The 72,089-nt window shown below is 42.8% G+C and overlaps 1 protein-coding gene across 1 annotated transcript; it reads right to left on the reverse strand.

The window, feature by feature from the left end:
* Positions 1–17,036: 17,036 nt before the first annotated feature.
* Positions 17,037–20,346, reverse strand: NFKBIA (NFKB inhibitor alpha). Its single transcript, XM_059914112.1, has 6 exons — positions 19,996–20,346; positions 19,290–19,398; positions 18,742–18,952; positions 18,368–18,456; positions 17,979–18,239; positions 17,037–17,616 (listed from the first exon to the last, which is right to left on the reverse strand). Exons 1-6 carry the CDS (start codon positions 20,220–20,222, stop codon positions 17,569–17,571), a joined length of 945 nt encoding a protein of 314 aa, XP_059770095.1. The 5' UTR covers positions 20,223–20,346; the 3' UTR covers positions 17,037–17,568.
* Between the last annotated feature and the right edge of the window lie 51,743 nt (positions 20,347–72,089).

Raw genomic sequence — 72,089 nt, forward strand, 5'->3', positions numbered from 1 at the left:
TGTTCTTCTGGAACACCAGAGAATGTTGAAACAATGTGAATCCATTTCACGGACCGGAAGCAATAGTGCCAACAGAAAATTTGCCTGTGAATAGGACATGAAATCGCAATCAAAAGCAGGTGTCCAAAAAAAGCTTTTACTGGCAGCATGATCAGTGGTTTTCTAGTATATTCACTAATATCCATTTGCTCTTATAAATGTATTTTGTAAAACATATATGAACATTAACTATAATTCATCAAGAAATTAGAAGAGTGGAAAGAGTTTCATGTTTCTGTAGTAGCTTGTTTTGCGAAGTTACTTAAGTTGTTTATTTTTATTTTTTTATAAATTTATTTATTTATTTATTTATTTATTTATTTATTTATTTTTGGCTGTGTTGGGTCTTCGTTTCTGTGCGAGGGCTTTCTCTAGTTGTGGCAAGCGGGGGCCACTCTTCATTGCGGTGCGCTGGCCTTTCACTGTCGCAGCCTCTCTTGTTGTGGGGGCACAGGCTCCAGACGCGCAGGCTCAGTAGTTGTGGCTCACGGGCCTAGTTGCTCTGCGGCATGTGGGATCCTCCCAGACCAGGGCTCGAACCCATGTCCTGTGCATTGGCAGGCAGATTCTCAACCACTGCGCCACCAGGGAAGCCCCAAGTTGTTTATTTTTAAAAAGTACTTTCCCAGATGTCATGCCCTCCTTACCAGTGCTGTAATTTTCCTAATTTTGCACAGGCCTCACATATGGTGTATTGCAGCCAACAAGAGTTCAATCAACTTTAGAACACCCCAGCTGTACATGTCATGTCATGTCACCTGCTTGCTGATGGCAACCACAGCATGGTTTGGTCTGGAGCTGACTGGAAGAGTTGAGAGAGTTCAAGACTTGTCCGTGAGTCCCTCAAATCTCCCTTAGCCTGGGAACTGAGCCCAGCCCTGCTGCAACCCCGGGGACTCAGGACTGTGAGGGTTTCTAAGGCTGGATTACTTCTTGCTTGCATGTACGCGCACATGCACACATACATACTTGTTTTGATAGTGGAGCTACTTCCTTACTGAGAACTACCTTTCTGTAAAAAGAGGATGTCAGTTGCTTCTCCTGGAAGCCATACTGGCCTTTAGCTGGCCCCAGAAACTCTCCCATTCAGCCAGTCCCCCTCTGGGCTGGGAGTCACAAGCATTGCTCCCAAGAACTGCCTGGCACTGCTTCTCCCAAGGGCTGGGAGTTCTTGAGAACAGGAGCCACGATAGACTTTTTGAAATTCCTTGCAACACTTTCAAAAAATATATAAACTTAAAAAGTAACTGAAGGTGGGACTTCCATGGTGGTGCAGTGGTTGGGGGTCCAGCTGCCAATGCAGAGGACACGGGTTCAATCCCTGGTCCGGGAGGATCCCACATGCCGCGGAGCAGCTAGGCCCGTGTGCTGCGACTGCTGAGCCTGTGCTCTGGTGCCCACAGGTCGTGACTGCTGAGCCTGCGTGCCACAGCTGCTGAGGCCCACGTGCCTAGAGCCCGTGCTCCGCAACTGGGAGAGTCCCCTGCGATGAGAAGCCCGCACACCACATTGAAGATTGGCCCCCGCTCGCCGCAGCTAGAGGAGACCCACATGCAGCAATGAGGACTCAACGCAGCCAAGGATAAATAAATAAATGAATAAGTTAATTAAAAAAAAAAAGTAACTGAAGGAACTCCAAACATTTTCTATACTTTTAAAGTGTCTCCCAATCTTGGTTCATGATATAGTCATGTATTTTTAAAATAAATTTATTTATTTATTTATTTTTGGCTGCGTTGGGTCTTCGTTGCTGCGTGTGGGCTTTCTTTAGTTGCGGGGAGCAGTGGCTACCCTTCGTTGCGGTGCGCAGGGCTCTAGGCGCACGGGCTTCAGTAGTTGTGGCATGTGGGTTCATTAGTTGTGGCTCGCGAGCTCTAGAGTGCAGGTGCAGTAGTTGTGGTGCACAGGCTTAGTTGCTCCACGGCATGTGGGATCTTCCCAGACCAGGGCTTGAACCCGTGTCCCCTGCATTGGCAGGTGGATTCTTAACCACTGCGCCACCAGGGAAGCCCTAGTCATGTATTTTCATATAGACTCGATCCTGTGTTTCTTTTTTATTTTACTTTCTGTCTTAACATCCTACAGTATACACTGCATACATTTCCATGTGTTTCAGTTATTTGTTACTGTGTAACGAACTACTCCAACATTTAGTGGCTTAAAAAAATCTTGATTTATTATTTCTCATGATCCTGTGGGTTGGCTGGGCGGTTCTTCTGCTCCATGTGGTATTACTCAGGTGGCTGCATTCAGCTGGGAGTTCAGCTGGGCACCTCTGTTCCTCTTTTTGAGCTGCCTCTTTCTTCCAGGTGTCTCCTTACTCCCACTGGCTACTCAGGGCTTCCTTAAAGCATGGCAGCTGGGTCCTGAGAGGGAGCCTTCCAAGAGGACAAATCTAAAGCACAAGCACTTATCTAGGCTGCTCTTGTATCATGCCTCCTTGAAGTCTCCTTGGCCAAAGTCAGGCACATGGCCAAGGCCAGAGAGGATGTGAGTGGGACTACACAAGGGCATAGATTCTAGGAGACGGGCTTCCTGGGAGGGCACAGTCTACCACAATGTAATAGTCTACCACAACTTCCTTCTTCTTCCAGAAGACTAGTAATAGTTATGGATTTGACATTTTCAGGCTCAATTATTTGAGAGTAAACCTGAAGTTGGCATTGTGATTTTGCAAGGATGACATTAGAATTGTGCCTCCAGGCTAGTGCTGAAGTGAGAATCACTTACTGGTGAGTGAGCCTGGCTATCTACAGAGCACCTGACTCTTACCAAGGCTTGGATGGCCTCCAGTCATCTTGGCTACAGGGTAGCTCTGGTAAAGTTGTGAGGGGCACAACTTTACAAGTTATGGGGGAGAAATCAATACTTTTTCTTTGTGGGGGAACAACAAAGGACATCATGTGAGAGACAAAACTAGTGATGGTTGAAAAGATGCAAGAATAAGCACAAGACACACAGGGGCTCTCTGTGACGACATGATTCCGGGGGTGAGGCACTGGGTATTTCCTAACGTGCAGATCTGGAGATTAGCAAACGTCTTGAAACATATCCATTGCAAATGTCATGTGGCTACTGTCTTAATGTAATAGATCTTTTGCTGGGGGGGAGGGATAAATTAGGAGTATAGGATTAACAGATATATACTACTATATATAGAATAGATAAACAACAAGGATTTACTGTGTAGCACAGAGAACTATATTCAATATCTTATAATAATCTATAATGGAAAAGAATCTGAAAAAGTGTATATATGTGTGTGTGTGTATATATATAACTGAATCACTTTGCTGTACACCTGAAACTAACATAGTATTGTAAATCAATTATACTTCAATAATAAATAAATAAATCTTTTGCTGATATCAATACAATTTAAATATAAAAGGAAAATAATTCACCCAGGGGCAACCCTCCCATCTCCAGATCGCCTTTCTGAATACCTTTCGAGAAAGGTACACATAGCCAGGGGCCACTCACCTGCCCAGCAGCACTCAGTGATTTACTCACAACCTTGCCATTTGTATTTTTTCCCCAGGCTGTGGTCATACTCCTACATGATTTATTGTAAGTGTAAATACAGGGTAGGCACATTTTGTATTCTCTTAAAACTTCATCATACACACCTTTCTTTTTCCTATTCCATGTCACAGTTTGCTTAACTCTTCCTCAGTAGGTAAACATCTGGGCTTTCTACACTGTTGCTATTATACATAGTACTGCTAAAACATCTTTGCAGGTCTTTTATTGTGGATTATTTCCTTGAAGGTAATACATTTATACTCCCTGACCCACATTTCTCTAAAGTGGGTCAGGAAGTATATATATACAGCTCTTTTTGCATATTTCCAAACTGTTCCTAGATCCATGCCACCAAAATACATTCTAGATGGACTGGAGTTAGATATTAAAAAATAAGCAAACAACCCCCCCATAAAATCTAAAGGAAAACAAAACAGAAAATAATACAATCGTTGGAGATGAAAAGACTTTCTAAGTTTAAAAGGGAAATAATTATGTAAGAAAAGGTTGCGAGAGCTGATTAGAAAATATTTTAAGCCACACCGAGCTGGGTAAAGACTATTTCCTGTGGCAATGAGGGAAGTACACCTCTAAACAAAGGCCGATGGCCTCTACATCCCATTGAAATCTAGGCGATGCAATCCGTTCCCAGGAATATCACAGAAGTAGTATGTACTATGTAGGACAAAATATACTCTGCTTGGAAACCAGCATGAGAATACACATGGTTTGCCTGAAATGAACAGCATGACGAAACATTCAACTAAGTCTGATGCTGTGATTATAAAGTTTTTAAAAATTCAAAGAAAACCTGGTAAAAGATGTCGATAGACAAGGTGACAATGTATTAAAATTCTTATGGTATCATTAAATGGAAAAGAAAAACAATACTATGTCAAGATAAATAAAAGATATGAGTAGACAAATCACAAATAAAAGCACAATTGATTATTAACTAATTGAAAAAGAGATAATAATCAAATAAATGCACATTTAAAAGAAGACATACTTTTCCATCTATCAAATTAGCTGACTTTAAAAATGTATAACATCCAGGATTAGAACAAAGTACTGCTGTAGAATAAGTGTTCTTACTAGCCCACTCCCTGGGGGGAGGGAGGCTTGCTCTCTGAAAGGGCACTGATGCAGCAATATGTGTAAGAACTTAGCAAGCACATGCCCTTTGACCTAGCACATGCTCTTTTGAAACACCATCCCAAGTATATAACCTGAAATGCGTAAGACACTCGATATTCAACATTATTTCAAGTACTAAAAAAAAAGGAAATTAAATATCTAATATTAGAGATGTGTTAGGTAAATTACAATATTCACTTATTGAATATTAGGCCACACAGTCTGCTGATTGCGATGACTCTGAGTAGGAGAAATGAAGGTATGGAGCAATGCCTAGAGCATGATGACCCTTATGTAAATGAGAATGAAGTCAACTCTTCCAAAGACTGGTACCAAGCGCTGGTTATGTTACATATAAGTATATGAAAGTTGCACAATGGTTTGGGAGCCAGAGGTGTCAGTTAAAGGGGATTTCTGTTTTACGTCCAAAGTCCCATTTCTTTCTGAAAGGAAAAAAGTACTGCAAGTAAATATCACAAAATGTGATATTCCTGGAGGGGAAATGATTTGACTGAGATGTACGAATGTAATGGAATCAAAGGAGGTGTGCTTAGGAATCCTGGGGAGGGTGGGGAAGGGGTTCTGCAGGCTGAAGAGGAGTTGGCCAGCCTCAGCCAGATGTGTGGGCTGGTGGGTGGGGGACAGAGGCCTTTCGGGTGGAGGGATCAGCAGAAGCAAGGGTGCACAGAGAGACTGAGAGGTTGGGCAGGCAGGGCCAGCTCATAAAGGGCCTTGTGCGCACCAAAAGACCTTAAGCTTCACCTCGAGGGTGCTGGAAGGCTCACTCTGTGGCTTTATGAAGGTGAACTGGGGAGGGGGGAGGGAGGGACCCAAGGAGCCAGGGACCATCCTGAGGAGTCCTAGAAGCTCAGTGGTCAGCCCACCACTCACTCACCTGGCCACTGGCAGGCTCTCCCTGTCATCTGCAAGAACATCAAATCCAGCGCAAAAGTCACAGAGCACAGAGATCCCTGGGAGACCCTTATAGGGCAGTCACATGGGAAAGCAATATCAGGAGAGGAATAGTGGTGGTCAGAGATCTCAGCAAACTGCAGAATCAGTGGGATGGAGACGTGGGCCAAGTGGAAGCTAGGTGTCATTTTGGGGGTGTCCAGTGCCCAATCGTAAGAGCACTCTGACCTCCTTTTAGGAGATTGCCTCATCCCTACTTCCCTCAAAAAGAGCCAAGGGGGCCAAATCCTTCCAGCTCCACCCCCATCCCAGCCCAGTGGTGACAACACAGCCTCTGCCTGGCCAATTGGATGTTCTTGCCTAGGGCTTCAGATCCTGAGCCAGTGAGCTGAGGACAGTGGGTGGTTAGAAGTCATTTACAAAAGCTGGTACAGCAGGGGTGGCTGCAGCTTTGGTGTCCTGGCCGTGACCTTCTGGCTGTCTAGAGCCCTCAATTCCTGATTTCCAGAGCCTGGTCTTCCCAGTCTCTTGTCCGTTTTGTGAGCGCTTCATCCCCTGTGGGCTTCCATTAAATTCTCCTTTGCTTAAAATTAGCAAGAGCTGGTTAATGGCTCATGGACGCAAGCATGGGGCTTGAGTCAACCACTCATCCGATGAGTCGGCAGTCGGGAGCCAGCCAGAGTGCCCCACCTTCTCTCTTCACGGTACATCTCATACCTAATTCATCCCCGATGATCTCCATCCAGATCTGTGTTTCCTCACTCCTGGGCAACTACAGCAGCTTCCTAGCTGGGTTCCCTTACAGCTCAGTCTGCACCCTAAGCTCTGCGAAGTAGCACTGTTGCACTTTATCATGTGGCTTCCCTGCTCAGGGATCTAGTGTGGCTCCCTGTTGCCCATAGGTCGAGTCCCGATGTCCATAGCCTTCTGTAATCTGGTCCTGCCCATACCATCTGACAATAGGAGCCCTGTGTTTTCCTTGAGGGGCGTCAGGTGCACATCCACCTTGGCATGTCCTGCTGCTGGAAAGCCTTGTCCTTACTCATCTGTCCAAACCCTGGCAAGAATTTGGGGCTGAGGGTTGGCTCTCTGGATCTGATTCAGTGCTCCCAGGAAGTTGCCTGGGTTTGGGGTGGTCCCTGACCCTCCCTGGGGGCCGCTGCTGCCATTCCTTCTGTAGAAGGCCTGGGATGGGTCAGGTGGTCATTGGTGGTTCCTCACAGTTCCAGACTGAACCAATACTATGCAAGGCCCCCTCTGCTGCCCCTTTTGTTCACCCCTTTCCTTCTTGAGGCCCCAGCCCCGGTAGAGGTCATTGAGGGACCACCCAAAGGCCCTGCTTTCTCTGCCCCCTTCCTTCGTCATCACAGTCCTGTGAGCCAAGTGGACAGTTGGGCTTGTGCTGTTGGGCCTCAGAAAAAAGGATGCAGCCATTGATCCCAGGCCCACGAAAGGCAGAGAACTCCAGCCGCGTGAGACGAGACCTGTCCGTTGTGCAGAGTCTGGGATTTGGTGGTGCTGTAGCCCACAGGACCTTCCCCCACCCTGACCCTATGTCGTGCCTCTCCATATGGTTTTCTAACTGTTGTCAGCACCCAGGTCTTCTCCCCCAAACCAAGCTCTCTGGCGGCACAGACTCGTGTGAGGTGGGCACCCACTGGGCTGGCTCTCCAGCTCACAATGGCCCTCCTTTCTGGTCATCGTCTTTGATCTTCATAGACCCTTCCAGAGTTCAGGGCAGGGCTCTCAGGGTCAGACAGGTCAAAAACATGCCCTGCTTCTCAGAATATAATTAGACCCGTCTGAGTCCTTTCCCTGGGAGTGTGTGTGTGTGTGTGTGTGTGTGTGTGTGTGTGAGAGAGAGAAAGAGAGAGAGAGAGGGATGAGGGCTGATTGAGAGGTAGGCTTGTCTTCATTCTGTGCCCGTCACCTGTGAGCTTGGCAGCCACAGACAAGCAGGCTCTCCTGCTATGTGACACAGAGAGAAAAGAGGCAAAGCTCCTCCTCCGAGAGGAGCACAGGTGTTGACCCAGGTGACTTCTGATGGCCCCTGGGCCTCACCACTTCCTGAGCCTCCAGAGCCCCCGCTCCAGGGGCTTCTGTTATTTGTGACTCAGACGATGCCCATGGTCACTCTGGGTTTTATATTTGCATCCCCTGACCCACCTTTCTCCTCAGGACTGGATTTTTGAGGCATGCTCAACTGTGGGTTAATGTTTTTGAAAACAAATTAAAAATGGGAATAGCTTTATATTTTTTTCCTGATAATTAAAGTAATAGAGAAATGCACAAAGTAGAGAGTAAAAGAAATCTTTCTGGATTATTGTTAGTTTTTTAAGTGTGATAATGGCATTAAAGTTATGCATTTAAATATAGTCTTTGGGACTTCCCTGGTGGTCCAGTGGTTAAGACTCCATGCTCCCAATGCAGGGGGCCCGGGTTCCATCCCTGGTCAGGGAACTAGATCCCGCGTGCCGCAACAAAGATTCCGCGTGCCCCAACTAAGACCTGGCACAGCCAAATAAATAAATAAATATTTTTATAAATAAATAAATACAGTCTTTATCTTTCAGGGATAAATACTGAGGTATTTAAGGGTGGACTTATGATGACTGTGTTACTTCTAATGAGATGGAGGGAAGGAAATGAAACATAAATGAAAACAAATTTGCCCATGAGCTGATAACTGAAGCTGGACATGGAGGTTCCTTTTAATATTCAACATTTGTATATGTTTGAAATTCTCCATCGTAAGTTACCGGAAAACCCCAAGAAACCCAACCACCCTAGAATCCAACCACACGGAGAGAACCCCTATTAACATCTTGGGACATTTGTCACTCAAACTTGTCATCTGAACTCACTTCTAATGTTTGGGGGATGCCCTAACTTGGAGCAAAAATGCCTAGACCTTGAATCACAGGCTAATAATGGGAGGGATTGTGTGGAATCTGTTCCGGCCCCAGTGGAGTGGCCCAGGCTGTAGAGATGCGCTCACCAGCTGTTCTCTCTGACTCTCCATATTGATAGGATTACTGTGCAAACTGCTCTGTAAGGTGGTCTCTTCTTCTACTTAACAGCGTGTGGAGGCGTCCTTATGGGTATACAGACCTCCTCCCTCCTTCATTTTCTCAAACACAGTTCATGCTGCTACAGGAGCAAGGGCTCTCTCCTTCCTTGCCTTTCGCACAAGTGGGCTGGTGGAAGGAAAGAAAGGGTCTCCATGATAAAGGCTCACTTTCCTCTTAATGAGGCAGGGTGGGGACCTGGACAGCCTGATCAGCTCCCCCGCCCCCAACAGGAGGCTTCTGGCAAGGCCCAAGGAGAGGGGTGGTCCTCACGCTCTGTGGACAGGTTGTGCTTATGCCCCGAGCAGCCTGCAGCCTGGCCCACTCATGACTACCGGAGCAGAGGTGCCGCTTTCCATGGCTCCACAGGGCTGCCAGAAGTCGGGAGCCTCCAGCTCACATCCAGGCCTGGGCCCATAGCAACCTTTAGCTTCCCACCTTCGGTCAGGTGCCTCATCGATGGTGTCTCCTAGTCCAACCTTGTGGCGGCTCTTGTGGGTCAGGTCTACACTGAACCGGCTCCCCTCCCCCATCAAGGGGCCATGTCCAGAGGATGAGATGGGCTGGGTGAGGGTGGAGCCCTGGGGCAAGGGACAAGGTCAGGAAGGGCACCAGGGAAGACTGGATGCCCCAGTTTGTCTTTAGAGGGTCTGGTTCCTCAGGTCCTGGGTGACCCTGAGAGGCGGAGGAAGGAGGGGTGCTGCTTGGAGGGGATGCCCCGCCGTAGGCATCTTAATGTTATTGATAAGGATAATCCTAATAGCAGGAGCTGTCAGCTACTGAGCCCCTGCCACGCGTGGGGCACTTTGCCAGAGCTTTACAGACACCGTTAGTGATAGTTAAGCATCACAGCAACTCTGCGAGGCAGCTGCATCGCCCCAGTTTATAGATGAGAAACAGAAGCAGAGAGGTTAAGCACTAGCCCAGGGTCATGCGATGGTACGGATCAGGGCGCAGGGTGGGATCCGGGTTGGTATGAACCTCAAATGGCTGGGCAATCACTCTGGAGGCTGCCTCTGCTGTGATAGCCACCAAGGGTGGTGCCTGCTGGTCCTTTGAAAAGTGCTCCTTGAAGCCCCCCTCCCCCAGGCCCCACAGACGTTCACTCACTGTATCCATCTCCATCCCCGAGTCAGCTGGAAATGTGTTCTAAACTTAATCGCAAACTGCCTTGAACAGGGTTTCCCAGCGGGCCAGGAGGAGGCGGAGTTTTCTCTCTTCTTTGCTGGTGGGTTCCTCCCATTTGCTCTCAAGAATCCTCCTGGGACAGCCCCTTAGCTGGATCAGGTGTCTGGAGCTTCTCGCACTGAAGCCCGCATGCCAAGACTGCATCCACAGCTGTGGGTGAGTTTCCTATGCACTCCATCAGTTACTTTTCAAACAGTCCTACAAGGTACCTTTCCAACTTTTCCGGTAAGGACATTTTATAAAATAGAAGTACTAGTAGCAAATGACTTCGCAGAGTAGAATGGGTTTATGCGGCAGCTAGAGCTACGTGAGGTTAACAACAGCAGCAGTGGACAATGGCGGTGGTTGAGGATCTTCGAACATCTTCAGCAAATGAGGAGGCTCACCCTGACCAGCCTGGTGAGAAAGAGCTTTGGAGGCAGAAGGGGTAGAGTTTGAGTCTCAGCACTGCCACTGTTCTTGGTTGCATCACCTCAGACAAGTTACTAAACTCTGAACCTCAGTTTCCTCATCTGTAAAATGGGGATAGTAATTCCACTGCCACTCTCCCCCCACCTCCCGTAGTGATCACATATGTAAAATGCCTGGCATTTAGCCACTGTTTGAGAAGTTGTACCTACTATTATTAGTCACCAGTAGCTGGATTACATGGATACTTTGCAGTGGGAATTTGTGACTGTATCTAAGGCTTGTCAATCATGGGTAAAGTGATAGAACGTGTAAAACTTGCTTTTTGACTCCCCTCCACTTCCTCTGGACTCCCTGTGTACAGTTTCCTCTGTAAACTCCCTGTTAGCTCACCTACACCCCCCCCCCCCTGTCATTGCTCATGGATTCATGTCCTGGATTTTTAATTTATCAAAATGTGCCTGTCATGTGTCCTCATATTCCTCAGGACCTTACTCTAGGCCTAATGACTAATCAATTGAGGCCAAAATTACCCCCTCCTGCCCCTAGTTTACTGTCTACATTAACATGACTTTATTCTTCCATCGTTCATTACGATAAGTAATGACATGCCAGGACACTCTTGCCCAGGCAAATAAGTTGGTTGTTCATTTCAGGAATTTCCTGAAAGACCCATCAACTCTTAATAGGAAGCATCAACAGACAATTCACGCCTGAGATACTTCAAACCCCTCACCTCAAACGCTTACCTTGCTGCTTCCAACCCCAAACTGCTATATCATGAAACTGCCCCAATCCTAATCAAGCCCCTGAATTGAAAGACCCACTTTCAGCCAAACTTGAAATTCTCATTGAGATATGTATGACCTTGCTCCTCCCCACTCAGGGTGCTGTGGGGACCACGGGTGGAGGGCCGAGTGCACAGATTCCCTGGGGACCATTGCTGCTGGACCAGGGGAGTACTGCATAGACCCCAGACAGACCCTTCCATGGTGAATCTGCCAGTGGTAGATTCCTAGTTCTAGCCTCAAAGAGGTGAAAGCTATCTATTCCATTTGACTTGTAAAATTACATGATGTTTACATATCTATAGTTTAGGCCTCGCCAAACTAGAGGTTTACTCTGTGTTTTGCGGAAGAGAATAACTGAATTAAGTGCAAATACACAGAAAGGTTTCTGGAGCCCAGGCTACCTCCTTGGCTAGGCCACACGTGGCGGGCCACGTGGCGAGGTCCTGCCCTGGAGAGTCGCCTCCCAAGGATGGGGGTGGGAAGGTGTTCAAAGGAGAACTTTAAAAACCAACTTAACAGTGAATCAACACTAGAGCATTTCAGCTGAAAGAAGGTCATTCATTAATCTGTAAAAGTTGCATTTGCTTGTTTGTTTTGGGCTTCCCCAGAGATGAATATTAAATACTGCAAAGTTTTAAAAAGTCTGACCAAATGTTTAATGTGGTGACTTTGGGTAGACCTAGCCTCAGTCAGAAGCAAACATAGACCACACAACTGGAAACTCCTGGAAAGAGAGACATGCCTCACTTCCTTTTATTTAGAATCATATGAAACTTGACACTGAACATCCAGAGGAGATGAATTAGGATTCGGGTCCAAATCTGCCTGGGTCCCACGCTATTGTTTGGTTTACTGAGGTTTCCTAAGGTCTTACATCTTGCATGCTCTGCATTATTATGTAGTTTCTACCAGACAGTCTTCCATTAAGCAGCCCGTCAGAAATTCAAACCATCCTTAGTAATATTTATCCAATTTGGAAGGATATCAGTAGCAAATGTGTAAGAAACAGATTCAGAATCGATGACTTGAAGTCATTTTAGTTAGTGGGAATCGCCACGCACATTGGAAGCTGCTTTATACCACAGATTGGGAACCTGAACCCGGAGCCCACCCAAGGCCAGAACTGGCATTTACTGGGTGTGTGACCTGGGCTGAGTTTCTTAACATGGCTGTGCCTCAGCTTCCTTACAAAAGATATGAAAATAATAATAGTATTATACCTACCTCACAGGGTGGTTTGAGGATCCCCAGAGTTAATATTTGTAAACTACTTAGAATAATGTCTGGCACATAGCAAGCACTACGCACATGTGAAATACATAAAAAGTAAATTTATTCTATTATTTTATCCTATGTTATATAGTATCATAGATCAGTTAAAAGACATTTTGAATAAAATATTGTACAAAATGCAGGGACTTCCCTGGTGGTCGAATGGTAAAGAATCAACCTTACAATGTAGGGAACGCAGGTTCGATCCCCGGTCAGGGAACTAAGATTCCCACATGCGGCAGGGCAACAAAGTCCGCGTGCCACAACTACTGAGCTCTTGCGCCTCAACTAGAGAGAGAAAACCCACACGCCACAACTAGAGAGAAGCCCGCTCGTTGCAAGGAAGAGCCTGTGCACTGCAACGAAAGATCCCGCATGCTTCAACAAAGATCCTGCGTGCCGCAACTAAGACCCGACGCAGCCAAAATAAAATAAAATAAATAAATAATAAATAAATCTTTAAAAAGATATATTGTACAAAATGAAAATGTGGTAACTTAGGGACTTCCCTGGCGGTCCAGTGGTTAAGACGCCACGCTTCCACTGCAGGGGGCTCGGGTTCAATCAGGGATCATGGATTCTATCCCTGGTCAGGGAACTAAGATCCCACATGCTAGGCAGTGAGGCCAAAAAGAAAAAAAAAAAAAATATGGCAACTTAAAAGCTTTTCAAAAATTTACCTTTAAACAGGTGAATATTTTCCATATAGACTATATTCAATAAATTTCTAAAATTAGGAAACATGAAATGCTGGCAACATTTAAGGGGAAGTTATTCTTTATTTAAGGTCTTCCCTGATGCATTTTAGTCAGCGCTTGTTAAGGCTTCTCACATTCTCTCTTCTTTTCTTTTTTTTTTCTGTTTTTTTGGGTGGGTTTGTTTGTTTTTTGATTTTTTTTTTTTTTTCTTGTTAAGGCTTCTCATATTCTGATAAGGATATAGTGGGGACTTTGTCATTGGGAAGCCGACCCCTCTCCCCTCCTTCCAGGTGGAGGCCTGGTCAGGGCCCCTCCCACACGCCACAGCAACTCCATAAAAGGGAGGAATAACCTCATTTTAAAACCAGCTTTTCTTCTTAGTGAATTTTCCTTCAAATGCATTTCCTTCATGATTTTTGTCCTTTTCTTGGACCTCAGGTGATAACGCTTTTGGCCTTGCATTGTGTCAGCTGCTTTCCTTATAACACTTACCGGGTTTGATGGCAGGGTTTTTGGCCTGGCCCCTATTTAACGTCAGTCCTCAGAATCCAGCCCTACTTTTCAAAAGACTCGCATTGCCTGATGCTGGATCATCCTCAGGAGTGGCTGCAGCAACTCTTGTCCAGGTTTGTCAGTGGTACCGAGGGGGATGGCAGAGAATGCTGGCCTTAAATAAATAGCCAACATAACATTCTCTTCAAAATGCTCCTTAGTGTTGTCCCCAGGCCAGCAGCACAGGCCTTGTCTAGGATCTTGTTAGGAATGTGAGTGTCATGCTAGCCCCAGACCAACTGAATCAGAACCTGCATTTCAGCAAGATCTCCAGGCCACGCAAGTGCATATTCAAGTGCACGCTGAGTTTGAGAAGCTCTGAACTAAGGCATGTACATCATTTGTCATTAATTCAGTTGCTTTCAGGCTCAGCTCTGGAATCTAGGAGCATACAGAGATGCAAAAATGAACAGCACAGCATGCTGTGGGTGCTTGGTTTAATCCCAGCCCAGAAGTTAGTTTTATTCTGAGCACAGTTTTGTTTCTTGTCACTTGTTGAAAGGGGGCCATGGGTCACTTGGGATATGAGATAAGAGTTCTGGTCTGGTGGGCAAATAGCTAACTAGGGTGTAATCTCTTGGTCCCCCTCCCCTGCCGCATTCTGCATTGGGGGCCTCTGATTTGAACTCACATCACGTCTGCGCTTCGGCTTCCCATCCTGTCTTCTAAGTGCTTGTCTTCTTCTCCACCTGAGCAAGGAGCTCTTTGAGGCAGAGGCCATGACTGGTTCCTCTTTGTGTCTCTAGGACCTGGCACAGGGGCTGGAGAATAATAGTGCTTCATCATGCGATTGAATGAATGAGACAGAGCCACTTCTCTAGAAGGGAAACACACACAGGATATCCAGCTTCAGTTTCTGTGATGCTCCCTTAAAATGGGGAAACGACCTGGGATATTCTTGTCCAGGTCCCAGAGGTTGGGGAATGGTTCTTGGGTATGTTTCTGACTACAGTTCCACTCTGACCTTTCTTGCCAAATGAAATTTCAACTACACCTAGGGTGAGCTGATGAAAATCAGGAGGAAAGGGGGTGAAGGAAGAACCCATCTCACTGACTCAGTTCTGTCACCACTTAATCACTTCCAGTAGCAATTGAACTTTCAATGCAAATGCCCCCAAGCATCCAGTTTTGACATCTTCAGGCCCCTTGTGAAGGTCTTCAGATTGCTCAGACTGGAATTTATTCCCTCTTTAAAGAAAAACCCTTCCTTCTGGAAATGACTTTGGTACACGTACCTATAAAGGAAATTTATCCTGAGGATGAGGCAGGCAGAAGCAATCAAGGAACTAAATTCAAGGAAGTTGCTGATGTGACTTTTATTTCCCCCTTGTGCCACTTCCCTCTTTCCCAAGACTCCCTTACTTCTACCTGTCCTGACAGGACCTTTAGCTTCTTGGAGAAAATCAAAGTGCATAAAAGGTTCCTGGTCTGCTGAGCTGTTTTCTTTGAAAACTTTGGTTCTCATTTGCTTAGAAATTTGAAAGGAAGAAAGTCTAAGGAAGACTTTCCATGGATTAGAATGTTTGTTTTAATTCTAAACTTTTTCTTTAGGGAACTCCAGGCTCCAGCCACCCAACCAATGGCATGAAAGAAAGAGGGTAGGTTTAAAAAAAAAAGAAAGGAGATGGAGAAACAGGAAGACAATCCAGAGAGTAAAGAAACTGGGGCCAGCTACCTCCAGGTTTAAGCAGACGATGGAATCCACCCTGAGGGTTGGGGTCCAGAAGATCAGAAAAGCTGAATGAAGACTGGCAAGGTGGGAGGCTGGGGCCAAATGGGTCAGAAGAGGCCCCTCTGTGAGCATGGAAGGTGACACCTCTACACAAAAGCCGGTCCCCAAGGAGGCCGAGGAAGAGTGGGTCACATCCCTTTGTCCTGTTTCTCCAACCTCCAAGCACAGAACTGGAGTGACTTGTACATTCAACACCATTACAGGGGGAAAAAGAGGCAAAAAGAGGCATGTCTGACTGAGATGCATTAAGACACGTCATTCCAAAATTGGGAGCCAATTTCCAATCTTTGTTCTTTGAGATCGGAGGTGGATATCCCTCCCCTTACTCCTCTTGCCTCTTCTGTGTGTCAGTGGAGAGCTGAACCTGACATTCATGCGTTAGATCATGTAACACCTGTGTGCAGGTGCTCTGAGAGGGACAAGGAATTTTAGTGAGGGTCCTGGAGCACCTGAGAGAAGACAAGACTGGTAGGGGCCCACCACAGTGCTCAGCTCCAGATGACTGAGCTGCAGGAGGGGGACAGAACTGGCTTTGACCAGACAGTTCAGTCTACAGTGATACTCTTTATAGATGAAAGACCCACGAGGTATTGGCTCCTTTTTGGTCTGAGAGGAAGGTGATCATCATGTTCACTTGACTTTGACATCATTTTGTGGGTCAGGAAAAGGATAACATAATGGCAATGTTTTCTTAGGCGTGAGCCAAAGTACATGAGTTGTATTGATACCCCATTCTGCGTTTTACAGAATGCCATAAACTTCCCTGTACTCCTCTTTCTATCTAGGCAAGAGATGCATTTTAGGGATAAAAACTTTGAAAGCACCTAAACCCAAACTTCACAAGTTACTGATGTCTTGTGAAATCATCTGCTTCTGTAGAATCATTCAGTAGAATTAGACTGAGCTGATGAAAAGACTCTTCCAGCCTTTATTATCAAATTTATACTTCAACAGTAAGAGAGGTTGATTTGCAGGTGGATGGCGTTTAAAAGCTGTTAACCACCTGAAGACAAGAGTCTATCAACTAAGTTAACCACCTGCCTGTCCTGCAAGGTAACCCTGAACAGGACATTCTCTCTGGACTGGTTCCTTCCCATGTGAAATACAGAACGTTGTGCAACGGCTTGTATTTTTCTTTAGTACTGTGGGCCTGGCGCTCTGCTATACTTTTTACGTGGGTAGTTTTGTGCAACTTTTCAGACAGCCCAGTTTATAAACGAGGAAACAGAGACTCAGAGGTGGGCACCTGCTAACACTTGTCAGTGCAGTCCTATTCCTAAGCCCATGTCTTCAGGAACTTCCAGTATCAGAGGGGAGATCTTTCTCAGCTCTAGAAAATGTGGATTCAGCATACTCCTCTTGGCCAAAATAATTTCCTAAAGCAGAAGTCTGGTCCTGGAATAGTTTAAATCAAGAAGATGAAAGCAGGTGACAATAAAGAACCTTCCAGCTGTAGACCAAGTGGCCCGAAAATGGTGTTTCCTATAACCATGCAACAGCCTTCCCGCCCACGCACCGGGCCCCGGCCGCCTGCAAAGCCTGGCTGGGAGGCTGATGTAGACAGTGGGAGAAGCTGCTCTCTGAAAGGGTTCCGTGGCTGCCCGCGGTGAGTTCTCCCACGCAACTCTCCGCCTCCACCCGGGGATCGAATGACTCTCAGCGTAGGAGGCCGACAGCAGCCCAAGCAAGAGCAAGGAGCAAGTGATCACGATAATGCTGTTTGTAAAAATCTGTTTAATAAATATACATCTTAAAAGTACCAAAATAATTACCAACAAAATACACTATGTGCACTATTTACAGGAGGGTAACACAAACCTTGACAGGTAGCGACTTTTAACCCCACCCCACTGACAGGTTTAACAACACACCTGTTACACGTTACTCCATACAACTGGGCCCAGCCATTGAATCCATGGTGATTCAACCGAAAAGCACAATAAATAAAGTATAGTCCTTTCATCAAATTTTGAATAACTTTTCCTCAAAACTCCACCAAAGGTGACATTTAAAAGAGGTTTTCTCTGAATTCCAATCATCCTTCTTGCCCCTCTTCCAAAGTTCATGAAAATAACAAAATGAGGGCTAATCCACCAAAGTAAAATGTTCTGGGCCAGGCAGTGTGCAGTGTGGTTATAAGTATATCCTTTTTTTTTTTTTTTTCTTTTTTCTTTTTTTTTAGAAAAATAAAACTCTTTTTTTGTACAAATATACAAGTCCATGTTCTTTTAGACACTTTCCAAAGCTCATAACGTCAGGCGCTGGCCTCCAAGCACACAGTCATCATAGGGCAGCTAAAAAGAGAAAAAAAGGTAGGTTAAACTTCCAGAGCTTTGCCAAGGGTACTGGGATGATGGTGAGGGCTGCTACTGGAAATAACTCAAGTATTCTTAGACTCCCTGTAGAACCTGAATATAAATTAACTGCCTGGGCTGAGGGTGTTTTCCTTTAAGGATCCTCTCCTTCAGAAAGAGCAAAAAAAAAAACAAAAAAAGACATACTCTTGGGATACTGCTTAGGGACACTCAAGTTTGACAGCCTCATTATGTTGAGACCCTCAGAATAAGGAGGCGCTCTGGGGGCCTGAGAAGGTAGAGGGAGAATGGCCACTCTTCTTCCTTTTTGCAGAGCCACGAACAAGTTAATCGGAACTCACCTCATCCTCTGTGAACTCTGACTCCGTGTCATAGCTCTCCTCATCCTCGCTCTCGGGCAGCATCTGAAGGTTCTCTAGGGTCAGCTGGCCCAGCTGCTGCTGTATCCGGGTGCTTGGGCGGCCCCAGGTGAGCTGGTACGGGGAGTAGCCCTGGTAGGTGACCCTGTTGACGTCGGCCCCACACTTCAACAAGAGCGACACCAGGTCGGGATTCTGCAGGTCAACCGCGAGATGGAGGGCAGTTCGGCCATTGCAGGGCTCCTGAAACCAAAAAGAATTTGAGATGCTTACGGCTGAGTGTGGGGTTTCTGCTTGCAACAAAAGCACGGGATCATATGGTAGAGGGCTGGGAGCCTGATGCACTCCATCTGAAGGTGTGAGGCACTCACCTGTGCGTTGACATCAGCACCCAAGGACACCAACAGCTCCACGATGCCCAGGTAGCCATGAATAGAGGCCAAGTGCAGACACGTGTGACCTAGGGGACCAAAAGTAAGAAAATATAACCCCTTGTTTCAACCCTCACTTCTCAAGCAGAACCTTTTACCTATTCTTTTAAGGGACAAATTCTTCTGAATTTGAAGAACCCAGAATCTGGGTTCTGAATGGACTTTAGTAAGGCATCAAGTAGGCCTTTATGAATACACGTGTTCTCAACTTTTCACACGTTGAGAGTTTAAACCTTGCTTGGACTCCTTAAGTCGGCCCACCTCTCCCTTCCCCACGTCACCTGCCCTCTGATGGGCAGGGCAGCCAGACGTACCATTGTAGTTGGTGGCTTGCAGGACGGAGTGGAGGTGCTGGGTCCCGCGGGGCTGAGTCAGGACTCCCACACTGGCCAGGCAGCCCTGCTCACAGGCAAGGTGTAGGGGGGTATTTCCTCGAAAGTCTCGGAGCTCAGGATCACAGCCAGCTTCCAGAAGTGCCCCAGCGATTTCTGGCTGGTTGGTGATCACCGCCAAGTGGAGAGGAGTCTACAGAGAGAAGAGGGACAGAAAGTATAAGCCATGGATCCAACCTACAGTCCGTGTTCCCTTGAAGCCCAAGAGAAATCCTGGTGGTGGGTACTGCTCCTCCCAGGCAGGTACAAGGGGCAAAAGGCAAAATACCAGAGGCCCCAGGTGGGCTTCATAAAGGCCTCCCCAATCAGTGGAATTTTCTGTCCTCTCTAGGATGTTGGCTGATTCAGATGTAAAAGGTCAGGTCAGATAATGACCAGGAATTGTTAATTTAGAAATCATTGGGAGGAACTGAGCTAGATCCAGCTTTATGACGGGGTCAGAGAGGCCCGGGGCCGGGCGAGCAGCGCACCTGCTGCAGGTTGTTCTGGAAGTTGAGAAACGCCAGGTCTCCCTTCACTTGGCGGACCACTTCCATGGTCAGCACCTTCTCTTCATGGATGATGGCCAAGTGCAGGAATCTGAGGGGAAGAGAGGGAAAACCCCGCAGGGCTGGTGAGTGCGCTGCGCGAGGCCCAGGGAGGCGCGGCCCGCGGGGGATTGCGCAAGGTCGGGGTTTCTGGAGGCCGAGGCCGCGGTGTTTTCCGCGAGGTTATTATGAGCTGAGTGTTCCTGGCAGGCGCCCAGGGACTTTCCGGGCCCCCCCGCTTAGGCGGCGGGCGCCGGCCAGACCGCCCCGCCCTCTCGCCGGGCCGGAACGCCCTGTACTTCCCCTCCCGGCCGCTTGGCGCCTGCCAGCGGGGCAGAAACTCCCGCCCCCCTTATGCAAGCGGGGACTTCGCGTCCCCGCCGCAGCCCCGCCCCCGGCCGAGGGGACCCGCACGGGGGGTGGTTGGGGGGGTGTGTATGCGCGGCTGCAAGGCAGAGCTGCTGGACCACGGCCCCGGGAACCCGCCCCGATCCCCGATTCCCCGGTCCCCGCGCGCAGCCGTGCACCTTTGCACGGCCTCCGGGTCGGTGCACGGACCCCGGTCCGCCGCCGCAGCGCAGGCCCCGCGCCTCGGGCTGCAGGCCCGGCGCCCCCGCCCGGCCCCGCCACCCGGGCCCGCGACACTTACGAGTCTCCGTCCTCGGTGAGCTGCTGCTTCCAAGGCTCGGCGCCGCGCGGCGCCTCCTGAGGCTCGAGGCGGATCTCCCGCAGCTCTTTCACCATCTGCTCGTACTCCTCGTCCTTCATGGAGTCCAGGCCGCTGTCGTGGCGGTCGTCCAGCAGCCGCTCCTTCTTGAGCGCGTCCCGGGGGCCCTCCATGGCCCACTCCTGGCCGGGCTCCGCGGGCTGGAACATGGCGCGGTGAGGGCTCGGGCGCTGCTCCCCAGGTGCGCGGGCCAAGGGCTGCGCGGCGCGCTGACTGCTCGCGGTGTCGCGGACCGACGGGACGGCGGGTTCGGACTGTTGTGGGCTCTGCAGCGCCGCCGCGGCGCCCTATAAACGCTGGCAGGGGATTTCTCCGGGGCGGGGTCAGGCGCGGGGAATTTCCAAGCCAGTCAGACCAGAAAAGAGAACTGGCCTCGTCCTCTGCTAGGGGGAAAAAGAAGCCTAAACCCCGCGCCCGGGTTCATCAGAGAAACTCCCTGCGATGAGCCACTGGGGTCATGTACAGGGAACTTTTTGATGAACCCTGAGTGGCTGGAAAGTCCTCCCGACCGGGCCCCCTCCCCCGGTACTTCCCTGAAGCCTGCACTCAGTAATCCTGACCCTCTGCAAGAAACCTTCTTTCCCTGGGGTTTCCCATGATCGTTTTGATTTGGGGTCGTCTGCTCCTGAGATCCCAAGGACGCAGGCCTGCAGGGCGGTTCTCCATTGGGGTTTGCAGACCTGCAGGTCTTTTCCGGTTTTTAAAAAATTTTTTCTTTGATCTTCTGAAGACGCGAGTGGAAATGTTGGCTGGGTATAGGGATTCACTTCCCCAAACCTCTCTGCAGGAAGGACGCACTGGCGGGTGGAAGGTCGCCGCCTGCCTCTGCGTTCCTGCCCATACCAGGCTCTTGGCAGTGCAGGGACGTGTAGCCCCCCAGCCCCCCACTCAGGTAGAAGTTGTGAAAGTTTTGGCGTTGAAAACCTAAATGCTTGGAGAACCCTCAAATCATTTCCTCGGGATTAACAATCCTGCTGACTGGGGGAGGGGCAAGCACTCTGCCCCGTATGCGGGAAAATGCTGAATATGACCATAATATTTTTCAAGGAAAGCGAGGTGTTAATCTTTGTAGTAGAGTTGTAGACACCTTGCAATAACAAAATAATTATTGAGGTCATTTTCCCTGATTTGCACTGTGCTGCTGCAGAGAACAGATCTTTAACCTACTTCTGGGTGCCCAGCTGGGTGACTTTCCAGAAGCATTTGGAGAAGGTGGCTGAAGAATGGGTTGAGTCGTGCCTTATCCAAGACTGGGCCTTAAGGTTGGCTAAGAAAGTAACTGCCAGGCAGACTGCAGGAGCTCAAGGCAGCCCCAGCACGGCCTTCATCCTGCCCCTGCTGGCTGCTTGCTCTCCTGCCTGGGGGAGGACAGCAGCTGGACCTATCCATGCCATATGGGTAGGCACTCCAGGCTCACCATCCTCGGGTCTCATCTGCAGAAATAGAACTTATGCCCTCTGCCCCACCCCCATCTCCTAGCCAATGAGAGGAATGCATTCATCTGTTTCTAGAACTGGTCCAGGCAAAATAAAGCAACTTGGGTCAGAGTTCTTCAGAATGCGCCCCAGGAAGCCTCTATAGTTTTGCAGAGATTTCTGGTGATTATTGCAAACATCTTCAACTTGACTGGCCGTGTACTAACCAACCCTTCACCTCTCCTCATCTCCCCTTTCCCCACTCCCCTACCCTCAATATCTGAATGTAGGAAATCTGGGCCAATGGGGGTGAGAGACAAAATATGAGGGGAAAAAAAGTAAAATCAAGAAATAAACCTTCAGGGCGGTAATGGTCACATACTAAAATGAAAACTTCCCAGGGATAGACACCGTATGTCTGCAGGCATGTGATATACAAATACATAATTATTAGGCAAGGCGGAACGAGAACTCTTAAGTAGGAGATCTCAATTTCCAGCTCTACCTCTAATTAACTGCATATTAGTTGGAGAGATTAGCTACCTTTGCTATGGGATACCTGCTTTTATAATAAAAAGATTGGATTTAATGCTGTTTAGATTTTTTCCCCAGATTAAAAATTGTATTACTTGACCACAAATGCTTGTGTAACTTTGCTAAGGGTGACCGTGTCTCTTATTTATTTATTTATTTTTGGCTGTGTTGGGTCTTCGTTTCTGTGCGAGGGCTTTCTCTAGTTGCGGCGAGCGGGGGCCACTCTTCATCGCGGTGCGCGGGCCTCTCACTATCGCGGCCTCTCTTGTTACGGAGCACAGGCTCCAGACGCGCAGGCTCAGTAGTTGTGGCTCACGGGCCTAGTTGCTCCGCGGCATGTGGGATCTTCCCAGACCAGGGCTCGAACCCGTGTTCCCTGCATTGGCAGGCAGATTCTCAACCACTGCGCCACCAGGGAAGCCCGACCGTGTCTCTTAGAAATATCACAGTATAAATTTTTGAAGGGCTCCAACACTTTCTGCAACACGTTGTTAGTTCTCAGAACTAATCTTGTAAAAACTATTGTTCCTACTTTCCTAAAAGGAAACTGAAATGCAGAGAAATTTACCTAGGCATCCCATGGCAGTTTATCTAATTTCTATCCCAACATAGTAATCATTTGGCCAAAGCAGTCATGGTATTAACACTTTTGAAAACACCTTGTGAAAATGAGACTGAATACACTGTAATTTGGAAGATATGCAAAGTATTTTCTACTCCAGTTGTTAGGTAAAATAGAGGGTAGATGTTCCCCCATCTGGGGATATTCACACCTATAAAAAAGGTACAGAAATATCAAACTCTAAATTCCCACTTACAAAGGATACCTTAGAAGAGGATTATTAGCTGCAGGTTTAAAAATGATCATTGAAAAAAAAATCATGCCTAAGTCAAAAGTATCTCAAGAATAAGTTTTCTTTGCACCTGCTGTGATGGCTTTCTGTAGCTGAAGGCCTTGGGCAATTGGTGGTCTTTATTCCTGATTGTTTAGTGTGACACCTAGTGGTAAGAGTCAGGTCCAGGCGTTCTCTGATTTATCATGGTGCTTTGGAAATTTTGGGAGGTGCTGAGCCTTGATGACCTGTCCCTGGGGTGGGGATTCCCAGGGAGGTTCCTTTTGTTTTTCTGCAACCTGGGAGACAGTTTTGAATAACATGACCCAACAGGTTTTCCCTCTATCATATGCTCTATATGGTTTAAATCAACAAACATTACAACTTGGGTGGTAGAGAACATACTTGGAAATCAGAAAACAGATGGAGCAGAAGACAGCAAAACTGATTTTTGGTTTAGAAAGACCTTTGCACACTTAGAGTTCTCCCTACCTCATTGTCAAGCATTTTAGCTAATCTTGACCATTTTAAAGATGTTAAAGCCTTTTAATGTCATTTGGCTTTTTTTGGGTTTGTTTTTGGCCACGCCATGCGGCTTGCGGGATCTTAGTTCCTGGACCAGGGATCGAACCCGGGCCCTGGCAGTGAAATCTCAGAGTCCTAACCACTGGACCGACAGGGAATTCCCTTTTTTTTTTTTTCTTCTTAAATGCAAAAGGCAAAAGAATGAATAAGTTAACCTTGAAGCTGCACAGGATACAGCCATAGGGAAGGACAGGATGGCCAGAGATGCTCACCTGCTTCAGTGGGGGCAGGAGCACCCCTGTGGGAAAAGGAGCACCATCAAGGCCTGGTGTGACTGCAGGCACCTTGTGCACTCTTCCCGGGTGGGAGATGCACAGCGTGGACTGAACCTTCTGCCTGGGGTGCCCAGTGGCCTGGCAGCATGGAGATTTTTCTATAAGTTCAACCAGGTGGTCCAACATATTTGGCTTTTCTTAAACATCGTGGGCAGGGTGTCCTGTGTCAGTTGCCAAAAACTGTTTTAGCCCCAGCAAACCACACTCCTGAAGAAGGCTGCCCGTGGCTCACTGCAGCAAGGCTGGAAGAGAGAGGAGCCACGACAGAGCCCTAGAGGGCAAGCGAGTCAGGCACGCTGCTGATGGACGCCCCACTGTGAAATGCTGAATTTATATTTTGCCTCCAATCCCAGGCTTAGTTTTCTTTCCTCTTGTGGTGGTTAGCAACTGCATCCGTCCACCCCCGTCAGAACCTGGGGCTCCCAAGCTCTGGAGCTTTCCCCACAGAAAAACAGCTGTCAGGACTTTCATTTGTGGTGACCTGAAAATAAGACTGTCAAAGCCTTCAGGGGTTTCTTTTGCTGCAGTAAATCCTGCAATTTAAAGGGGGGGTCAAAGTTTTAAAGGGTCTCATTCTCAAATACCTTCCTATAGGGGCCAGGCAGTTTTCGCAGATGAGCGAAGCCGGCCATGTGAGTCCAAGAGGGCGTGGTGGCATCTCTGACTGAGAGAGTATATCCCTCACGCTCAGCTCAGACAATTTTTGCCAAGCAGCACCTGGAGTTCAGCACTGATATTCTGTTGTTAAAAAAAATCGGAAAATGGATTTTGATGTGAAAAATTTCAAATCTTAAAGCATTGTAAAAAAAAACCCAAACAAAATGCATTTCTGCATCTTTTGGCTAAATCGAGCCTGCAGGCCCTGAGGGTAGAACCTCTTTTTTCAGCCAAGGTACGATGTTTTCGTGGTGCTTTGGGGGAAGGCACCCGCCTTCCCCTCCCTTGGCATCATGGGATCTCTGCTCCTCCGTGTAACTGTAACCGGAGGCTGGGGGTAGAGTGTGCCTGTCCAGGAAGTTCCATCTGCTCCTGCAGGCGGGGCTGGAATCACTAAGCCTGGAAAAGAGAGTTCACCCTCCCCCAAAAAACGTTTCAACCCTATCCTGTAAAATAAGGGTAACAAGTTCAACAAAGTTCTGATTTTTCTTACAAAGATTACTTAGGTTTTTTTAAACACTCAAATGCTTTCAATAAACATCTCCTTGAGGTGTTCCTGCTAGGCTGGTGCCTCAACCTTGTGCCCCCTGCCAGTTGGGTAACCGGCAGCTGCCGGGGAGGGAGGGGGGCCTGCAGGTGTCACCTGTGGCCCCAATTCCTGGCTCTCCCTTTTCGCCGTTTGTCGGCAGTAACCACGTGGTCGCTAAAGGTGTGAGGGTGATTCGTGTTCTGTTGTGTTCAGAGAGGAGTAGTTGGATTAGGAAGGGGATGGAGGCTTAAGAACCCACTACTTCCTCTGCATGCCAGTACATTTGCTATTTTGTCTTGGGTGTAAATTCACTCTGAGTTCAGTCAGGGTAGGAGGAGACTTAGCGCCAGGGCACTCCGACACAAAGGCCTGGTACTCTGCAGGATTGGGCACCTACGTGAGAGGAGGTCCCTGCCCTTGGGCACCATAAGCAAGGGAGAAGCTCATGATCCCTTTCAGCATCAGAGGCAAAAGCACCACCAGAAACTATACGGGGATGTGGCTATTTCTTCCCCTCTGTGGTCTAAGGTCTTGGGAATGGTGTAGGACAAAGGTAAACAGAATCATAGCTGCATCAGAGATAATCAGAGAGGAATCATAGATTCGCTTCAGTTTATAAACAGAGTGAAGACTTAGGAACCTTGATTCTCAGCCCTTTCTTGTAATCACCAAGATAATGTCTTTCCCAAACCTCCTTTTAGACCCTCTGTTCGCTGGAGTAGAGCCCCAGATTACTTGGATAAATATGAAAAATTGAGATGTGTCTTGGAGTCTTATCTCTGAGGCTGTTAATGGGGGATACCTATAAAAAAAATCGATTCTGAAAGTTATTCTTAGGCTTTTTATTTTTATTTTTTCAGTTGAAGTATAGCTGATTTACAATATTGTGTTAGTTTCAGGTGTACAGCAAAGTGATTCATGTATATATGTATATATATATTTCAGATTATTTTCTATTATAGGTTACTACAAGATACTGAATAAGTTTCCTGTGCTACACAGCAAATCCTTGTTGCTTATCTATTTTATATATAGTAGTGTGTATCTGTTAATCCCACACTCTTAGGCTGATCTTTAAATGCTGAAAGCAAATGAGAGAGTAAGAGGAAGGGTCACAAACAGAAGCCATGAGCTGAGAGAAAGGGGGAAATTGGCCTGGAACATTTTTCCTTTGTTACTGGGTCTCAGCTGTCAGAGTCCAGTCCCATGACTGTCACATATTCCCTCTGGCTAAGTCACTCAGCTTGGCTCCGAAATGCTCATCATTTCCTATTTCCCACAGCTGTTTATATAGGCCATGGTTCAGGGATTATATTACCAAGAACACTGACATTTTCAGAAAATGAGGTAGATTAATGCATCATCAAATCTTTAATGCTAATATCTGAAAATTGGGCCATTTAGAAGAGAAGTTGAAGAGCATGGGAGATAGGGAATAGGGGTGCCCCTACCTTCATTGACTGAAACTCAAGAGGCTAGGGGAATGGGGTGGGGGTAAGAGTGTACGTGCAGGTCTTGGTAAATAATCTACATGAACACGATGATGGAGAAAGGGCAGGGAAGCACTCGTACAACCTGGTCACAACGTTGGCTCGGCTGCCTTCAAGGGCTCAGATTCACCCCCAGGTGGCCAGGGCATCAGGGCAGGAGGTAGAGAGAAGGATGAGTGTTCACAGGAGAAAGAGGAGGCTACAGACAGGGCAGGAGCATGGAGTAAGGGGGGTTAGATAGGGAGCCACAGTGGAATTTTCTTTCACGAATGGCAGAATCCAGGCAAGGTAAGAGCGCAGTATGGATGGTACTGCCTGCAGCGACATCTTCAGGTTGTCTGTGGAATAACTGTTCTCCGAGGAATCACATTTTTTTTTTTTTTTTAAACTATTTATTTATTTGGCTGCTTCGGGTCTTCGTTGAGGCGCGCGGGCTTCTCTCTAGTTGTGGCGTGCAGGTTTTCTCTCTCTGTAGTTGTGGCACACGGCCTCCGGAGCCTGTGAGCTCTGTAGTTTGCGGCTCGCGGGCTCTCTAGTTGAGGCGCGCGAGCTCAGTAGTTGTGGCACGCGGGCTTAGATGCCCTGACCAGGGATCAAATCTGTGTCCCCTGCATTGGAAGGCGGATTCTTTACCACTGCACCACCAGGGAAGTTCCCACATTTTCTTAAGGAGGGGATTTCAGGAAAGATGGCTGGAGGATGTGCTCTGAGACTGGGTATTTAGGTGTGACTATGGTGCATCATTTATCACAGCCCTGGGGAGAGCTGTGAGTGTCCCCTCTCCTGAAATCCCTAGAGCTGATCCGTTCAGTTTATCCTACTTTTGAAATGACTCCAGGGGCTTCCCTGGTGGGACAGTGGTTGAGAATCTGCCTGCCAATGCAGGGGACACGGGTTCGAGCCCTGGTCTGGGAAGATCCCACATGCCGCGGAGCAACTAGGCCCGTGAGCCACAATTACTGAGCCTGCGCGTCTGGAGCCTGTGCTCCGTAACAAGAGAGGCCGCGATAGTGAGAGGCCCGCGCACCGCGATGAGGAGTGGCCTCTGCTCACTGCAACTAGGGAAAGCCCTCGCACAGAAACGAAGACCCAACACAGCCAAAAATAAATAAATTAATAAATTAAATTAAAAAAAAAAAATGACTTCAGCCCATCCCCTTTCCATTTCCACTCTCCCCACATTAGTGCACCCCCTGTTTTACCGTAGTAGCCTCTCAAATTGTTATTTATACATTTACTGAACACTTACCATGGCTGGCACTTGATATACTTTATCCTATTTAATCTTCACAACCATTCTCTTAGATGGAGATCATTATCTGTTTTGAAAGGAATTTGAGGCTCAGAAAGGTTAAGTCACTCAACCAGAAAGCCAAAGCCAGCATTTAAATCCATCACCCCATGCTACCCCTCCCATTGTTCCTCTCCACACTCTAACAGTGTGGCTTGACTGTTCCTATTTAAAAGTTTTTCAAAGGTATTGGCACAAATTATATGTTGTATTTTCTGTAGTATTAAAAAAACATAGACGTAGCACTTGCACGTGGTTGAAAAAGTGGTTAAAAATTCAAGTAATATCAAAGGGTTACAGCGATACGATTAAATCTCCTTTTGCAAACACACATTTTTGTCCTGTTATTTCCTGTAACAGGACCTCTAGTGACCTACCATGACCTGCAGGACAGAGTCTGAATTCCTCAGGCAGCATTTACAGCCCTCCAGAGTCAGAGCCCGCCCAGCTTGGCCACCCCAGTCCCCGTTTCTCCCCTGCACCAACACTCCGCTCCAGGGGCTCTGGCCTGCTCCGGGATACGTCCTCTGCCGTCCCTCCCTGCCCAAGGACCAACTTCTTCCCACTTCCTTGTCAGGACCTACCCTTTCCAAGAGCTCTTCCTTCTCTTCCTCTCCCTGGAGTACTCTGCCCTCTTTTGAATCCTTCTACTTCTTATGGCCTGGCTTGCACATAGGGCCTGAGGTCACACGTTGCCTTGTACTGCTTAGTTATTGTTCAGTGTCCCCTTTTGACTCTAGCTTGATGCAAGGATATGGGGTGGAATGGGCACTGCTGGGAGGGGTGGAGAAAATTCATTTCTTCTGCGTCTTTCTTGTCCGGTCCATTGTCTAAGGCATGAGTATCCTCTTTTCTTCAGACCTAACATAATTGTTCTTTGACTCTTCTTCTCTGTTAATACCTCACTTTTCATCCAATCAACACTTCTCTATCTGGAAATTATCTCAAGAGCTCATCTGGTCCAGCTTCTGCCTTGGAGTGAGGTGTTATCAATCTCATTTTACAGAGGAAGGAGGCATTGTGGGAGAAAGGCTACTAGGAGGACAGAAGGCCAAACAGAGCCATCATAGAACTCAGCCCATCCGGAGCATTAATAAGAGGAGTGAAGATATTACAAATAGACTTAGATTGTGCCCCACTTCTCTTCTTTCTTCTCTACAGCCTGAGAGTAACCCCTAGGGTGGGACCCAGGATAAGAAGGCAGATGACTTCTCCTCAAAACCTTCAGTACAGAGATAGATGAGGTCCTGGAGGCCCAGGCCAAGAGATCGAAAAGTAAGTTGAGACAGAAGCTCTAGCTTAGAGGAATCAATAAGCACTTGCCTAGAGTATCCCCTGTGGCAAAAATCCTTCAGGGACGTAGGATGAGGGGAAGGAGGCGGAATGGGAATCAATCTGGTTGACTAAGAGGTTTCCCAGCAGGGCAATGCCTCATCAGAACTCCCATCAATGGATGGCAAGGCTGAAGGCCCATGGACACATGGTTGTCTGGACCCAGTGGAGGAGTAACTGTCATTCCAGGATGATCTTTCAGAGGCAGCAGCATTTTCAACACAAAATATCATACCTCAAGAGCTTGACCTAGTTTCACAAAGCATGCACCAACTATAACATAATCAGTGCTTAAAACAAAATGCCTGTACTAAGAATGATATATGGTGTGTAGTCTATCTGACTCAGGTAACATCTACAACAATTCATTTCCCAGATGAGTCTTCCTTAAAGAGGAAATCCTAGAGAGGAGTTTAGGTTATCCAGTGCAGGCTCTAAATCTCTGATCACAGAGAACTTCATTCAAATAACACTACATGTGAACATCCACGAAATAGTTTTATAAAAGTAGCACAGGGAGGCTATTAGATGCGTTAGCTGTCAGGGCATCTTTGCAACTTTCCACTGTTAAAGGTTTTACCTTTTCACTTCAAGTCTTTATTCTCACTTCAGGTCTAGCAATTTGTCAGGCCAGACCTGGGTGATTCATATTGGTAACAGCAGGATTGAAAATTAACACAGAGATATATGGGAGGGGTGCTGTCTGTAGGGTGTTGAACTGAGGCTAAAAATAGGTGGGGGGTTCCTGGGGAAGGCTCCTTCATGGCCACAGGCACCACAAAAGGAAAACTAACTGGGGAAATCTGCCCACAAGAGAGGACAAAAGCCCCCGCCTCTGTCATCCCTTTTGCCCCACAGGAGAAGCTCGAGGTGACAGTGAATTTGGTGCTTTCAAAATGTCACGGCTCCCACAGACAGGCTGCCCTTCCTTCCCACCCCAGACTTCCGATCAGAGGCTTTCCCTCTGCGTAAATTCACTTTCTTAGTTCCTGCTCCAGGATCAAGCACAGACGTCTGTCCCTAACTACCTGTAGCTATGTTTAGTCAAAGGACTGGTTAAGCTAAAGGAAATGTGACATATTGACACACTTGGCTAATATGAAAAAAGAAATCTCTAGAGAAAAATGTATTATATATAGAGAAAAAAATAAACATTAATTTGTCAAGCATTTTATTAAGCACTTTTGTGCCAGGCACTGCTGGGGTCTGAAGGTACAAAGAAAAGAAAATAGGCTCTTGGCTCTTAGGGAACTTATAGGCTGGTGGGGAGATAATCAGGTACAGGAGTGATTTTAGTAAGGAGGCTCACTTTGAGATGTGAACAAAGTGCTCTGGGAGTGTAGAATTAGGGACGCTAAGGCGGGCTGGGAGGGTTGGTCAAGGACAGCTTTTTTTTTTTTAATTGAAGTATAGGTGATGTACAATATTGTATAAGTTACAGGTGTAAAATATAGTGATTCACAATTTTTAAAAGTTATGCTCCATTTATAGTTATTACAAAATATTGCCTCTATTCCCTGTGTTGTATGATATATCCTTGTAGCTTATTTATTTTATACATAGTAGTTTGGACCTCTTAATCCCCTACCACTATATTGCCCCTCCCCGCTTCCCTCTCCCCACTGTAACCACTAGTTTGTTCTCTGTATCTGTGAGTCTGTTTCTTTTTCTTCTTTTTAATTTTAATTTAATTTTATTTTTGGCTGCGTTGGGTCTTTGTTGCTGTGCGCAGGCTTTCTCTAGTTGCGGTGAGCAGGGGCTACTCTTTGTTGCGGTGCGCGGGCTTCTCATTGTGGTGGCTTCTCTTGTTGTGGAGCATGGGTGCTAGGCACACGGGCTTCAGTAGTTGCAGCACGTGGACTCAGTAGTTGCGGCACACGGGCCCTAGAGCATGTGGGCTTCAGTAGTTGCAGCGTGTGGGCTCAGTAGTTTTGGCTTGTGGGCTCTAGAGCGCAGGCTCAGTAGTTGTGGCGCACGTGCTTAGTTGCTCCGTGGCATGTGTCTTTCTCTGTCTGACTTATTTCACTTAGCATATTACCCTCCAAGTCCATCCATGTTGTTGCAAATGGCAAAATTTCATTCTTTTTTCTGGCTGAGTAGTATTCCATTCTGTGTGTGTGTGTGTGTGTGTGTGTGTGTGTGTGTGTATCACATCTTCTTTATTCATTCATATGGACACTTAGGTTGCTTCCATATCTTGGCAATTGTAAATGATGCTGCGGTGCACATTGGGGTGCAAGTATCTTTTCAAATTAGTGTTCTCATTCCTTTCGGATATATACCCAGGAGTGGAATTGCTGGGTCATATGGTAGCTATTTTTAGTTTTTTGAGGAACCTCCATACTGTTTTCCACAGTGTCTGCACCAATTTACGTTCCTACCAACAGTGTACAGGTGTTCCCTTTTCTCCACATCCTTGCCAGCATTTGTTATTTGTGTTCTTTTTGATGATGGCCATTCTGACAGGTGTGGGTGATAAAGGACGGCTTTTAAGGAACAAGTAGGAATTAGTTAGAAAAGGAGGGAGAAGGACGTGCCAGGAGAAGGGAAAGTCTGTGGCAAATCATGGAGGTGTGAAACAAGCAGTTGTACGTGGCTTGGTGTGTGGGGGGAGAGATGAGAGTGTCAGGCAGGAAGGAGATGGGGCAGGGCCACGTGACCAAGCAGAGAAGCTGGGACAGCACCTTGAAAGCCATGGAGAGCCACTGGGGGATTTTATTTTATTTTTTTAAAATTTTATTTTCTTTTTTTGGCCGCCCCACGTGGCCTGTGGGATCTTAGTTTCCCGACCAGGGATTGAACCCGGGCCCCCTGCAATGGAAGGGCAGAGTCCTAGCTACTGGACCACCAGGGAAGCACCTGGGTGTTTTCCATGGTGGCGGCCATCAGTGTGCTTTGGAAGACTGTGTGGCAAATAGACTGAAGTGGGTTAGGCATGAAGCTGGTGACCAGTTAAAGGCAGTGACTGGAAAGTGAGGAAGAGAGATGGCTGACGAGATCCAAGAGGAAGGATCTACAGGTCTTGGTGCCTGACTGGATGAGAGGGAAGGAGAGAGGGAGGCATCTACGAGCTCTCAGTTTCTGACCTGGGCTACTTAGTGGCAAAATCGGAGGAAGAGTGGGGTGGCGGAAGGTGATGAGTTCTCTCTTGGACGTGTTAATTTGAGGGGGTCTAGGGGTTACATAACAGGTGATTGAATGTGGGGATTTCTAAGAGAATGAAATATTTGGGAGTCATCGGCTTATTTGAGAAATAGCTAAAGTCAGGGTGAGGACAAAGCCACCCGGAATTGTGTGTAGATTTTAAGAACCAAGATGGGAACACCAGAGTTTAAGGAGTGAGCTGAGGCTAAGAAGCCAGCAGAAGAAACTAAGAACAGCCAAAGAGATGGGAGGGAAACCAGAATAGAGGGCTGTCCCAGAAGCTGAAAAAGGTGTGAGGTACAAGAATATGGTCATTGGAAGAAGTGTCCCGTGTGGCAAGATTGTGTGTCTGTGCAAACTGCTCACCAATTCAGGAAACTTGAGAAAAGAAAGCCCAGACTGAAAGAAAAGAAAGTTTTACTTAAGATAGGTTGTTGAATTACTCGCTAATATACAGTTACAAGCCTAACGAAAGGGGTCCTTCAGGGCTGTGATTGCAAGATTTACCATTAGTACATTAAAAGCATGTAAGAGGGGCTTCCCTGGTGGTGCAGTGGTTGACAATCTGCCTGCCAATGCAGGGGACACGGGTTCGAGCCCTGGTCTGGGAAGATCCCACATGCCACGGAGCGACTAGGCCTGTGAGCCACAATTGCTGAGCCTGCGCGTCTGGAGCCTGTGCTCCGCAACAAGAGAGGCTGCGATAGTGAGAAGCCCGCGCGCCGCGATGAAGAGTGGCCCCTGCTTGCCGCAACTAGAGAAAGCCCTTGCACAGAAACGAAGACCCAACACAGCCATAAATAAAAAAATAAATTAAAAAAAAAAACCTTACAGATATTAAAAAAAAAAAAGCATGTAAGAAAAATTTAGCAGCTCTTTCATTTTGTAAGTGAAGAGAGGGAGGTAGATGAGGTTAAGGGGTGTAACCAAGGTCGCGCAATTAAATATACCAGGACTAGAATCTACATCTCTAGATAATTTAGCCCTCTGCTCTTTCCTCTACATCAGTGATTTGTTCTCAAACTGCAGCTTGTGTTAGAGTCTCCAGAGGACTTTTAAAACACGGATTGCTGAGCGCCACCCCTGGAGATCTTCATTCAGCAGGTCCTAGGTGGGGCTCGAAAGTGCCTTTCTTCCAAGTTCCAGGTCTTCTATTGCTTCTGGCCGGGGACCACACTTTGAGAACCACTGCTCTAGAGGCCTCTTCATCTCTAACATTTAAAAGTACTAAGGATTCTAGAAAGCAGCTAGGTTTCTGGATGCTTAACCATTCTCTAAGAAACCCTCCTTAGAATATTAATTTGCTTAGAAAGAATACTTTCTTCATGTGAGTCAGGGTGTCCTTCTGGAAAGTATGAATACGGAGCTGAACTTGATTCATTCAAAGTTCTGTTCTGAGTGCCCACGCTGTTCTAGACACTCTTCTAGGCATGGGAGATAACAGTCCAAAACTCTGCCCTCAGGGAGCTTACCTCGTGCAGGAGACAGAAATGTACTAGATAAATAAGTAAAATACAGAATATACTGGTGAGAGTGCTTAGGAGAACAATAAGTCAGAGAAAGGGGTAGAAATGTCAGGGCAGGAGGACATGTTGAAATTTTAAGCAGGGTGGCTGGGAAGATGAGAGGGCAAACAGTGAAGTAAAGATCTGAAGGAAGGGAGGGAGTGAGCTGGGTGGCTGCTGAGGGGGAGAACCGCGTTCGGTGAGTGCAAAGGCCCTGAGGTGGGTGCTCTTGGACTGCAGGAGGTTAGTGTGGGTGAAGCGGGGTGAGTCATGGGAAGAGTAATAGGAAATGAAGTCAGAGATCTCAGAAGGCCAGATCGATGCCGGGATCTCAGGAATGGCTTTTTCACGTTTAGGAAATCCCTCCATAAACTGTTGCTCCATTTCTCTTATACTAAACTGTACTATCTACTTCTGAGGGGATATTAGGTCCCAAAACTTGAGCTGTGGCTCTCCCAGCACTGAAGGGTTATAGACGTTCCCTCCACAGAGTGGCTAAGGAGCTTGCTCAGCTGCTTGTTTTCCCCAAACAGTTGAATACAGACCGGTCTGCAGAGACAGTCCTAGGAGGAAACGTGTTTCTCTGACCACCTTGTCTGGGTATCTGTGCACTGCCCCATCCCCCCTTCCTCGTCCACGCCCCGTCCCCACCCCCTCCTCTTCACTCAATGCTGAGAGAATTGCCCTGGCAATGTCTGCCACATTTTTTCTGAATTACAAATGACATTGTCTGCACTTCTGGGAAAAATGGACCCCACCCACATGAGCCGTGGGCAGTGGCTCAGACCTTCAGCTTGTCCGCCTGCATTCTTTTTATGGTCAGGACTTTTCGGTCCCGGCCCACCTCACAACCACCTGTACTGGGGAAAGAAAAGACCCAGTGCATTATAGGACAGCCTAGGATGTTTGTCTTTTTGGAAGATTACTGAACTTATATTCAAACATATAGAAGGCAGACTACTAGGCTTGATGGATCATTGTTCTAAGAAAGTTTTGCATTTTCTTATGTTCTCACACACATAGTCTGGAATAGAACTGGATCTTTTGCACAGCAAAGTGTTTGACTGTTGTCTGTAGAGTCTTGGGCTAGGTCCTGCCCCAAAACATAGGACTAAAAAGATGCAGTCCTGGGCTCTAAGGGGTTATATCCTAGGCCTCTGAGACTGGAGAGGTATTTATGAGAATTAATGTTTTCATGTTGGTACAGTATGCGAGAAATATTTTCTAGCAGAACAAAAGAGAATTCTAAGCTTCCCTCACAAACTGGTTTTGAGTCTTCAGACACTACATCTGTTTCCTTGAGTGGAATATAGTTTTGAAGCCCTAATGGCAAATTATCAAGTTATCTGTGGGTAAAAATGATAAAGTATTGGATTTAAAAACAGATGAGTTTTCACCAATGACTTCTTTCTTTCCAGACTTGAATTTCAGGCTCTTAGTGACCCCCATAGAGTAGAGGGTGAGTTTCTGGAGGTGAGTTTCCCCACCTTTTTGGAACAGCTCTGCTGTCCCACCCAGAAAAATATACCGTGTGCGGGCTGCTCTAAGACCCTAGGTGACTGGTCCTGCTCCTAGAGTCTGGGGGCTCTTTGGGGCAGGGACATTTTTTCATTGATCCCTAGAATCTTAGATAGTGGGGGCTGAAGTGACCTTGAAGGTCAGTTTGTCCAACTATTCCTTTTACGTTTAAAGCATGTCTCAATATCCTCACCAAGCGGTCTGGCAACTTTGGTAAGACACCTCTAGCATTTGCACCTAGGAATGGTATTAGGTGATAGAGGAGACCCAGTTCCATTTACTGAGGAAGGCCTTTGTGCAGGAGGTGAGTTTTGATGTGGTTAATCTTCTCAGTTCAAATGTAAGTCAGTTCAATTAAAAAAGAGGAAAAGGAAACTTGGCTAATGCCGCTTTTCTTTTGCCAAATGAAACAGTATTGTAGATGGAGAATCAACAATATCTTTTTGGAAAAGAGCTAAATGGCAAGCGCCCTACACTCATATTTCCCTCCTAATTAAAAAACAATCCCACAAAAAGAAAAAAAAAAGAAAAACAGTCCCAAATGCCAGACCACACCAGCAAAAGGCTTCATAGTGCCTCCACCCCAATAAGCCCTCGTTCCTTGTCTCCACCAACAAAAACAAATTTTATGGCCCAGTCTTTACATGAATCACTCTGTGGAAATGATAGCAAATGTAATAACCCCAGGCAGCTGCAATTATCTAAATGTCTCCCTATTAGCCATTTTAATGGTTGAAGCCTTATAATCAAATCAGAGTGAATGCTAATTGAAATCTAATAGAGCTTACATCCGTGTGATTAGGTATCAGAATTTGATTCCAATATTGTTAAATTTCAGACAAGGCCCATCAAGTCACACTAAAAATAAATTTTATAACCTTAGTGGCAAAAGGAGCTGGATTCTTTCAATAAACAGGGATCAAATTCGAACTGTTTTGTACTGTGCCAGCGCCACCTACCGGGACTTAGTGGAACTGCAGAGACAATCTTTGCTTGGAAGTGGGGCGCAGCTGCTTGTCCTAATCCAAGAGGTTTTCTGAAAACTAAGCAAGAAAAACTCCCCACATTTGTAATTCTGTGATTAAATATGACTAGTGATCATGGAGAATATTAATAATGATTATTTCTGGGAGGGTGTATGTTGGCAAGAACTAAAGTTGGCTGGACTATGTGAGACCAGATAACGGAGTGCCGCTGGGTGAATGGCTGGAGAAATGAGCCTTAACACTCCCCATGTCCCAGCTGACTCCGTTCCTCCCCTCCTCTCTGCTAACGGAAGATTCACTTACTGTTTGTAATACCTCTGGAATAAATAACATGTATGGAATCTCTACTGTGGTATGAATACAGTCTCAAAATCCCGTTGAGTAATAGAAGTATAAAATGCGATCCCTTCCTCAGAGAGTTTACGATCAGTTCTGTGAAGAGATTAGAGAAAAATACACGGTACCTTATAGTAGCAATTAAGGACTGACTTTTGTCATACAGTAGTCTGCTAAGAAACAATGCTTGGGATGTAAATTTTTTTAATTGAAGTGTATTTAATTTACAATGTTGTGATAGTTTTAAGCATACAGCAAAGTGATTCAGTTATATATATATATATACACACATATATATGTATGTATATATATATATATTCTTTTTCAGATTCTTTTCCATTATAGGTTATCACAAGATACTGAGTATAGTTCCCTGTGCTATACAGTAGGTCTTTGTTGTTTACCTATTTTATATATAGTAGTGTGTACATGTTAATCCCAAACTCCTAATTTATCCCTGCCCCCCCCTTGCTATCCCCTTTGGTAACCACAAGTTGGATGTAAATTTTTTGAGGCTTTGCATGTATGAAATGCCTTTAATCTACACTCATGCTTGAGACAGTTTGGCTAAATAAAGTATACTTTTCTCTCACTTGGTGAATGCCTAGGGAAACTTGACTGTAAAATATATGCCCCAGGAATCTGAGAGGTAGTAGAGGAATGGTAAGTCAAATTTGTTGCTTAATTTACTAACTGCATAGAAACTTAAGGCCTGTATATCTGCATACTGGATTTGGCCTGAATTAGCCCTGATTTTTTTCAAACTTTTAAAATTGTGAAATACACATAACATGAACATTACCATCTTAATCATGTTTGAGTAACAGTTCAGTGGTATTAATTACATTTGTATTGTTGAGCAATGATCACCGATCACCACCATCCACCTCCAGAACTCTTTTCATCTTGCAAAACTGAAACTCCACACCCATTAAACAATGACCCCTTATTTCCCTCTCCCCCCAGCCCCTGGCAACCACAATTCTACTTTCTGTCTCTATGATTTTGACTACTCCAGGTACCTCATACAAATGGAACCATACGGTATTAGTCTTTCTGTGACTGACTTAGTTCACTTAGCATAACATCCTCAAGGTTCATCCATGTTGTGAATATGTCAGAATTTCCTGCCTTTTTAAGACGGAAAAATGTTCCCCTGTATGCATATACCACATTTTGCTTATTCATTCACCTGTTCATGGACCCTTGGGTTGCTTCCAAAATTTAGCTATTGCAAATAATGCTGCTGTGAATGTGGGTGCATAAATATATCTTTGAGACCCTGCCTTTAATTCTTTTGGGCATATACCAAGAAGTGGAATTGTTGGGTCATTTGCTAAGCCTATTTTTAATTTTTTGGGGAACCACCATACTGTTTTCCACAGTGGCTGTATCATGTTACATTCACACCAGTAGTGCACAAGGGTTCTAATTTCTCCACATCATTGCCAACATTTATTATTTTGGATTTTTTGATAGTAGCTATGCTAATGGGTGTGAGGGGGTATCTTACTGTAGTTTTGATTTGCATTTACATAATGATTAGTGAGGTTGCGCATCTTTTCATGTGCTTATTGGCCATTCGAATATCTCCTTTGAAGAGATGTCTATTCAAGTCTTTTGCCCATTTTTGAATCAGGTTATTTGTTTTTCTGTTGTTGTTTAGTTTTAGGAGTTCTCTATATACTCTTGATATTAATCCCTTATCGATATATGATTTGCAAATATTTTCTCCCTTTCATGGGTTGCATTTTCACTCTGTTGAAAGTTTCTTTTTTTTGGTGGGGTGTGTTACCAAATTGCTTTATTTGAAGGAATGGTACAAAAGAACTAAGTAGATGTTTTGGTACAACCTAGAGAAAAGGTAAAGTTAACCCCTTTACCAATATGCATGCACTGCCTTGGTGACCAGGGAAATCACTCAGTGGGTATGGGAAGCTGGTCTCAGCCTTAGCTCTTGTTATCATTGTCTCCCTGAGTGTGCTTGTCAAAGAGATACTCTTCCATGCCAGATTTGGGGGCCCCATCTTGTGCAGATCGGTTTTGTGGTCGCCCAGTTCTTTGGATTACACCTGCTCTTTCAGGTAATGACTCTCAATGAAGTCAACAAGTGGGGGTTGTTTGTGCAGTGGCCAGTTTGTGCAGCTCCAGTAGCAACTGATTCATGCTTCCCAAGTGTAATACACACTCCATTGCATTCACCTCATCCTCCCGGTCCTCATGGTCTGGTTTCTTGATATCCTGGAGGAAGATGTGGTCACCTCATTGGTTCTGCAGTTTCATCAGTTTCTCAGCTGATGAGAAACCCCTCATGAGATTGGTGAAGAAACTATTTGGCAAAGTTCTTCAAAGCTACATTATTGCAATCGAAGTAATAAGACATGGATAGGTAGAGGTAGGAAGCTTAGGGCTCCAGGTTGATCTGGCAGTTGATGGTGGCCTCTGAGTCCTGGTGGTAGTTCTGGCCCACCAGTGAGGGACCTCGGTGGTCAGGGCAGGTGGCGAGGAGAGACGGTGATGGCTGCCCTGTGCTGGGGCAGCAGCGGGGGGCCGTGGGGCAGTCTGAGAGCACTGTGAGGAGGGGGCGGAGGGCTGGATTAACGCCTGTTCCGTCCAAGCACAGTTGAAGAAGGAAACCATAGTTGGTTGAAAGCGTCCTTTGATGCACAAAAGTTTTCAATTTTCATGAAGTCCAATATGTCTATTTTTTTCTTTTGTTGCCTGTGTCTTTGGTGTCATATCCAATAAACCATTGCCAAATCCAATGTTGTAAAGCTTTTGCTGTCTTCTTCTAAGAGTTTTATGGTTTAGGTCTTAGGTTTAGTTCTATGATCCATATTGAGTTAATTTTTGTCAGGTAAGAGTCCAACTTCATTCTTTTACATGTGGCTATCCAGTTTTCCCAGCACCACTAGTTGAAAAGACTGTCCTTTCCCCATTGAATGGTCTTGGCACCCTTGTTGAAAATCAATTGACCATATATGCAAGGGTTTATTTCCAGGTCTCTATTCTACTCCTTTGGTCTATATGTCTATCTTTATGCCAGCACCACTGTTTGATTACTATAGCTTTGCAGTAAGTTCTGAAATCAGGAAGTATGGGACCTCCAGCTTTGTTCTTTTTCAAGACGGTGTTGGCTCTTCTGGGTCCCTTGAGATTCCATATGAATTTTAGGATGGCTTTTTTCTATTTCTGAAAAAAAAATGGCATTGAGATTTTGATAGGGATTGCATTGTCTCTGTAGACCTTTTTGAATACAATGGGCATTTTAATAATATCTAGTCTTCTAATTCATGAACATGGGATGTGTTTCCATTTATTTATGGCTTCTTTAATTTCTTTCAGAAATGTTTTGTAGTTTTCATTGTATGTCTTTAACCTCCTTAGGTAAGTTAATTCCTAAATATTTTATTCTTTTTGATGCTGTTGTAAGTGGAACTGTTTTTACAATTTCCTTTTCAGTTTGTTCATTATTAGTGTTGAGAAATGCAACTGATTTTTCTGTGTTGGCTTTGTATCCTGCTATTTGCTGAATTCATTTATTAATTCTAACAGTTTTTTGGAACACTCTAAGGGTTGTCTACATACAAGATCATATCATCTGTGAACAAAGATAATTTTACTTCTTCCTTTCTGATTTGGATACCTTTTATTTATTTATTTTCTTTCTATTCCTAGTTTGTTGAGAGTTTTTTTTTTTTTTTAATAATGAAAGGGTGTTGAATTTGTCAAATACTTTTTTCTGCATCATTGAGATGATCATGAAGGTTTTTTTTTTCTTCATTCTGTTAATGTGCTATATTTACATTGATCAATTTTTCGTATGTTGAACCCTCCTTGTATTCCAGGAATAAATTCCACTTGGTCATGCTGTATAATACTTTCAATATGCTGCTGAATTTGGTTTGCTAGTATTTTATTGATGATTTTTGCATCAGTGTTCATAAGGGAGATTGGTCTGTAGTTTTCTTGCAGTGTCTTTGTCTGACTTTGGTATTGGAGTAATGCTGGTGTCATAGAATGAGTTTGGAAGTATTCACTCCTTGTCAATTTTTTGAAAAGTTTAAGAATCATTGGTATTAGTTCTTCTTTAAATGTTTGGTAGCATTCACCACTGAGCCATCAGGTCCAGGGCTTTTATATTTTGGGAGGGGAGGTTTGACTACTGATTTAATCTCCTTACTATTATAGGTCTGTTCAGATTTTCTATTCCTTTATGATTCAGACTTGGTAGGTTTTGTGTTTCTAGGAATTTGTCCATTTCATCTAGGTTATCCAAGTTTTTGGCATACAATTGTTCATAGTACTTTCTTATAATTCTTTTTATTTATGTAGACTCACTAGTAATGTCCCTACTTTCATTTATTTTATTTTAGTAATTTGTGTCTTCTTTCCTTTTTCCTAGTCATTCTAGCTAAAGGTTTGCAAATTTTGTTGATGCTTTCAAAAAACTGATTTTTGGTTTCATTGATTTTTCCCTATTGTTTTCTACCCTTTATTACAGTTATCTCCACTCTAATCTTTATCACTTCCTTTCTTCTGCTAGCTTTGGATTTATTTATTTTTTCTTCTTCTAGTTTTGTAAGTTGTAAAGTTAGATTATTGATCTGAGATCTTTCTTGTTTTTTAATGTAAGTGCTAATAGTTATAAATTTCACCCTTAGCACTGCTTTTGTTGTGTTCCATAAGTTTTGGTATGTTGTGTTTTTGTTTTCATTAGTTTCTAAGTATTTTCTAATGTCCCTTGTGATTTCTTTTTTGATTCATTTTTTTTAAGAGTGTGTTGTTTGATTTCTACACATTTATTAATTTTCCAGTTTTCCTTCTCTTATTGATTTTGAACTTTACCTTGTGGTAGGAGAAGATATTTTATATAATATCTATCTTTTTTAGTCTATTGAGACTTAATTTGTGGCCTAACATATGATTTATCCTGGAGAATGTCCTTTGTGCACTTGAGAAGAATGTGTTTTCTGTTGTTGTTGGGTAGAGTGTTCTGTATATATCTGTTGGATCTAGTTGGTTTATTGTGTTGTTCAAGTCCTCTCCTTACTTATCTTCAACTATTTGTTCTATCAGTTATTGAGAGAGGAGTATTGAAGTCTTCAACTATTATTATGGAACTATTTTCCCCTTCCATTCTGTCAGTTCTTCTTTACATATTTTGATGCTCTGTTATTAGGTGCCTAAAACATTATAATTGTTATATCTTCTTGATGTATTCAACCATTTATTAATATACAATGTCCTTCTTTGACTCTTGCAAACTTTTTTGATTTAAAGTCTATTTTGTCTGATATTAATATTTCTACCTCTGCTCTCTTTTGGTCACTATTTGAATGGAATGTCTTTTTCCATCCTTTTACTTTCAACCTTTTGTGGCTTTGGATCTAAAGTGAGTCTCTTGTAGACAACATATAGTTGGATCATTATTTTAAATCTATTCTCTCAATCTCTGTCTTTTAATTGGAGAGTTTAATCTATTTACATTCAAAGTAATAACTGATAGAATTATTTTGCTATTTGTTTTCTATATGCCTTATACTTTTTTTGTCCCTTATTTCCCACATTGCTGTCTTCTTTTGTGTTTAGCTGATTTTTTTTTTTTTTGTAGTAAAACCTCTTAATTCCCTTCTCATTTCCTTTTGTGTATATTTTAAAACTATTTTCCTTGTGGTTACCATGGAGATTACATTTGATAACCTAAATTATAACATTCTAATTTGAATTTATACCAGTTCAACTTCAGTAACATACAAAACTCTTTTTCTGTACAGCTCGGTCCCCATTCTTTTCAGTTATTAATGTCACAAAATTACATCTTTTTACATTGTGTGTTCATAACCAGTAACTAATAATTGTTATTTTTTTATTTTTTATTTTTTTAATTTACTTATTTTATTTATTTATTTTTGGCTGTGTTGGGTCTTTGTTGCTGCACAGGGGCTTTCTTTAGTTGCGTCGAGCGGGGGCTATTCTTCGTTGTGGTGCGCGAGCTTCTCATTGCGGTGGCTTCTCTTGTTGCGGAGCATGGGCTCTAGGTGCACAGCCTTTAGTAGTTGTGGCACGTGGGTTCAGTAGTTGTGGCTTGTGGGCTCTAGAGCACAGGCTCAATAGTTGTGGCACACGGGCTTAGTTGCTCCACGGCATGTGGCTTCTTCCTGGATCAGGGATTGAACCTGTGTCCCCTGCATTGGCAGGCAGATTCTTATCCACTGCGCCACCAGGGAAGTCCCCAATAATTGTTATTTATAATTCATTAGTCACTTAAGTTCCATAGGAAACAAAATGTGGAGTTACAAAGCACAGTTATAATAATACTAGCTTTTAGACTAATAATTGTTTTTTAAAAATGTATTACTCTCTTAAATCATGTAGAAAACCTAAAAATGGAGTTACAAACCACTTTTATAATAATACTAGCCCATGTATTTACCTTCACTGAGATCTTTATTTCTTTGTATGGCTTTGAGTTACGGTCCAGTGTCCTTTCATTTCGACCTGCAGGACTGCCTTTAGCATTTCCTGCAGGGCAGGACTAGTGGTAACAAACTCCCTCAGATTTTGTTTATCTGGGAATGTCTTAATTTCTCTCTCACTTTTGAAGGTTACTTTTGCCAGGTATAGGATTCCTGCTTGACAATTTTTTCTTTTAGCACTTTGACTGTATCAGTCCACTGCCTTCTGGACTTCAAGATTTCTGATGAGAAATCTGTACATAATCTTATTGAGGATCACTTGTATGTGATATATTTCTTCTCTACTGCTGCTTTCAAGATTCTATCTTTGTCTTTCAACAGTTTGATCACAGTGTCCCTTGGTGTGGGTCTCTTTGAGTTTATCCAGTTGGAATTCACTGATCTTCTTGGTTGTTTATATTCATGTTTTTTTTTTTAAATCAAACTTGAGAAGTTTTCAGCCATTATTTCTTCAAATAATCTCTTTCCCTTCTTTTGAAACTCTTATAATGTGTGTATGGTGCTTTACTTAATGGTGTCCCACAGTTCCCTTAAGTTCTGTTAACTTTTCTTTAATCTTCTTTTTTTTCCATTCCTCAGACTTGATCATTTCCATCATCCTATCTTCAAGCTTGCTGATTCTTTCTTCTGCCTGCTCAAATCTGCCTTTGAAATTTTCATTTTAGTTATTACACTTTGTAGCTCTGGAGTTTCTTTTGGGTTTCTTTTTAGGTTTTCTATCTCCTAATTGAAATTCTCCATGTCTTCTTTTAGTTCTTTGAGCATCTTTATGATAGTTTTTAAACAGTCATTGTATAGTAGGTCCACCATCTGGTTTTTCTCTGGGACAGTTCTGGTGGTGTGTTATTTTTCTTTGAGTGGGTGAACATTCCTGTTTCTTTGTATGCCTTGTGATTTTTGTTGTTGTTGTTGAAAACATGAACATTTGAATCTAATGATATGGTAACTATGGAAATCAGATTCTCTCCCTTCCCCAAGGTTTGATGGCTTTTGGTTTTGTTTTGGTTTGCTTTTTTAAAAATTGCTATAGGCTGTCTCTGCCAAAGATCAGCCTGAGATATAGACTTATGGTCTTCTCAGGTCTTTTTAAAAATTTTTTTCTCATGGTATAATTAAAAAAAATTTTTTTTTATTTTTTAAAATTGAAGTATAGTTGATTTACAATGTTGTGTTAGTTTCAGGTGTATAGCAAAGTGATTCAGACATATATATCCCTTTTTAGATTCTTTTCCCTTATAGGTTATGCCAATTCTCAGGTCTTTTTTAGTCCTTGCCTTTCCCTGGGCATGTCAGGTGACTTTCTTTTTTTAAAAAAATATTTATTTATTTATTTGGTTGAGCTGGGTCCTAGTTGTGGCAGGCAGGCTCCTTAGTTGTGGCAGGCAGGCTCCTTTAGTTGTGGCTTGAGGGCTCCTTAGTTGCAGCTCACCAGCTCCTTAGTTGAGGCATGTGGGCTCCTTAGTTGCAGCATGCATGTGGGATCTAGTTCCCCGACCAGGTGAACCTGGGCCCCCTGCATTGCGAGTGCAGAGTCTTAACCACTGCGCCACCAGGAAAGTCCAAGGTGACTTTCTGATTTCTGCTGTATATACAGTTGCTTTTGAATGTCCTGGTGTTTAATGTCTGGTTCCCAGAATGGGGGATAAGCAGTCTGTGCTATGCTGAGAGCTGAAATCGACCAACATAGCTTCCTAGAAGTTACAAACCTTCAATGGACTCTAGAGTTACAAAATAGTTACATCAGACAGATTCTGCCAGAGCAATTGTTGTCCAGGTAGGGAGACAGATTTCTGGTGCTTCTTATCTACTATCTTCCCAGAATTCTCTCTTCAGCTTTGATTTTTTTAAACTGCAATTTTCTATCCCATAGTACATATTCTGAAATCACACCAAAATTTTAAGAACAAGACAGGAGTATAAAAATATAAATGAAAAAGTTTGGAATTGGTAGGAAAGGAAAAGAAAGGTCACCTGAAATGACAATAAAAAATTATTTCAGTGCCAGCATTATGGTTTGTGGTAGGTGGAACAATGCCCTCTCCTCCCCCAAGATGTCCATGTCCTAATTTCCAGATCCTGTGAAAATGTGAGGTTACATGGTAAAGGGAAATTAAGTTTTCAGGTGGAATTAAGGTTGCTAACCAAACGATCTTCAGATGGGGAGATGATCCTGGATTACCCAGGTGGACCTAATGTAATCACAGGGTTCCTTATAAATGCAAGCGGGAGGCAGAAGAGAGAGAACCAGAGAAACGGCAGTGTGAAAAGGTACTCAGGCTTGTTGCTGGCTTTGAGGGTAGAGGAATGAAGCCATAAGCCAAGGAATAAAGGTAGCCTCTGGAATCTGGAAAGAGGTGAGGAAATGGATTCTCCTCTAGGGTCTTCACAATGAACACAGCCCTGCCAACACCTTGATTTTAGCCCAGGGAGACTCATTTTGGACTTCTGACTTCCAGAACTGTTAGATAATACATTTGTATTGTTTAAGCCACTAAACTTGTGGTAATTTGTCATGGCAGCAGTAGGAAAACTAAAAATGGACTGACGAGAAGGGAAGCTGAAGGTGAGGAGGCAAGTAAAGATCAAGGCACTATTATGTAGGAACAAAAGCAGTAGACATGAATTAGAAGAGCAGTTGAGGTTCTCAGTTCTGCCAGTTTCCACCTGTGTGACCCAGATCAAGTTACTTAGCCTCTCTGTGTCTCTGTATCTTGATCAAGCAATAGTAATAACACTTCCTTACATGGCTGTTGTGAGGATGAAATGAGGCAATCTATGTAAGCCCTTAGCACAGTGCCTTTGGTAAGCCCTCATAATATGAGTCTCTGTTGCTGCTGACACTGCTACTCTCACAGCTTTTATGTCTTTTTTCTTTTCAGTGATTCAGTGTTTATTTACAAAATTATCTGTATGACATATACATATTTAGCCAAAATTCACTTTCCATATGAAGTGATACAGATTAAAATTACATTACAATTTTGTTATAATGAGGTTTTATTTAAATGAGCATTCAATTAAACCCACCCCCCTCTAATCCCATTTCAGGCGAGATGACTGCTGCATAGCAGATGGCAGGCTTTGCCTTCCAGAGAGGAAAACCAGAGCATTTCAGGGGAAGCATTTATTCTTGAAACCCTGATTGGTGACTACAGCTCCAGGTTAGTAAAATTAAATTTGCTTCTTATTAATCATGATGATCAGGTACCAAGTTAGAGTGTTGCTCTTTTGTTAAGTTTTTGGAATGATTCAGAACATGTAGATCTGTAAGATATTAAACATGGCTCTAGTGTTTGCAATGAGGATTTTCCCAATGTAAATTTTTTACCTAATAGCTCTTCTAATTAAAGTCAGTCATTTTGTATTGTGTATACAATTTGTGCAATTACACATAATCTGAACTTTTTACTTGAAATAATTGTGTGCTCACAAAAGTTGCGAAAGTAGTAGAGAGAATTCCCATGTACCTTTCACTCAGCTTCCTCCAATGATAGCATTATCAAAATCAGCCAATTGACGCTGGTACTATGCTAACAAAAACTACGGTGTTTTCTCAGATTTCACAGTTCCTACAGGTACTGGTTTTTTGTTTTTTTGCTGTACAGCTCTATGAAATTTTATAAAATTGTATAGATTTGTGTAACCACTGCCACAATCATGTTATAGAACTGTTCCATTGCCACAAAGAAACGCCCTTGTACTACCCCTTATTGTCATACCTCCCTCCTGTCACCAACCCCAGGCAATGACTGATCTGTCCTCCATCACTGTAATTTTGTCATTTCTAGAATGTTATATAAATGGAATTATGCTCTATGGAAACTTTTGAGATTGGCTTTGTTCCATTCAGTATAAAGCCCTTGAGACCCATCCAGGTTGTTGCATTCGTTAATATTGTAGTATGTTCCTTTTTATTAATGAGTAATATTCCATTATATGGGTGTACTGCAGTTCATCCATCCACATAATGAAGGATATTTGGGTTTCAAGTCTTTTGCTCTTATAAATAAAACTGTTACAGGCATACCTGGGAGATACTGCAGGTTCCATTCCAGGACACCACAATAAAGTGAATATTGCAATAAAGAAAGTCACATGAATTTTTTGGTTTTCCAGTATGTATAAAAGTTATGTTTATACTATACTGTGGTCTATTAAATGTGCAGTAGCATTGTCTAAAAGAATACTGTGTATATCTTAATTTAAAATATACTTTATTTTAGCTAAAAATGCTATTTAGCTAAAAGATGCTAACCGTCATCTGAGCCTTCAGTGAGTCCTGGTAGTAACATCAGTGATCACTGATCACAGGTCATCGTAACAAATATAATAATAATGAAAAAGTTTGAAATATTGCGAGAATTACCAAAACGTGATGTAGACACATGAAGTGAGCCAATGCTGTTGGAAAAATGGTGCTGATAGACTTGCTTGACTCAGGGTTGTCACAAACCTTCAATTTGTAAAAAATGCAATTATCTGTGAAGCACAATAAAGCAAAGCAATAAAATGAGGTATGGCTGTATAAGATTCATGTATAAGTTTTTATGAACATAGCTTCATTTCTCTAAGATAAATACCCAGTTTTATAAGGTTTTAAGGGTTAAGTAAGATCATTAACGTTAACATACCTTGTAAATGGCAATGCTCAATTTAAGCTTAAAGTATATTACTGTGAGTTGTATTAATACTGATAAACAGTGACAAAAGGCTGAAAAAAAAAAACAGGAGAAGATGTGGTAAGAGTTGGTGGCAGATGGGATGGGAAGAGCGGACCCAGTTTTGGGCTTTTTCTTTTGAAGAAAATAAAATAATGTTTGTTAGATAAACAAACATTGAGACTCTGGGGCAGTCTTTCAGACAGTGGAAATGTGGGATTGAATTAAAAACAAAAGATTGAAATATCTCGGGACATGGGCAGTGCACCAGCTTCTGGAGCATACCCACAGTTAGTGGAGGGAATATTAAAAGTAAGAAAGATGAACAGAGAGAGAAAGGCAGATTCATTTGTTCATACATCCAACAAACATTTACTGGGCCCCTGCTTTTTGCCACGCATTAGTCAAGACCCTAGATACACCAGTGATGTTTGCTACCAGACAGGGTCCCTGAATTATGAAGCTTATATGCTAGAGAGAGTGCAACACAGTAAACAAGTTAATATATAAGATAATGTCAGGTAGTGATAAATGCTATTAACAAACATAAAAGAACTGGAAAGAGAATTCCAGGGAAGGAATTGGAGAGAGACTGGAGATGCTCTTTCAGAATGTATAGTCAGGAAGCCTTCCTTTTTTTTTTTTTTTTTAAGCTTATTTATTTATTTATTTATTTATTTATTTATTTATTTATTTCTGCATTGGGTCTTCGTTGCTGCACACAGGCCCCCTCCAGTTGTGCCGAGTGGGGGCCACTCTTCTCCACGGTGTGTGGGCTTCTCATTGCGGTGGCCTCTCTTGTTGCGGAGCACAGGCTCCAGGCGCGCGGGCTTCAGTAGTTGTGGCATGCGGGCTCAGTAGTTGTGGTGCATGGGATTAGTTGCTCCGCGGCATGTGGGATCCTCCCGGACCAGGGCTCGAACCCGTGTCTGCTGCACTGGCAGGTGGATTCTTAACCACTGCGCCACCAGGGAAGTCCAGGAAGACTTCTTCAAGGAGGTGATAGCTTTTGAAGTTCCTGGTGAGCTGAGGTCGTAGGAAGGTAAGAATTGAGCCAATTTCAGAGGAAGTTGTCAGAGACATTGTATACATTTGTAGGGGAGGCATATTTTTACCGCTACCCTCTTAGGGTTTTTCAGCTGGGCTTGAGTATTAAATTGACAGAGGAGAGATTAACAAGAGGAAAGCATACAAATTTATATTGTTTATGTGACACCAGAGCCCTCATAACGAATGAAGCCCCAAAGAAATGGCAGTACCTATTTACTTTTATATTAGTTTGAACACAGAGAGGCAAGTGTGGAAAAGTGACTGACCTCTGTGAGGAGGCCAAAGGAAGAGAAGAATAATTTTAACAGAGTCTAAGTGTACAGAATTTTCTTGGTTTCAATTTCTCATCCTTGGTGATAAGATGAGGAGGACACAGGGAGGACCTCTTTCATATAGGAATTGCATCTCCTGCTTTTAACAAAAAGAAGGAAGATCATAGTGTTTTGTTTTGTTTTTTTTTCTTGGCTGCGTTGGGTCTTTGTTGCTGCACCCAGGCTTTCTCTAGTTATGTAGAGTTGGGGCTGCTCTTCATTGCAGTGCATGGGCTTCTCATTGCAGTGGCTTCTCTTGTTACAGAGCACGGGCTCTAGAGCCCACAGGCTTCAGTAGTTGCAGCACGTGGGCTCAGTAGTTGTGGCTCATGGGCTCAAGAGCCCAGGCTCAGTAGTTGTGGTGCATGGGCCTAATTGCTCCATGGCATGTGGGATCTTCCCGGACCAGGGATCAAACCCATGTCCCCTGCATTGGCAGGTGGATTCTTAACCACTGCGCCACCAGGGAAGCCCTGGGGTCAGTTTTAAAGAAACAAAATATTATGGATACATTGAAGCTTCTTTTGAACCATTTCTCAGTCTCAGTTCCCTACTCCCTCACTCATATGTATCCTTCTTATCCCTGTTTTCATAATTTTGATACATAAGAATGTATCCATAAACAGTAGAGACTATTGTTTAAGATTTACATAAATGGCATATTGAATGTATTCTGTTGCAACTCGCTTTTTCACTCATCATTATGATTTGAGATTTATTCATATTGATACATGTTGTTCATTCATGTAACTGCATTGCTTGAATGTTCTACATTTATTCATCCATTTCCTTATTGGTGGTTTCTAGTTTTTCACAATTGCAGACAATACTATGGTGAACATTTTTTGTACGTGTCCTCTTAGGTACGTGCATGATGGTTTCTCTGAGGCAGTAACTCTCAAAATGTAGTGCCTGAATCAGCAACATCACCATCAGGACCACCTGGGACTTGTTAGAAATCCAGATTCCAGGGCCTTCGCCCATGTTTACTAAATCAGAACCTGGGGGTGGGGCCCAGCAGACTGTACTTTAACAGGCTTTCCAGTTATTCTGGTTCAAGCTAAAGTTTGAGAATTACTGCTCTAGATATACATTTTACAGTAGAATTGCTGGGTTATAGGATATGTGTATTTCCAAATTTGTGAGATTTAGGCAAATTGCCTTGAAAGTAATTGTGCTAATTTACATTCCTAAATATCATCTCACAGTCTGTAGCTTTTCATAACTTTTTTAAAAAAATGATAACTGTTGTCATACAGAAGCTTTACATTGTAATGTAGTTGAATTTATCAGAATTTTTCTTTATGTTTTGTGGTTTTGGTCTTGTTTGTGTCTGGATGTCATAGTTTCCTAAATGGTCATCTGATCATTTAAAATATTTACTTTTCCCATTTAGACCTTTAAACTTTCTGAAATTAATTTAAAAATAGTGGTGCTTTCTTCTGCCTGCATGTGCTGAAGAAATAGCGCTTTTGCCAACTTAAAAAAATCTGAATAGTTGCCTCAAAGGTAAAAGTATCATTATAGGTAGAAATTTGATGGGGGTGGGGTGGAGGGCGGTGTGGAGAATACATGTACATGGTAAAAAAAAAAAAAAAATGTAAAGAGCCAAGGGGTTTGCTCTAATGAAAAACACAGATTTATTTGAATTTAAGATCACAAAGGGAGAAGTTGGCACTGTGTTTTCTACGATTATTTTATTTATAGTGCTGTGCATTTCTTGAGCTTATTTGTTTTCATGCATCATAGATGCCATTGTATATGGGGTCCTGTTAAAAACACACACAAGCTGTGAAAATTACACTATTTTAAAATATTACATTGCTTTTTGTCTGCATTTGGATTCTTAGGCCCTCAAGTGTCCCCTAAATTAATCAGCACTAATTAATAATGAATGCATGAACTTGGTATTATGCATTCTTTGATATGAGGTTCTTCGTACAAATTCCAAGAAGATAGGATTTGGGGGTAATTTGTAGTTAATTGGGAAAGAATCTTCCAATACTTTCTTTTTTCTGATAGAAATCAGACTTATTTTATTTTGTTTATTTATTTTATTGAAGTATAGTTGATTTGCAATGTTGTGTTAATTTCTGCTGTACAGCAAAGTGATTCAGTTATATATGCATACATATATATGCATACTTTTTTATATTCTTTTCGATTATGACTTATCACAGAGTATTGAATATAGTTCCCTGTGCTATACAGTAGGACCTTGTTGTTTATCCATTCTGCATATACTAGTTTGCATCTGCTAATCCCAAACTCCCACTCCATCCCTCTCCCACCCCCCTCAGCAACCACAGGTCTGTTTTCCATGTCTGTGAGTCTGTTTCTGTTTTGCAGATAAGTTCATTTATGTCATATTTTAGATTCCACATGTAAGTGATATCATATGGTATTTGTCTTTCTCTCTCTGACTTACTTCACTTAGTATGATAATCTCTAAGTCCATCCATGTTGCTGCAAATGGCATTATTTCATTCTTTTTTATGGCTGAGTAGTATTCCATTGTATATATTTACCACATGTTTATCCATTCATCTGATGGACATTTAGGTTGTTTCCATGTTTTGGCTATTGTGAATAGTGCTGCTGTGAACATTGGGGTGCATGTATCTTTTTGAATTATAGTTTTGTCCAAAGAGTCTTCCAATACTTTTAGCTGACCCCACATGACTCCCCATTAAAATCCCAGGGCCTGGAACAGTGCTTAGCACACAGTTAATGCTTTCTAAACCCACTGATGGGTTACAGAAAGTGCTGAACTACCCAAAGTTTTTGTCTCTCTCTTACTTCTTCCTAGCAGTGCTTGTCCTGCAGAAGAAAAGCTTAGATAATACTATTTACACACACCATAGAACTACTAGTTAGGAGGCTGCTCACCTGCCGTTTTAAGTATTTAAAAATCTCAACAAATATGGTGCTTTGGAAAGATTTATTAGTGTATGATTTATACATTAATATTGTTAGGCCTAGCCTGGATTTTTTTTTTTAAATTTTATTTATTTATTTATTTTTGGCTGTGTTGGGTCTTCGTTTCTGTGCGAGGGCTTTCTCTAGTTGCGGCAAGTGGGGGCCACTCTTCATCGCGGTGCGCGGGCCTCTCACTGTTGCGCCCTCTCTTGTTGCAGAGCACAGGATCCAGACGCGCAGGCTCAGTAATTGTGGCTCACGGGCCCAGTTGCTCCGCGGCATGTGGGATCTTCCCAGACCAGGGCTCGAACCCGTGTCCCCTGCATTGGCAGGCAGATTCTCAACCACTGCGCCACCAGGGAAGCCCCCTGGATTTTAATTTAAATTACTTTGTGTTAAGTTTGAAGCTGAATCCGGCCTCTGTACCCCAACGTTGAATTAAATCTCGGAGACAGAGTTTTGGGTAAAGTAGAAAAGAACAGCTTTATTGCTTTGCCAGGCAAAGGGGGCCACAGCAGTCTAGTGCCCTCAAAACTGTGTGTCCCAACCTGGAGGGGGTAGTGAGAAGTTTTTTGTTTTTTTTTTTTTAACATCTTTATTGGAGTATAATTGCTTTACAAGAGAAGTTTTAGAGTAAGGTTCAAAGAGGGTGTGATCAGCTCGTGGACATCCTTCCAACTGGCTGGCGGTGAGGTAAGTGGGAGTCAGCATCATCAGCCTTCTGGTTCCAACGGGTCTGGGGTCTCCTTGCTTGTGGGCAGCACACCATCATTAACAGTTAACTTCTCCCACCTGGTGTGGGTTTCAGTCTCTGCAAAACAGCTCAAAGATATTGTTGTGTGTATCCCTTGATGGGGAACCAGGACCTGGCTCCAAGGCTGCACTATTGTTTCTCTTGATTGTTTGCTCCTCCTTTGTCTCGCATCCCCTCCCTTTCCTAATTAACAACTGCTTGAATCTGCCCTTTGGAACTCAGGGAAGGTCATGGAGGCTGAATGAAGCCCGTTTCCTGTAATCAAAGAAATGGGGGACACAGGAAGGCTTTTGTGCTAAGGAGCCCCACAGGGTCCTGCTCGGTATCAGGTTCAGTTGAAAAAAATATTTTTGTGAACTGACTGCATGCTGCACTAACCTCTAAGGACATAGTGGTGAGTATGACACAGTCCCTGCTTTAACGTATTCAAGATGATATCCCCTCTCTGTTCTGGCAAACGAAGTCAGTCTGATTTTAGTCTGTCGCTAATATCTTTTGGGGCTGGAGGAAATGCCCTGCAAAATTTCTTACCTTAGATCTAACAAGGTAGAAATCCTCAACCATATGCCTAAGCCGACAAGCACATAATATTCCTAGCAGGCCTTCTCGAATTGGGTAAATGATTCAACAGCGAGGGAAGCAATGTTTCAGAGGGCAAAAATGAGCTGCATGTTGGTTGGCCATGTAGGAAATAGTGGGAAGCAATTATTACTGTAACTACACCAGTACACAGTACAAAGCCGGGAAGAATGTAAGAATTTTCTTTACTGGTGGGGTGGGAGTGGGGGGTGCTTCCATCTACTGGTAACCGACAAGCATTTGCTACGGTGGTCTGCTGCCTTCCTCCCACTCCAGCGCACCAGCCCCTTTCCACCCAGTTCCCTTTGTGCTTTGTTTTGCTCTGCCCGCCTCGATTCAGGGCCTTGCAATATAATGCCTAGAGGTTCAGTTTTGTCACTGTAGAAATCAAATAAGCCTAGAGGTTATTTGGGTTTAATTATCATTTGTTAAAATGATCGATACAGAGGATTTAGTCATTCGAATGGGTAATGGTGGGACATTTAGGTAATTACAACTGTTGAATGTTCTCTCTTCTGCTAACTGTCTTATTGAACAAGATTTATATCTAGCTCTTGAAAAGGAGTGGTTGAAGCTGAGGGATTCACAGGCCAACGTTTCGGGAGGAAGTGGTGGAGAGAGGTCTCAGCCTAAGCCTTCACACTCCACTCTGTTTCAACCTCTTCATATTGCAGAGAATAGATGTACAGTAAACAATCCCTTGAGGCTCAGGGAAAAGACCCATGTCTGATTGTGTCTATATCTGGATACTTGTGCCCTCAAATAGCCCCCTAAATTAGTCGGCACTAATTATTAATTAACCCATGTACTTGCTATCATGTTTTCTTTGATAAATGCTCTTAGTTTATATGGCTCTCCCTTTCTCAAATAATTCTTCTCCATCCTTTCTAGTGATCCAAGTCTTACCCTTTCTTCACAGGCTGATTTCAAAATCACTTATTCATTCAAATCCCTTTACTCTTTAGTCATTCATTCAAATTTATTATTTCAACCAGCCAACCATGTGCCAGGTCCCATGATGGCCCTGGAGATTACAAAAGTGAGAAATTCAAAAACAATTTGTTAATTTGTTTCCTGACACGGCCTATGCTTTTGTTTATTGTGAAAAATTATTCCATGAGACTAGTGTTTGTGTTATTATGGTTTGCATATTACCTGGCCTTAGTCTACAGTTATCAAACATAAAATGATGATAATAATACCCAAATAAAATCCTGAAAAGTACTAAATGAGAAGAGCTGAGATTAGAAGTAGAATAAATTAAAAATGAAATGTGGCTGAGATACTGACAGGAAATAATTCACAGAGACTAAGCTGAAAGAATGAAAAGATTGACCATTTTAAAGTCTCTTTTATTTCCATGTAGCGTTAAGTCCAGGTTTGGCCATATAGACGTAGTTGTTATTCTAGACTCTATTTCCTTGATTCCTATCACCATGTCTTCATGCCACCATATAAGCAAGTCTCATAAACTCTACTACCTAAATATCTTCTGGAAACAACTCACCTCTCCTTTCACTCCTTGGGGAGTCTTCCTTGAGTGCCCCACCCTACCTCCCAAAAAACAACTGGCTGATGTAAGTGGTCCAGTAAATCCTTGAACTTGTCTCTGTCACACTGAAGTATAAATATTTGGCCACGGATAGCCTTTATTAATTTGTGAGTTCCTTAAGAGTAGGCATCATGTCTTATTTAATTTTTGTGTTCTCATCACCAGCAAAGTGCCTGGCACAAAATAAGTACTTAATAAATGTTTGCTGAATTTAAAAAACGAATTCAATAAACCAAGGAACAGTTTCCTTAAAACTCACAAGGGGGCAGCAAGGAATACAATTCTTTTCTCTTGTCTGCAAAATCATGCATCTGTAGAGCTAGAAGAACATTAGATTAGTTTAATGAGAATGAACTTTTCTTCTTAGAAGGCTCAAACGTTTCTTTAGAGAAGGACTTCTCTGCACTCATAGGCACCCTTTGATAGCTACCTCACTTCCAGGCTTTTAAGCACACAGTCTATTGGCCATCTGCACAAACATGTGTATTTAGCCATAGCTCTTTGCTTAGTTGCCTTAACAGATTCTCTTAAGATTACATAAAATAATATGCACTGCCCTAAATGGAATTTTTTTGAGTATAGTGTTTGTTTGGCTTATTGATTTCTTACATAATCACATAATTTCACCACTCTAATTATTTAGTATCAACTCCCCATTTTTAGATATGAAGAAATGGAGCCCTAGACAGGTTAAAGGATTTGCCTTTGTTCACATAGCAAATTAGTGGTTGAACTGGAACCGGAATCCCGGTCTTCTGACCCTGAATCTTCTACTTCCTTTTATTGTCTGAAGGTCAGGACCCAGCAAATGCTTTGGTTGGAAACAGAGGCATAAAGCTGGGTACATAGCCCTTAGTACCCAATTTCTTCTAGACAAATGAGTGTTTATATTTCAGTCTCAAAGGTTAGATTTTAGCATCTAACTATAGTGAACAAATGCTTTTTGTACATGTTCTCCTTCTTTATTGAATAAGGAGATGCAAAACAACAAAATCTTTACAGTCTCAGAAATCTGAAATAATACAGTTCCCACTAAAGGGGATGAAAAAAGTTTTCCTTGACTCTCTTAGGGTCCCTGGCTGGGTCTGAAAATTAAACTGACAAAGACAGATTAACAGGAGAAAAACATACAAATGTTATTGGATTTTTACATGTATATGGAGCCTTCACAGGAGACTAAAGGCCTGCAGAAGTGACCAGAGTAGGAAGCTTTAATACATTTTAGACAAAGAAACAATGAATTTGTGAAGAATTGACAAGACAAAGAGGTTTGGGCTAGGGGTAGTAAATGGTGAAGGAGTAACTAGGAAGTTAAGGGTTAGTTTAACAATGTTTGTTTATACAGCCTTCTTGGCCTCAAATTCTCTGTCTCTAGTGATAAGAATGTCTTCTTTCTTCCCAGCACAAGGAAGACACCTTTCATTTTATAAATTTTTTATTATTATTTATTTATTTATTATTTTTGGCTGTGTTGGGTCTTTGTTGCTGTGTGCGGGCTTTCTCTAGTTGCAGCGAGCAGGGGCTACTCTTTGCTGCAGTGCACGGGCTTCTCTTGTTGCGGAGCATGGGCTCTAGGCGGGTGGACTTCAGTAGTTGTGGCAGGTGGGCTCAGTAGTTGTGGCTCGTGGGCTCTAGAGCACAGGCTCAGTAGCTGTGGTGCACTGGCTTAGTTGCTCTGTGGCATATGGGATCTTCCCGGACCAGGGCTTGAACCCATGTCCCCTGTATTGGCAGGCAGATTTTTAACGACTGCACCACCAGGGAAGTCCAGGAAGACACCTTTCACGTGGGAATTTTATGACTTGTTTCAGGGAAAAGGAGTGAGGGGTGGGGAGGTCAAAGTGAACTTCCTGCTTCTGCTGTTTTTTAAAATTCCTTCAGCTTAAGATATTTAATATGCCAAGATGCCATATTTAGGGGTAGCATGTTCTAAACCTCATACCACTGAAACAGATATCTTGAAATATCTTTGATAAAAGGAATTTTTTACGAGTTCAATTATTTGTTCTCAAATAATCAGACCTTTGTTCTCTAGAAAAGGGTGTATTTTTCAAGTGATTTAATATATTTTTTTCTTTAAAAAATTTTTTTTTTCCTATTTAATTAATTAATTAATTTTGGCTGTGTTGGATCTTCATTGCTGCAGGCGGGCTTTCTCTAGTTGTGGCGAGCGGGAGCTACTCTTCGTTGGGTGTGCGGATTGCTCATTGCAGTGGCTTCTCTTGTTGTGGAGCACCGGCTCTAGGTGTGCGGGCTTCAGTAGTTGCAGCACGCAAGCTCAGTAGTTGTGGCTTGCAGGCTTCAGAGCGCAGGCTCAGTAGTTGTGGTGTACGGGCTTAGTTGCTCTGCGGCATGTGAAATCTTCCTGGACCAGGGCATGAACCTGTGTCCCCGTGCACTGGCAGGCAGATTCTTAACCACTGCACTACCAGGGAAGCCCTAATATATTTTCTTCTGAATATGAAAGTTATACATGCTTTTTTTTTTTTTACTAAATATTCAAACATTAGAGACATATGCAACATGGATATTGACAATACTCCATGTCTGTCACCCTCAGAGGTAATCACTATCAATTAATTAGATGAGATCGGGCATATTCAGGATGGTATGACCATAGACAACTATCAATTATTTAGTACATCCCTCTCCAGATTTTTGTCTATGTACATACTAATAGATGTTATTGCTTTCCTCACAAAAAACGGGATCATGTTATTCATATTATTTTTTCAAATTGAGGTAAAATTCCCATAACATAAAAATTCACCATTTTAACCATTTTTGAGCATTCAATTTAGTGACCATCTTCATCCAATTTAACCTCCTCCACCCTAACCCCACCTCTGGTAGCCACAAATCTGATCTCTTTTTCTATAAGTTTGTTTGTCTGTCTGTTTTTTGAAGTATAATTGACCTACAACACTATGATAGTTCCTATTGCACAACATAGTGATTTGATATTTCTATATATTACAAAATGATCACCACAATAAGTCTATTGTGGGTATTATATACATACAAGGGTATTATATAATTACTGACTATAGTCCCCACACTATATATTATACTTCATTCCGTGACTCATTTATTTAATTAAATTAATTAATTAATTTTTGGCCACGCCACATGGCTTGTGGGATCATAGTTCCCCAACCAGGGATTGAACCCAGGCCACAGCAGTGGGAACTCCCATGACTCATTTATTTTATAATTAGAAGTTTGCACCTCTTAATTTTCCTCACCTATTTCAATCATTTAGTGGCTTTCAACTTAGTAGCTTTTAGTACTTTCACAATGTTGTACAACAATCATCACTATCTAATTTCGGAACATTTTTTTACCCCAAATAATATTTTTATTTTTACAGTAACTTCAGAACATCTTAATCATCCCATAAAGAAACCCTGTACCCTGTTCATTGTGTTTTGCAGCTTGTTGTTTTATTTAATGCATCCTACTGTGTAAAGATATGTCTCATTCTTCTTAATAGCTTTATAGTATTCCATTATAAGTACAGTAGTTATTTAACCAACCTCAATGAATGGACAGTTGGGTTATACTAGATTTTAAAAATATTATAAACAATGCTATACTGAATACCCTTGACCACTTCTGTGAGACAAATTACTAGAAATAGAAATGTTGAGTCAAAGGAGATGAATATTTAAAATGTTATATAGTCTGAAGTCAGAGAAACTGATTCCTCCAGCTCTTTTTTTTTTTTTCCTCAAGATTGCTTTTGTTACTTGAGGTCTTTTGTGTTTCCATGCAAATTGTAAAATTTTTTGTTCTAGTTCTGTGAAAAATGCCATTGGTAATTTGATAGGGATTGCACTGAATCTGTAGATTGCTTTGGGTAGTATAGTCATTTTCACAATATTGATTCTTCCAATCCAAAAACATGGTATAACTCTCCATCTGTTTGTATTGTGTTTGATTTATTTCATCAGTATCTTATAGTTTTCTGCATACAAGTCTTTTACCTCCTTCGGTAGGTTTATTCCTAGGTATTTTATTCCTTTTGTTGCAATGGTAAATGGGATTGTTTCCTTCATTTCTCTTTCTGATCTTTCATTGTTAGTGTATAGGAATGCAAGAGATTTCTGTGTATTAATTTTTTTTAAATTGGGGTATAGTTGTTTTACAATGTTGTGTTAGTTTCTACTGTACAGGGAAGTGGAGTTCCCTGTGCTATACGGCATGTTCTCTGTGTGTATTAATTTTGTATCTTGTGACTTTACTAAATTCATTGATTCGCTCTAGTAGTTTTCTGGTGGCATCTTTAGGATTTTCTATGTATAGTATCATGTCATCTGAAAGCAGTGACAGTTTTACTTCTTCTTTGCCAATTTGGATTCCTTTTATTTCTTTTTCTTCTCTGATTGCTGTGGCTGGAACTTCCGAAACTATGTTGAACAGTAGTGGCGAGAGTGGGCACCCTTGTCTTGTTCCTGATTTTAGAGGAAATGCTTTCAGTTTTTCACCATTGAGAATAATGTTTGCTGTGGGTTTGCCATACACTGTGGATGAACCTTGAAAACATGTTAAGCGAGAGAAGCCAGTTACAAAAGGCCGTGTGTTGTTATGATTCTGTGTATATGAAATGTCCAGAATAGGCAAATCCACAGAGACAGAAAGTGGACAGGGACTGGGGGGTGGAGAGTGACTGCTGATGGGAACCAGGTTTCTTTAAGCAGTGATAAAAATGTCCTAAAATTAGATAGTGGTGATGGCCACACAACTCTGGCACTGGACTAAAAATGACTGAATTTTACACTTTACAGAACTGAATTTTATGGCATGTGAATTGCATCTCAATAAAGCTGTTAAAAAATTAAATAAAATGTAATATAAATTGCTACATTCCCCCTCCGATAGAGTCATACAATTCCAACAAGAGTATTTTTCCATTTATGTTTTCCTACCTTCTTGCCAACAACAAGTATCATCAATTTGTGCATCTTTGGCAATCTGGTAGGTAAAAATAATCACCTTATTGTTTTTTCTTTTTTTAAATTTTATTTATTTATTTATTTATTTATGGCTGTGTTGGATCTTCGTTTCTGTGCGAGGGCTTTCTCTAGTTGCGGCAAGTGGGGGCCACTCTTCATCGCGGTGCGCGGGCGTCTCACTATCGCGGCCTCTCTTATTGCTGAGCACAGGCTCCAGACGCGCAGGCTCAGTAGTTGTGCCGCACGGGCTTAGTCGCTCCGCGGCATGTGGGATCTTCCCAGACCAGAGCTCGAACCTGTGTCCCCTGCATTAGCAGGCAGATTCTCAACCACTGCGCCACCAGGGAAGCCCCCCCACATTATTGTTTTAAATTTTATTTGATTAATCATAAAGGAAGTCGAGCAGCTTTTCATGTTCATTAGCAATATTTGTGTGTGTGACTTGCCTGTTCATGCTCTTTGCCCATAGTTCTGTTGAGGTGTTTTTCTTTTCCTTATTGATTTTTAGGTAGTTAATAAGAAATTTTTGTTTTGAAAGATCTTTTGGATTCTCATTTTAAATAGACTTTTTTCCTTCCCTACCCTGGAAACACATTCTCTAATTCATCTGTGGTTAAGAGCTTCCAGGCCATTTAGTTAATGAAACCTTTCCCTGCTGAAGAGGGCTTCGTCTGTAATCATCAAAAGGATGATAATAGCCGGTTTCCGTTTCCTTTAGAGCCAACGTCTTCTCTTTCTCTCACATTAATTGCTTTGTGTTCTCCCTGCTTGATGCATTCAACCTTAGGTTTTTCATGTAGTTCTTTCTTGCTAATATCCAGCTGCATTATATTAGAGGAAACTTAATTCCTTTGGAGTTTTGAGTGTATTATATAAGGAAGCTCCATTGCATCAGTATTCCTCTCAAGATGTGTCAAATTTTTGTCTCAACCAAAGAGTACCCTTTGATGGAAACTTTGTTCTTCGGAGTCCACCTGTTCTAAATGGTTTTTGGACTCCCAGGGTGAGGACCTCACCTCAGAGCCAGTGACAGCCATTATTTCTTTGTCAGGGTAAGAATACCTAAATCCCTGGTAAACTGGTCATACGTAATTTCCCTGAACTCCCTGCAGTGGGAATGCTTTTCTGTTTCTTAATTCAAACGGCTATCCTGGGTTTCTGTGTGCTATCAGGTACTGCTTTGCCCCAGAAGCGGCAGCAGTGACCTCTGGGGCTAGCTTGAGAAATTAATGAAGCCTTGTGGGATCCTTCACAAAGGAAAAGTTGGCATAAACGGGAGGTGTATTCTATATGGTTCTCAGGGGAGTTCAAACAAACTAAGGACGAGAAAATGCTGCCACAGCTGCTATTGCCTGTGAGTAATGTGAGGGTGAAGTGTTGATAACACACGGATCCCCAGAGAAAACTTGGAGGGTGAGAACAGTCACAATACTGCAATGCTTTTTTACGGTCTTAGCATTGATTTTCGAATAACACATTCACTTAAAGCCCAGCCTGACCACGGCATGATGCAGGATGGGTTGGTTATGCAAAGCCCACCCACAGCAGCTTTATTATCTCTACCACCAAGCATTAGTGTGAAAACAAATCAGGGATTCTAGGTCCTTTTCAGCTCCCAGCTCATAAATAAGCTTTGTTTGGAGATGGGCTGAAAGAGGCAAGCCAACAAGAATTTTCCCTTCCATGCCTTTGACAATGAATAGAATGAAGTTTTGTTCTATTTTGTTTTTTATGAGGAAGCACAATATTATTGTCATCTTTCCTTACTAGCCCCTACTTACCATTCCAAAGGGAGAGCCTGTGTACTCACCTACGTGGGTTTTTTAAAATGGTTACTTATGCCACTGGCACCTTTAGAAACATGAGTGCCCACCCTTAATGGCTTCCTGAGTTATTAAGGTCTATAACTGGTGTAATCTATTTCTCATGGTCTTACATTTGTTTATTGTATAACTAACTTTCCCTCAATTGTATATATTCACACATTGCTGATAAAAAAAATGTGGCAAATATAGCAAAGTACTATAAAAAAAATCAAAATCAACCACATTCTTAAAGACAACCACTATCAATATCTTGATATATATCTTTCCATGTTGTATATACATATACAGTTCTCATTATTTGTGGTAGTTATGTTCTGTAGTTACTGCAAACAATGTATTAGGGAGTATTGAACCATTGCTCCTAGGAAAAGTACTGGGTTAGGTTCCTGTTGAGCCTCTGGTCGAAACATTTTCATAATCGATCAACACATAGCCCTGTTTTATGTGTTTCTGTTTGAAGACAGTTTATTTAATACATATGGTTAATTCATTCACATTGAACTCATGGCCAACACACTAAAACTCATGCCTGAATGAACCTTATTTAATACACGTATTTTCTCTGTGAGGCACATCACAGTGTTCTTGACTTGGGAACACTGGATAGCACTTCAGTGCTACCCTGGGGGGCCATTTTAAACAGTGAAATCACCAACAAAAAGCCGAAAAATGTGAGATACATGGCAGTAAATAGACTGTGGAAAAGACACTTATTTACAGTTGAGATGAAACAAGAAGGCAGTTGTCACCTTGTTGGACCTCAGCTGGGAATGTGCTCATTGAGCAACTCAAATTTTTTGCAACTTTGTGCAAGTCCACAAATGACCACAAAAAGCACTGCAATGATTGATTTTGGGGTTACAAATAAATTTTAGAGAATAGGTGAATTCACAAATACCTATTCTTAAATTTTTTTTTCTAATTTTCTTCTGCTCTGCCTCTATGTTTAAGTCATGGCAGTCTCACTAATAATCTTAGGCCTTCTTTTTTCTGAGCAAAACTTTCATTCACTAAATTCATTGATTTTTTTCCTTTCTGATGTCTCTAATATATGTATCTTTGTTTACATTACCATCATGCAAACTTAGACTTTTAGACCCTCACATTTGATAATTATAATAACCCTCCCAGGAATTCAGTAAGTTCTACCTTCAAATCCATCCTGCAGATGCCAAATTAACCTTCTTAAAGCCGGAATTTCATGATGCCGCTCTCTTGCTCAAAATCTCCTGATACTTTCTTTAGGGTCTTTCATTAGACTGGGGAACTTCTGAGTGTGCTAAGCACTCCCCATTTGGTTTAATCCTGGAATCACCTTCCAAGAGGAAAGTCCTGAAATAAGGCAGAGGTCTGTTTCTGTGTGGTTGGTCTAGATGTATTAAGCCAAGAAGTAGGTGAAATGTGGCCTAGGAGGTTAAAATGGTGGGAGATATTCAAAGCCTGGTTAAGGTGGTTCAGGCACTTTATGCTAAAGCAATTATGGTATTTACTGGCAGAATCAAGCTTGAAGCAGGCCGAGAAGGGTGTGATCCATAATAGGATTGCATGTAATGGATGCCAAGTCCTAATTGTAGCATGTTTTTATATTTGATCTTTGCTTCCAGGGGTCTCACTCCTGGTCTCTCCTTTCAGTCTTCACTGTGAATTGGGGTGGATTCTGGGTGTCTCCAACTTCATTCAAGTGAAGCCTACCAAAAAATTAGGAATATGTGTAAGGCAGGCTGCAGGTCTCCTAGGCATTACCCTCGGGGGTCTATCCATTCTTGTCTGTGTATTTCATCTGGGCACATGTGTATAGACCCTGCAATGGGTAGAATATTGTGAAATATGTAGGGTTACTGAAAGGACTGGTGGACCAAGTATGCCCCCCTAACCCAAGTCCGGACTGGAGGCTGGACTTTAATGAGTAGTACATAAAAAACAATATTGCTGCTACAGGAGGCCTTAATGGCTGCCCTCAGAACCATAGTAGGTAAAATGGCTGGAGAAGGCTGCTGGGTAAATGCCAATAGAGCCATATGGGGCCACATTCCTGTGAAATCTCCAGCTAGGTGATGCAGGTGCTGAGATCCCTGCTATTCTGTTCTGTAATCCACTTCTGGAGGAGGACCCAATTGCCTGACTGACTGCTTCCTTCAGAAAAAGATTTGAGACTGCATTAGATGTGGATTACTGGAAGAACGGAGACAGTTGTGCCTGTTTTGACCCAACTTGCAGGAAGGCCACAATCGGTGGTGATGTCTCAGATGTTACAGGTGCCAGACCTCTTCCAGGTCGTGTTGAAGGCAGTCATCACTGTAGGAGCTCTTTCACCCAAATGAGCTGGGCTTAGGGGTTAGACAAAGATATGCATTTACAGAAGATGTATGTTTCAGCTCTAAAAGCATTTGTCTAGAGCAGATTACTAGATCTCTTCCCTGGAAGTTGTAATTGTTGATCTAGGTTTGGGCCCAGGAACCTGATGTTCTTATCCTCCAGGAGGCTTGGAAATCACCGGTGTCAGGTTCATTTGTGAAAAAAAGAGCCCTGACAGAGTTCAGAAGTGTTGGATTCTTCCGGGAACAGGCATTGTGAGGCTGAAGGAGGTTGGCACTGTAGCATGGGTGAAGTCTCTTTAATTTGCTGAGTAGCTTGGATTTATCCATCCAGGAACTGCATGGATAGTAGTCCTCCTAGAACAGATTCATCAACAGGGTAGTCACACTGATGAAATGTGGAGTGAACCCAAGGAGCGTCCTTATTGAACTGGGAAGAGGGATGCCACTGTAGGATTGTGGAGATTTTCATGGGGATCAATCATCTAAACTTCTTGGACTAGGAGACAGTAAACCCTAAGATCTTGATCTCAATAGATTCCTCTAATTATTTCTTTGAGTGTGTATTCCCAGAAGGAACAGCCCTGGGTGGTGTCAACTGAGGGTTTATATAAGGTCAGTTCTGGAGAGTAAATTTGTCATCCAGAGGGGATAGAAGAAGGCCTTTGTTTGTATTTTTAAAAGCTTCAGAAGTGATTTAGATGTTCTGGTCAAGAATTCTTGCTTTAGAGGAATCTGTGACCTCAATTTGAGATTTAGGGTAGCCTGGCTACGGACTCAGCCCTGCCTGGCCGCCTCATAATAATTCCCTTGCTTTATCATTCTGACTTCCCTGATGCTTTAGCAGCCTGGCATCTGGACTGCATAGATTCTCTGACTCGTGGCCTTCATCCACTATGACTTGCATGGGGCCTTCTGATATTCCATTACTTTGGCTTGGCCGGGCAGCCTGGCTAGGATTTACTGTCAGAAGCAAACTTGTCTAGGGCAGCTCAGCATCCTAGGCTTTCCCCCATTCTACTCCAGTCTCAGGAAACCAGGTCCTGGGTTAAACTGGCATCCAAGGCCTTCATCAGATCCTAGTTTACCTTTCTAAGTTTCTCTCCCATCAATCTCCCATGAGAACTCTTGGTATCAGTCAGGCTGGCTCAGTTATTGCACCAAGATCATGTCTAACCTATGATGCTATATTAAAGCTATGCCCCCCCACCCCAATGGCTTCACTCAAAGCCTTCCATACACTTGGAAAGCCCCCTCCCTGTTTCTTAATCTATCTGAACTCTTCTGGTTTTTAGAATAACTTTTATTCTGATTATAAAATTAATCTATGTTTACCATAGATAATTTGAAAAACACAGTAAATCATGAAGGAAAAAATAATCTGCAGAAAAGATAATCCACTGTTGTTTTTCCCACCTCTTATGCGCACAAGTGCATCTGTGGGATTAACAGTTATTGATAATATAAATAGCTTTGTATTTATGCATTCTGTTTTCTTTTCTACTTAATAGTTCTTCACTGCTTCCCCTCCTTACTTTTCCTCTCCAGAACAACAAATTCCTCACTCAGTCTCATGCAAGGTATTTTTACCTCTTTTTCTGATACCCTGGCGGCCCCGTCTTCTACTTCAAATACTTTGCAAAGAAAGTTTGTATTAAAAAAGATTCTAATGCTAGCTCTCAAGAGAATAATAAACCTTATTTTGTAATAAGAGTACAGATAAGAAAAGTAATGTATGTATATAAAGATTTTTTTTTAAAAGATATTTTTGATTACAGAATAATTTTGCTTATTCTTTGGGGTCAACGATCAATGTTTGCATGTTGGAGAAGAAGAGGAAGGAAAAATCTGTAAATGATCAAAATTTTTGAAAGTATAGGAAAGTTTAGACTACATCTAATCTAAGAATCCAGAAGTGTTGTTAATGTTTTATATACATTCTACAGTCTTTTTCTGTATATCTAAAAAATAGAATTGGAATTCTATCCCATAGTTTGCATCCTTTTTTTTTACTACTATATCACTAACACTTAAATAGTCTTTACAAATGTAATTTTTATATAGATGATTTAAGTACTAAATATAATTAAATCATACTAATCAAAGGTGGATTTTTAATCATTTAACAATATCTGAATAAGCCATTTATTCTCTACTCACCTCTGGTTTCTTAACAGTTTATCTCTCCAAGATCATTTCTATCCTATTCTGTTTTTGATTATGTACATGTTATATTTGTCAAATGTAAGTATATATGGTTGAACAATATAAAATTGCAGATGCTTGACCGTTTTTGACTACAAAAATGACAATTTCATACACACGCACACACACACACACATTTAGTGTTTGTCCTGTGTCTTGCAACTCCAAATCTTCTTCAAGAGAAGCATTCTTCATCTGTTACTCACCCTGTGCCACATAAATGACTTTCTAAGTGACGCTACTGCTACACCTCCTCTCACATGTTGCCCTCCTGGCTGGCACTCACTGGGAGTCCTCCTCATCATGAACTCAGCCCTTCATATGAGGTGGGGGTGTGGGGACAGAGGGAGGGGCGGATGGTGAGGGGAGTTGGATAAACGTCCTGAACCAGGCAGACTTTGTGCTGTGGTCTGCTGTCACTCTGCATTTGCTCACTCGCATTTTCTGATGATAACCCTGACTGGCTTAGAAATGTCAGAGGCAGCTGTGGTTGAATCAAAATAAAGAGTGAGGCCCCTCTCAGTGGCCTCTGTTTCTTGCTTTCCTCTGGGGAAACACACTTTAAATGTGCCTGAATTGCGTTTTTTGGCAGACTGTTACAGTAGAATATTGACTCTCTGATCTGAAGCCAGGCTTGTCCCAGGGATTGTCTGCTTTTCTGAGAGCTAATAATGAGAATTGATCAATGGTGGTGGTGGGAGGAGGGGTGGAGATGGAGGGAGGAAGAACAAACCCTGATAACTGCTCAGAGAACACTGGATTCTGAAGCTGTGTGACACTTTATTCTTTTGCATTATTTTTTCTCATCAGAAATAAAGCAAGTATTCAATAGACATGTATAACTGAATTAAAGCAAAGTAAAGCCAGCAGAGCAAATCTAAGTACTGTCCCTTTCTTTCTGTTAATTTCTCTATCCTTTGGTTCTCATCACCACCATATCCATATAGGTCAAGTCTGATTACAACCAACCCCAGGGGGAATTACATCATTTTCAATGTAATGGAATTTCATTATTGCAATAGGAAGCCTGGGAAGATGGAAGATCGGGTTCCAATTCACCCCCTGGGGAAGGAAAGATAAATGCCTACCCTTCTGATTAATCATTATTCCTCAGCCTCAAAACAAACAGCCAACGGAAATCCATCTGCATGAGAGGGGACAGGATGGTGGAAATGCAAGCCAACGATGATTTCTTTTTTAAGCTGAAACTTTCTTCTTTTTGATAAGTGATCTCCTTCTTCTGATAGTTTGACCAGTTTTACTTTATTTTAAAGCAGTGTTTCTTTAATTCCTGTCCAACTCAAGCCCCTTTGTTAAAGGTAACTGTCTCATCCCATCTCTCCTACAGCCTGTCCCCACATTCCAATATGAATTGGCATGCCCCTTGTTGGGAAGCACTGTATCTTCTGTGTCACCACCAGACAAAATAATTTTCTTGAGCTTTACTTTCTTTGTTTCCATTATGTGGACAATAGGTTGTTTTCTCTTGGATATAAAATTATACTATAGTTAATTCAGTGTTTTCAAATTAGATGTGCTGCTCTTCCTTGCTAGCCCTCCATACCCTAAAATGATGATAAGTTTTCCAAGATACTTCTCAGAAGAAAATACTGGCCTGAAGAAACTTTTTCTTTTGTTTTTGAGTGTGTTTGTTTGTGTATGACATATAGACAAAACTTCTATTGTTATATATTTTTCTTTTTAATTTTTTATTGAAATGTAATTGACATATAACATATTAGTTTCAGGTATACAACATAATGATCCAATAGTTGTATATATTGTGAAATAATCACTACCATAAATCTAGTTAATATTGATCACCACATGTAGTTGCAATTTTCTTTGAGAACTTTTAAGATTTACTCTCTTAGCAACTTTCAAACATACAATACAGTGTTATTAACTATATCGGGACTTCCCTGGTGGCACAGTGGCTGGGAATCTGCCTGCCAATGCAGGGGACATGGGTTCGAGCCCTGGTCCGGGAGGATCCCACGTGCCGCGGAGTAACTGGGCCCGTGCGCCACAGCTGCTGAGCCTGTGCTCTGGAGCCTGTGGGCCACAACTGCTGAGCCCGTGTGCCACAACTGCTGAAGCCCACATCCTAGAGCCCGTGCTCCACAACGGGAGAGGCCACCACAGTGAGAAGCCCATGCACTGTAACAAAGAGTAGCCCCGCTCACCACAACTAGAGAAAGCCTGCGCGCAGCAACGAAGACCCAACACAGCCAAAAATAAATAAATAAATTTATTTAAAAACAAAACAAACTATAGTCACCATGCTGTACATTACATCCCGGGACTTATTTATTTTATAACTGGAAGTTTGTAGAATAACTAAGTTTTTAGAATGTATCTTTAAATACATGTGTTACTTTTCTTATCTGTACTCTTATTACAAGATAAGGTTTATTATTCTCTTGAGAGCTAGCATTAGAATCTTTTTAAATACAAATTTTCTTTGCAAAGTATTTGAAGCAGAAGACAGGGCCCCCAAAGTGTTTTGACCCCCTTCATCCACTTGCGCCCCCCCCCCCACTCCCTCATCACCCTTGCCCCAGGCCTCTGGTAACCACCAATCTGTTCTTTGTATCTATGAGTTCAGGGTTTTGTTTGTTTTTTGGATTCCTCATATAAGTGAGACCACACAGTACTTGTCTTTCTCTGACTTATTTCACTTAGCATAATACCCTCAAGGGTCCATCTATGTTGTCACAAATGGCAAGATTTCCTTCTTTTTTATGGCTAATATTCCTATATATGTATATACACATACATATACACACACACACACATTTTCTTTATCCATTCATACATCGATGGACACATAGGTTGATTTCATATCTTGGCTTTTATAAATAATACTGCAATGAACATGGGGGTGCATATATCTTCTTTTTTTTAATAAATTTTATTTATTTATTTATTTTTGGCTGCGTTGGGTCTTCGTTGCTGTGTGCAGGCTTTCTCTGGTTGCAGCAAGCGGGGGCTACTCTTCGTTGCGGTGCGCAGGCTTCTCATCGCAGTGGCTTCTTTTGTTGCAGAGCACAGGCTCTAGGCGCACGGGCTTCAGTAGTTGTGGCACGCGGGCTCTAGAGCGCAGGCTCAGTAGTTGTGGCACACGGGCTTAGTTGCTCTGTGGCATGTGGGATCTTCCCGGACCAGGGCTTGAACCTGTGTCCCCTGCATTGGCAGGTGGATTCTTAACCACGGTGCCACTAGGGAAGTCCCCCATATATCTTTTCAAGTTAGTGCTTTTTTTCCCACTTTGGATAAAAACCCAGAAGTGGAACTGCTGGATCATATGGTAGTTCTATTTTTAATTTTTTGAGGAACCTCCATACTGTTTCCCGTAGTGGCTGCACCAATTTACATTTCCACCAACAGTGTACACTCACCAACACTTGTAATTTCTTGTCTTTTTGACAGTAACCATTCTAATAGGTGAGAGGTGATATCTCATTGTAGTTTGATCTGCATTTCCCTGATGATTAGTAATGTTGAGTACCTTTTCATGTACTTGTTGTTCATCTGTTATGTCTTCTTTGGAAAAATGCCTATTCAGATCCTCTGCCCATTTTTTAATTGGGTGTTGTTTTGCTATTGAGTTGTATGAGTTCTTTATATATTTTGGACGTTAACCCCTTCTCAGATACATGATTTGCAAATATTTTCTTCATTCTGAAGGTTGCCTTTTCATTTTGTTGATGATATCCTTTGCTGTGCAGAAGCCTTTTAGTTTGATGTAATGCCGTTATTTTTGCATTTATTGCCTTTGCTTTTGTTGTCAAATCCAAAGAAAATCAGTGTCAAGATCAATGTCAAGGAGCTTACTGCCTATGTTTTTTCCTAGGAGTTTTATGGTTTCAGGTCTTATGTTCAAATCTTTTTATTTATTTATTTATTTGGCTGCATCGGGTCTTAGTTGCGGCATGTGGGATCTTGCATTGCGGCAAGCGGGCTCTTCGTTGCAGCATGCGGGCTTCTTTCTAGTTGTGGTGCGCAGGCTCCAGAGCGTGTGGGCTCAGTAGTTGCAGCGTGCGTGCTCTTTTATTGTGGCACATGAGCTCTAGAGCACACAGGCTCAGTAGTTGCGGTGCGTGGGCTTAGTTGCCTCGTGGCATGTGGGATCTTAGTTCCCAGTCTAGGGATCGCACCTACATCCCCTACATTGGAAAGCAGATTCTTAACCACTGGACCACCAGAGAAGTCCCATGTTCAAATCTTTAATCCATTTTGAGTTGACTTTTTGCGTATGGTGTAAGATAGTGTCCACTTTCATCCTTTTTCATGTGGATATTCAGTTTTCCCAACACCGTTTATTGAAGAGACTGTCCTTTCTCCGTTATATATTCTTGGCTCCTTTGTTGTAAGTTAACTGACCATATGTATGTGGGTTTATTTCTGGTTTCTCTATTCTGTTCCATTGATCTATGTGTCTGTTTTTATGCCAGTACCATATTGTTTTGTTATGGCTTTGAAATCAGGAAGCATGATGCCCCCAACTTTGTTTGTTCTCAGGATTGCTTTGGCTATTTGGGGTCTTCTTTTGGTTCCATAAAAATTTTAGGGTTATTCTATTTCTGTGAAAAAATGCCATTGTGTTTTTATATTCTTCCTTCAAGTCTATGCCAGAAAATCAGGTGATATTTTTCCCCCTTTATATATATATATTTATTTATAATGATAATACTTAGAGCTTATTGGGGACTTTCCATTTGCAGGCACTAAATGATTTAATTCTCGGAATCACCCTTTAGGTAGGTACTATTATTATCCCCATTTTAGGATGAAGAAACAGAGGCACTCAGAAGTGAGGTAACTCACCTAAGGTCATGCAATTAGTAAGTGGTAGAGTCAGAATGTGAACCCAGACAGTCTGAGCCTAGAGCCCATGCTTTTGACCTCTCTACTCAGTTGTGTGGTCCAAGTCTGGGGAAAAATACATTGTGCTAATACTAATAATATGGATCAAATCAGGTAGCACAAATAATATTAAAACAAAAATTTCTTTCTGATCAAATATTTCAAGCTTCAGTTGTTGGCTTATTCATTACACACTCTTGGTACAGAAAGTATAATAAAATAGTTAGAAGTCTCTTGGAATTTCCTGTAGTGGAATTTGGCTGTATGAATTATACCGTAACAATATTTACCAAAAAAATTTACTTGTACTCTAATAAACTTTTTTTGAAAATCTGATTACAGTTACCTACACTATTTTTTTTTAAAGACCAAACTGTTCAGCATTATGGTATGTACTCTAATGTGATTTTTTAAAAATAGAGTTTTTTAAGCCTAGAAACCTTAAAAATTTGAAAAATAAACAATTATTTTGGATTAAAATTTTAAGAATCAAAATTTATAAATAAATGGATAAAATATCATTGGAATCTATTATAATTTATGACTCATAGTTAAATGGTAGAAAGATCACAGAGAACATATGGCTGAAGATTAAAAGGTACACATCAAAGGGACTTCCCTGGTGGCACAATGGTTAAGAATCCTCCTGCCAGTGCAGGGACACAGGTTAGAGCCCTGGTCCAGGGGGATCCCACATGCCGTGAGGCAACTTAGCCTGTGAGCCACAACTACTGAGCCTGTGCTCTAGAGCCCGTGTGCCACAACTACTGAAGCCTGCGTGCCCTAGAGCCCGTGCTCTGCAACAAGAGAAGCCACAGCAGTGAGAAGCCTGCGCACCGCAACAAAGAGTAGCCCCCGCTCGCCACAACTAGAGAAAGCCCGCGTGTAGCAACAAAGACCCAATGCAGCCAAAAATAAATAAATAAATTTATATTAAAAAAAAAAGTACACATTAAAGAGTTCCATTATAGAGATACGAGTACAGCTGTCATATGTGGCCCCATCTGCCTGGTTCCCAACCCCTACCACCAATCGCTGTTGTTAGTTTCCTCTGAATCTTTCCAGAGTTTTCAACATATACAAGTAGAATATATGTTCCCCCCCTTCTTTTTTA

Source organism: Balaenoptera ricei, chromosome 2, assembly GCF_028023285.1.
Source record: "Balaenoptera ricei isolate mBalRic1 chromosome 2, mBalRic1.hap2, whole genome shotgun sequence".
NCBI classification, from domain to species: Eukaryota; Metazoa; Chordata; class Mammalia; order Artiodactyla; family Balaenopteridae; genus Balaenoptera; species Balaenoptera ricei.

What these genes read in the sequence shown, in the direction of transcription:
- NFKBIA (XM_059914112.1), bottom strand. Translation starts at nt 20,222, where the DNA reads ATGTTCCAGCCCGCGGAGCCCGGCCAGGAGTGGGCCATGGAGGGCCCC. An exon ending in CTCACCGAGGACGGAGACTC is followed by an intron (nt 19,399 to 19,995) that starts GTAAGTGTCGCG and finishes TCTTCCCCTCAG; the next exon opens with ATTCCTGCACTTGGCCATCA. An exon ending in GCAAGCCACCAACTACAATG is followed by an intron (nt 18,457 to 18,741) that starts GTACGTCTGGCT and finishes TTGGTCCCCTAG; the next exon opens with GTCACACGTGTCTGCACTTG.